At 45.9% G+C, this 72,089-nt stretch overlaps 1 protein-coding gene and 1 long non-coding RNA gene across 3 annotated transcripts in view; both read right to left on the reverse strand.

Annotated features, from left to right (window-relative positions):
* Positions 1–8,825: 8,825 nt before the first annotated feature.
* Positions 8,826–57,565, reverse strand: Rab7a (RAB7A, member RAS oncogene family). Of its 2 annotated transcripts, none has more exons than XM_087656312.1 (6): positions 57,429–57,565; positions 25,944–26,004; positions 22,764–22,890; positions 14,950–15,168; positions 14,153–14,281; positions 8,826–10,214 (listed from the first exon to the last, which is right to left on the reverse strand). In XM_087656312.1, exons 2-6 carry the CDS (start codon positions 25,994–25,996, stop codon positions 10,119–10,121), a joined length of 624 nt encoding a protein of 207 aa, XP_087512438.1. In that variant the 5' UTR covers positions 25,997–26,004; positions 57,429–57,565; the 3' UTR covers positions 8,826–10,118.
* A 5,589-nt stretch (positions 57,566–63,154) lies between these two features.
* The window catches only part of LOC147994954 (uncharacterized), a 14,864-nt gene continuing 5,929 nt past the window's right edge, over positions 63,155–72,089 (reverse strand). Inside the window, exon 2 of the long non-coding RNA XR_015686800.1 lies at positions 63,155–64,889. This is a non-coding gene — a long non-coding RNA (uncharacterized LOC147994954). The remainder of the gene's footprint in view (positions 64,890–72,089) is intronic.

Genomic DNA, 72,089 nt, shown 5'->3' on the forward strand with positions numbered 1-72,089 from the left:
AGACTTTTAGGCAGTACAGGACATGCTTGTCACTGTTACACACACCCGTCAGTCCTGCTTCCTCACTCCTAGCCTTAAATAAAGAGGTGATTTTGGTTTTGTCGCTTTTTAATGTTCCTATCCCATAGCTAAGGTAGAAGGGCATCAGGGCACAGAAAGGCAGGGACTTCGGGTTCTGGGTGGTGGTTCCTTTCATTACTGGGGGGCCCAGGCAAGGATCGACACCATGGGCCAGGGCTTTGGACACTTGTAAGCCTGCCCGATAAAACTTCAAGAATTGGGACACATGCCTTTAGTCTCAGCATTGAGGAGGCAGAGGCAGGAGGATCTCTGAGTTAGAGAGATCCTGGTCTATATAGTGAGTTCCAGGATAGCCAGGACTATGCAGAGACCCTATTCCAAAAAAGCACCCCAAAAAGGAAGGATAATTAGATTCCTGGGAATCTAGGTCCACAGAAGCATTAATCTAAGGAGTTTCTGTCCTTGCCCATCCAGGTTGGTCTTCTATTACTAAATACCTGGGGTTTGTTATTTTATTTTGAAGCTTCCATTAATCCTGCCCCATCTGAATCCAGTGTCTCCAGTAGCCTGGGGCCATGTCAGGTCCAGCCTGGCTTGAACACCCTTTTCTACCTGGGGGCCCTTCTGTGATTTCGGCTTTACACTAATGTCCCCAAACACTTCGTGCCCAGTTCCCCTCCACAGAAAGACCCTCTCCAAACACCCCATCTGAAGCAGGGTTACCCAGTGCCATTCCTGTCTTTCCTCCTGGGCACTTCAAGTTCTGTGCTAGCTAGTCTCTTCTGGTCCTATCAGTCAGTCTTTGTAGCCAAGTCCCGTGTAACTGGCACTCATGCTCGCAAATGTTCATTTGCTTAAGTGATGGAGGAAGGGTCTCAGGCCTGGTGCTGGGTACAGGGTAGCCAGCCCGATCCAGAGTGCCTCAGGCGACCCACAAGGCTGTTGTCCAGCTACATTAACAGGAATGAAGAAAGACTTTGTTGCTGACGCGGTCTTGGGCCACGGAGGATGGTCCAGCTCCTAGGAAGATAGAGCTGCCTCCCTGGTTCTCAGGGCCCCGCTGGCCCTGCTACTGGAGGTGACAGCATCTTCTGATCCACTGCCTTTCAGCTCAGCAGTTGGCCGTTGGGTAAGCGTTGGGAGCGCCCATCCCCCGCCTCCCCATCCTATCTCCATGGAGATCCACACTTTCCCCGCCCACCAGTCACAGAGGCAGAGGCGGGGCAGGGAGGGGGCAGCGCCGCCTCTGCGCTGCAGTCACAATGCTTTCTCACAGACCCTTCTCCTGCGAAACAGCCAGTAGAACTAGGAAGGGCGTGGGGTCTTGATGTGTTTGGTGCCCAGGGCTGCCCCGCACTAGTGTTTGCTGCAGCCACACCCTTCTATAGATCTGGTGACGGGTTTCCCAGCAGAAGCCAGAGAGGGAGGGCCCAAGGGGTTTCCCCAAGGACCGTATTCCAGGTAATCTGAGGTCATTGCTTTCGCCCTTCCAACACATTAGGTTAAGGCGCCTCCACTTTATTACTTAGGAAGCTGAAAGAACATTCCACAGGACCTCATCCTCTATCCCAGACTAGGTCAGGGTGTGAAACACACACACACACACACACACACACACACACACACACACACACACACACAGACAGAGAGAAGGAGAGAGACAGAGACAGAGACAGACAGAGACAGACAGAGACACAGAGACAGAGACACAGACACAGAGAGAGAGACTGAGAGAGACAGAGACACAGAGAGAGACACAGAGAGAGACTGAGAGACCCCCCAGCATAAGATCCAAAGGGTCACGGCATCTTTGTGCTGAGGCTGACCAACCTTCGAGCAGACCTCTGGGGTGCCAGCCACCTGAGACCGCCTGGCAGGTCTGGCTGCTCCAGTGACCACAGGATGAAGGTCCTATTCCTGTGTTTTCCAGGCCTGAGCAGCAAGCACCTTATAGCTCATTATCTCAAACCCAGAGCCCTGGTCCCTGCAGTGTCAGGGACATATAAACAGCCACATTCAACACACTGATGACTTCTCTTTGTCCTTTTACTTATTTAATTTCCTTTTGTTCCGGGAAATAAAAAAACAAGACAACAAACCAAAAAAAAAAAAAAAAAAAAAAAAAAAAGAACAGAACACAGAGCACTGGGCAAATCCCTCTCAGGGTTGCTCAGACTTGGACCAGGGAGAAAGTACAGGTGAACCAAGCACTTCATGGGGGTTAGAACCGGAGGGGCCGAGACCTGCTGTGTCAAGCCTGGTGTGGATCTCAGGACACATGGCACACTGAGTAGTCCTTTGTGTGTGGTTTTATCGTCTTTGGCTTTTGTTTCTTTTTGTGTGTGTGTATGCATGCGTGCATGCGTGTGTGTGTGTGTGTGTGTGTGTGTGTGTGTGTGTGTGTTTTGTGTGTTAAAAGTCATATCTTACTGGGAGAAGGGCAGGCCAGAAGAGGGCACTAGGTTGCCTGGAGCCGGAGTTCTAGGCTGTTGAAAGCAGCCAGTGCGATCACACTCTTCTTAAAAACACTGGTTTTCACCCAGCCTGATAGTATTTGGTTGTTGTCATCCCAGCACTTAGGACACTAGGGCCCTGTCTCCAAACAAACCCCTCAGAGTAAAGCAAACTGAAGACAGCTCTGTGGTTGCACAGATGGGACCACAGCTGTGACTCCAGCTATTCCCAGCTGAGGCATGGAGAGCTAAGGCAGGCTTCCTGCTCCCAGGTCAGAGGGCATCTAGCCAACAAGGGACAGGGGAGGGCCCAGGAGCCCTAAAAAATACTCAAGGTGGTGTCAATGTAACAAACGGCTTCCAGCCAACTCTGGCTGTTCAAAGGTGCTCCTTTTCTCAGAGTCTCTTCTGTCTCCCAGTTCAATTCTGTTTATGCCAGAATGAATTCAGCAATCGTCTAGACTGGCATCTTCACCCATTACATTTCTTGGGGGTTTACCAGGATTTGGGAAATTGTTACGCAGATTTAAAAGACTCAAAGGTGGCTGTGACCCATCCAGTACTCTGAGGGCCCCCTCTGAGCAAAGGGGACACACTGATTACAGCTCCCATGGTGAGAGCCCTGTAAGCCCTCACCTCCACTAGGAGGAGAGTAGGGCTCCGGCTCTGATGTATGCATGTGTATTCTGAACTTCTATGGCAGGAAGGAGATTGCTCCCTGAAGAACCAGCCATTTTTAAGAGACTGTGCAAACTGGACCTCAAGAAACAGACAGCAAGGAACAGATAGTTTTCCAAGGAAGAAGGTGGGAAGAAGTAGAGAAAGGTTCACAGGGAAGGGGAGGATCCATGCTCTGCCAGCTAGAGCTGCCTTACATCATCCTGGCTCCTGGGCCCTTCAGTTGAATAAGAGCTAAGTGGAGAAGCTAGGGGGAGTCTGGCTGTGGCTTCTTGTGCCTCCTCTGCAGGCAAAAGTTGGAATTGTCTTCTTCCGACCTGAGAAAGTGACGCCAACATTGCTCTGAGTTCAAGGTAGGAAGTCTGGGATTCCAAAGCTGCTGAGAGAAGCAGGACGGAAAGCTTCGTCTCCAAGTAAGGAATCATCACTGGATGCTGCCGATGCCGAAGGGCGTCATCTGCCTGCAACCTCCTAGATGCTTGGCGTGGTCTTGTAGCTCTCAAGGGGTAAGAATGTCCCATCTGTGAAGTCTGACGCGGGGGCTATGGTGGCAGGAACAGGGTCAGCCTTAGCTAGACTGCGCGTGTATAAAGTGCTCTCTCCACACACATCCCTTCCTCTAACCCAGGCCTCCCCAATGTCTGTAGTGTGTGGCCTTGCAGTAGACACCGTGTTGGCTGTCAGGCCCTGTGGGAGAAGGCTCGCTTAAACACACAAGAGGCCTGGTTCCTATCCTCAGCACTTGACCGAGTCAGTCAGTGAGGAAAAGAGAAAGGAACCTTCCATCATGGGTTTCCAGGTGCCAGTAGCTAGTGGCAACAAGGGATCAGCCTGTTGGGGTGGGAGTTTGGAGATAAGGGCTCCGCTGGCTCCTGACTCCTCTGTGTCCACACCTCCCAGCCTCTTCCCGCCTGCCTGCTTTTGCTCTCTCCCTTCGTGCTCTGGGGCCTGCCTGCTTTTGCTCTCTCCCTTTGTGCTCTGGGACCCACCCTTTCATTGCTACTTTCCAGTCACTGCGACACGAACAAGCTGAGGAAAAATGCTCTCTAGATGGCAGGTTATCTCCTCTCAGTGCTCATCATACCTGCTTACGAATTTGAGGAGAGAGTACATTTATTTACTCTAGAGTTTTTCTTGAATGTTAGGTCCTATAAGAAGGAATTCACTAAGCCCAAGGGGCATTTAAAAGGTCATATGCAGCAAATATTCTGGAAGCTAAGGAGGAGAGGATAGACACCATGATTTAAGGATTCTCTGCAGGAGACAAGGATCTGGACGATGTTCCAGTTTATCTTTTGCCTTATAGATGGGTAATCCTCTGGCCCACAGCCTGTGTGTCCCTGGTTCTCCTTACCCGCTGAGATCGCAAGATCCATGGGCCTAAGAAGGGAACACTGGTTAACAAGGTCTGCACAGCTCTGCGCAGACTCTGGTTTGAGAGGTCAGACTGGCTTCTTACAGGGGAAGCATCAGATGCGAATTCCTGTGTTCCCTAAGTGTGGCAAAGTTTTTTCCTGAGTGCCCTTCACTAAGGGAAGTACCTTCAGCAGAGCCCCCAGAAGCAGCAGTTTCACTAGGAGTAGCAGCAGAAGCCCCTCACTGCTGCAGGGTCAGAAGAGCAAGGGGTTAAACTCGAGGACCCTGAAGGCAGAGTGGCGTGTTCTCAGAACCTGGGGTATGGCTTGCCATAAGCGGAGGGGGGAGGGGTAGCGTCTAGTTCCACTTCAGACGTTACCTCCCTTTGGCCTGGCCACTACGGCAGGGACCTTAGGAGGTCAGAAGACAGTGTCATCCTAGTGGCCAGGAGTGTCTTTGCATTCTTGGGACCATGAATACCCAACTAGGTGGGACCTTTAGACCAGCCCATTGAGAATTCCCCTCTGTGAGGATGAGGACACTGTCACAGATGCTCCTTGTTACAACCTTGAGTCCTGATGGTTGTGGCATGAGATCCAAGCAGAAGATGGATATGAATAGCCAGTTTCTCTTGAAAAACGGGCAGACTAGTTGGCAAATAGGCCCAGCGAGTGTCTGAAAGGACCCGTGAGCTGCATGTAACCAGTTTCAGTTGAACGCCATTAGTCTTAGAGACAGGTCATGAATTTGAGGAATCATTACCTGAGGACTAGATTGGAGAATGATGGATCTTAGAGGCAAAACCATGAGCTGTCAGCCATGGCTGATAATGGGTCTGCTTGTGAAGGTTCAGAGGGAAATTTGTCCCTTAAAGAGCCTTGTCAGGGCTGTTCATGTGATGATGGTTTCTGGTCAGCTAATAAGAGACCAGTGTCGTCCAGGTTCATCTGGGAAGAAGTTATTCAGGGTCAGCACACACAGGCTGTGGTCCAGAGGAACCAAGGCTGTATCCCATGCTGGCAGCCAAACTTGGTACCATGTGAATAGTCTTGCACATGGCCCTGGTTTAGTGGCAGAAGTGCCAAGACTGGATGAGCACCCAGCATAGCAGTAGATCCTGTGAGACAAGCTGTGTGTGCTGGAGAAGTCAGAACCAGAGAGAAGGGCCTGGCCCTGTGGAGCCCAGATTATGAGTAAGTCTAGATACTGGAGATGGCATTCTGGTTCTAATTGTACCCTTTTTCTTCCTTTGGAATTAGGAGAGTATATATTTGTTCTATTTGGGTTTTTGGGGGGTTGGGGATTTCTGCAACTGACTGCATTGGTAGATGTTTGGGTCCCAGAACAAGCAGATCTTGGGCTTCCCTGAGTATATGAATAGGCTAATGAGCTGGAGCCGACCTGCCTCCTCTCCTGGCTCTGCCTCCAGCTGTGAAGCACCCATCACATAGGCAAATAGGGTTTCTGGGTCCTTCCAGAGCTTGTGTGGTCTACTGAAGGCAGACAGTGGAGATGGGGAGGGTCTGAGCCATGGGCAAGGCATAGAAAGCCTATGACTTAGTCTGCTCTTCCTGCGACAGACTAGACCTCACTAGCTGCTCTCTGCTGACAGACTGGGGAGGCTGCCACTCTGACCCAGGACTTCTCTCCTGTCTCACTGCAGACAGAACAATCTGTTCCAAGAAAGGTACTGTCAGCTGTGCCTCAAACACCAGGCAGAATTAGATCTTCAGAAACTCAACTCTCTCCTTTTCCTTTTGTCAGGAGGCTTGGTCCCAGAATCCCGTTCCTTTGCAGAAATTCAGACCCACTTATATTCACAGAGCCTTCTTGTTAGCAGAGTCTAAAGACACCAGAGGTTATTATAGACTTTCAGTTACTTGGTCACCGGGGTCTATCCAAAGTACAGTGTAGACATTGGTAAAGACAGATGCTACGTCAGTGTGATCCTTTGTGACCAAGGATGCTATGAACTGGACTGTGAGACGTCACAATGCGCGACTCAATAGGTAGATTCATCTGTGCAAAATGAGGGAGGCAGGACTTTGGGTGCAGCCAGTTTTACTGAGCTCAGTGAGTTTCCCGGTCATCACAAACCGTTAGTTCAGTTTTAGAGAACAAATGCGTTTTGTGTGTACATTAAGTGGTCACTGCTACCTGAGCACAGCCAGAAGCTGGCTCTGCCCTCCCATCTCAGGCCCAACCATACTTTGTCTCAGAATGTCTTCCAACAGCCCAAGACAACGTGGGAGGGAGAAAGGAAAAAAGCGAAATAACCAGAGTAAAGGCCTGTGGCTGCTACTCATCTCAGGATGTAAAGCTGTCTCCACTCTGTAATGTCCACTCAAAATCAAAAGCAGGTACTGCGGGCCACTCCAGGGGCCTGTCCTATGTTCACAGTAATGTTTACTTGGAAACAGCGTGTCCACAGGTAATAACTCATTCTGCGTTTGGTTCAGCATTATTTTATTAAGGTGGTGTGATACTGTTATGTTCCGTGAGATGGCTTGGTGTTTCCCAAGTAAAAAAGACTATCTGCAAAGTGACAAGGGCTTGAGCAAGTCCCATACGGTATATAGGTCAGAGTTCGATACACTGATGTCAAACCTCTGCTTGGATCAACAATAATTGCAATAACTGACTTAGAGAACAAAAATACACATCTAATCAAAGTTCAAGTGTTCTTTTGGCTTTTGTACAAATATTCCACAGTAGTTACAATACCGGACAGGTACCTCCTGGGTGTTCCGTAAGTAACCATATGCAGTGGCTATACTAATGTGGTCAGAGGAATATAAAGGTAGAATCTTTCTACCCTTGCCCTCCAAAGCCAACTAAGTTTGGGGGATGGTAGGGCATCTCTCAAAGTGTTAATACTGTAAGGGGGTCTCTGACTCATTTGTCAGGGCCAGACCCCTCACGGAACTCTACCCTGTGCAGTCTGCAAAGAGGAGCATCAATAGGGAGGAAAGGTGCCCTTCACACTTTCAAGCAAAGCCATGGTCAACAAGCCCCTGACACAGGTGGAAGAGTTGGTCAAAGGCAGCCTAAGGGGCCGAAAAATCCCCTCTAGCCTGTGACTCAGACCAGATCCTCAAATGGCCTTGGCAGTAAAAATAACCCGAAAACACGATGAACTACGGCCACATCTATGGCCTTGAAAATACAGCCAAGCAGCAGGACAAGTTTAACAATTCAAGGCAGCAGTTCTCAAGTATGGGTTGTGACCATCGAATAAACACATATTCCCGATGGTCTTAGGAACTGAGACACTGCTCAGTAGCAAAATTACTGTTATGAAGTAGCAACAAAAATGTATGATTAGGGGCTCCTAGGGCCATCAAAAACACATGTTTTCCTACCTTCACAACCACTGGCTTAAGGGTGTCATGCTTCCTGCACATTAAGCTTAAATCTGTATAATCAGTATGGGATATTTACACTGTTTCTGGTGATTTTCTTCTTGCTAAGAAAAATGTTGACATGATAGGACATCATGACCTTGCCTAATACTCTCAATTCAACACAGATACCAATCTGCAGCCAAAAGAGGCAGGCCTTAAACAAACAACCAGAAAACTGAAAAATCAAATGATAAATTTCTTCTCTCTCTGGCTCTCTCTAGAAGCCACCCAGGAGGGTCCTTGCTGACTCTATCCACTCCGACAGCTGAGAGCAGATCCTGGGGTTTACCACTCAAGACCAGCCATGGATGTGGGAATGGCTGCCCCACAAGTGCAGGAAGGCCAGGTCACTCCAGTGACCCAATATACACAGGGGCCACCTGCTCTCTGAAGGCAGGGTCTGGGGGTCAGAGATGCTCTATGGAGCCAAGGTTTCAACCCTTCTGCCTCTATTTCCCCAGTTTTGAGATTGTAGATGTAAACTATAATGCCCATTTACTTTAATTTCTGAGGTTTTAAAGTTTCTGAGCCAGTGTCTTACTCTGGCCCTGACTGGCGTTGACTAGGTCAGGCTGTGGTAAGGCCAGGACTATGTGACCATAGTAGCTGTGGTAAGGCCAGGACTACATAACCATATGTAACTTCAGCCATGTTTCATCTCTAGTGAGCCTTCCTGTTAACTTTACAGACTTTGTGTTTTGGTGGAGATATGTTATAGTTTGTATCTGAAAGTTCGCCAGTTTGAACCTTTCCCAAAACTGTGGCTAAGAAAAAGATCCACACTAGGGTAGGCATTCTAGGGAAAAGCTGGAAGGCACCCTTGCCTCTGTGCACCACCGAGAATCCAATGAACATTGAGAATGTCCCCACACAGCTCAAGTCTTCGAGAGAAAACAGACAGAGAGAGCAACTGTTGTTTGTTCTTGTTAAATTTTATTGGCATCACGCTCATCTCTTTACAGAAGAACTCAGCCTACACCCTAGAATGTAGACTTCTGGAGGGGAAGTGCTCCGGGAAGCAAGCCATGATGCAGGGCAGGACCTCAGGAGGGGACAGAACTGCCAGGGCTCAACCCAAGAGACTGTGGGTTAGTGCTGGGCCACACTAGGGTGGGTGGGAAAGGAGGGGATCTGCTAACCTACAGGTACCACAACCCTGAAAGGAGCGCCTTCTAGAACAAAGGTAGAGTCACTGGGACAGGTCTGGTGGGGTTCTCCTTTCCTCTTTGAGTAGGACAGTGATCTAAGGGCATTGGGAAGTGTTGAACAGAAGAAAAACAGAAAGGGAGAAAATGATAATTTTAATTTCTGAAGTAACAGCAATTTATCCATTGTATACACTACTGTATTATGCAAATCAACCTTTTGGAAAATTTAGACACAGAAGGGAACTGTCTCATTCAGTTTTCCCTCTGGAGAGATGAAAAGCTTTTTGGCTCTTAAGTCTGTGATAAAAGGCGTACATAATTCTTGTGTCTACTGTACAGAATACTGCCGCTAGCTGGACTTCCAAATTTGAGTCTCTAACACTCTGTAATCCAGACAGGGTTCAACCCTCCACCTTGCACGCCTGCGTTAGAGGACTTAAACACACAACCCAGGAATTCCTTACACTAATTTATACATTTTAATTGGTTGCATATATTAACATGTACTATAAGATTCTTTTCTAAGAAGCATTACATAATAAATGGATACTGTAAAAAGATCTGATTAGTTAAAAGTAACAAGCATTAACAGATACATACAAAACAGCCTGCTCAGAACGGAGCCTGGGCACCAGCCTTCCCACAGGACCTTCAAGGAGGGTAGGGGTAAAAGACCACAAGACCGTTAAAAAAAAAATCAGATAATTAGACACAGATGAACTGTGAACAGTTCTCTCACTTTCCAGTGGACAAAAAGAGTAAGCTTTCCACGCCCACTGCACCCCAGAGCACCCAGGGTCTCCGCCATATGCCATACACAGGGCTCACGGTGGACAGCTGCCCCAGGAGCCCTGACAGGCACAGGCTGGAGTTTGCTTGCTGTGTGTGTATGTCTGTGTGTGTGTGCATGTGTGTATGTGTGTGTGTGGAGTTTCTTTTGGCAGCTGGATGTGAGAGCTCACGTTCTGGTCTGTTTAGAGGAGGAGGGACGCGTGTTGAAGGCCTACGTGTGTGTTCTTGGTCTGTGAAGGACTCTGTGCTCTGTGCTCACTGCCTCTTCAACAGCTGCAGCTCTCTGCGGAGGCCTTGGCCCGCTCGTTCTTGTCCAGTTTGATGGGTTCAGGGAATTCATTGTACAGCTCCACTTCCGTTTCCTGGATAGGAGGAGAGAGGGGTGGGGAGGGGGGTGACGACTGGAGTCACAGTATACCCATACGATAGGGTGGCAGACTTTGTGAGGAGATTCAGTCAGCAGGAGCCAGCCAGAATGTGTGCCAACTCAAGTTCTGAGCACTGTGGACCACACCCTGCTAAGGTGCTGGATTTCTATCATTCTGTCATAGGGTTTCTGTCACTGCCAGTTCTTAACTGTCAGCTAGGGCCCTGTTCAAGGCTCCATGGTCCCAGGATGCTCCCCTTGCTACCACTTCCCATTCAACTTTCTGGATTGTTGCCTAGGAGCTAGTTTCTTCCTGGGTTTGTCTCTCACATATTGCAGCCAAAGGGGCAAAGCTATAGTGACATCATCAGTACCCGCACTGCCTGAGTAGATAAGGACTTGAGTCACTGGGCTCTTCTCTCAGGAGGGACTGGGTGCCTACATACCAAGCCCTGGGGCCCATACCACAGCACTGTACCCAAGAGGGGGAAAAACGTTTCCTAAACAGTATTATTTTAATTTTATTCACAATAGCTAAAAATATCCTAGGTTTTCTAGGGTCCAGTGCACCAAGTGTGTAACACACTGGTCTTGGTGTACTTACAAAACTGGCCCCTATCATCACCTCAGAATGCTCATCACCTCAAGGGGAAGCCCCTGCTGCGCGGTGCTTGTTCCCCACCAGCAGTCTTTTTCTCCTTCCCCAGGGCTCCACATGTGCTATGTAAGCACTCTGCCAATGGGCCGTCGTCCTCATTCTGGTAGTCCAGGGTCTTACTCTGCAGCACAGCGTGGTCCTGGATTGGTTTTGGCCAATGTGTTACATACAGCCTTGCTCCCGCCCTCCTGCCCCTGTTAACGGAGGGGCACACGGAGGATATGGACTACCTTTGTTCAGACAGTCACAAGGTTGTGAACATTTGCATGGTGTTGACTTTTTGGTTATTATAAACAGCAATAAACTTATATTCCCGTCAGCACTAATATACACATTTAACACAAAAAGCAAAGAACATGAGTAACAACCTTGGACAGATTGGGCGCCAACCCCAAAGTTTCTATGTTGAAGCCCTCATCTCCACCCCATGCCTACTTATGCCCAGAGTCTTCAGACTAGACAAGGCTAGCTGTGACATCGTCTCTCACAGCACTTCAATTTTTCTTTTCAGACACAGTCTCACATGTATCCCAGGCTGGCCTTGAACTTGAACTCCTAAGTCTTCCTCCCTCCACCTAGTGCTGGGCGTCTAAGACATGCATTATTGTGCTAGATTTATGTAGTACTGGAGATGAACTGGGGCAGGACCTCATGCATGCCAGGAGAGCACTCTATACCAACCGTCAAGCTCAAGCTTCAGGGCTTATTGTATATGTTGCTCCTTGGACAACAGAGGGCAAATTATCACATTTGCTCTTTGAGCAAAGTTGCTCTGTGTGGACAAGAAGACGGTCATGTACATGCCAGGAGAGCCCCAGACTGTACAACTGTGACAACAAAATAAAACGTTTTCTGTATGAGCTGTCTGACCTGTGTATTCTGTTATGGTTATGTTATGTTATTTGTTATTCTGGAAAGATGGCTCCTGCTCTTCAAGAGGTCCTGAGTTCAATTCCCATTAATTACATGGTGACCCAAAACCATCTGTAATGGGATCTGATGCCCACTTCTGGTGTGTCTGAAGACAGCATATACATACATACATACATACATACATACATACATACATACATACATACATACATATATATATATATATATATATATATATATATATATATATATATATATATATATATGCTGAAAATATGCTGAAATAAAGATGGCCCAGGTAACAATTCTCCACAAGAGAGTCACAAGGGGGTCATCCTGCATATCAGACATTTACATTACAATGTATTAACTAGCAAAATTACAGTTATGAAGAAACAGTTTTATGTTTTGGGGTTACTACAACATGAGGGAGCATATTAAAGGGTTGCAGCCTGGTTGAGAACTACTGAGGTAAAGGAATCCAGCCATGGCCAGGGCAGTTTGTGCATGCTGGAAGAGAAACATGATGATTTAAACAAAGGTCACAGTTTTCAAGGGGATAGTGGCTACTTCCCAATACTCACATCACTGGAAACAGAGTTCTTTGAAGGGAGGAGGAGCTAAGAGCTCCTCCCACCCAGACCTTTCAAAAGGTAACTGACAGATGCCTTTCTGTTGTTAGGGTCTTTTATATCCCAGGGTGGCCTCCAATTTTCTTTGTTGCTGAGACTGGCCTTGAACTCCTGATCCTGAGACCTCTACCTCCCAAGTGCTGGGATTACAGCATGTTCTAGCTCATCTGGAGTTTTCTCTGTGTAGGCTAGGCTGTTCTAGAACTTGCCATCCTCCTTTCTTCTTAACTTGGCTCTATAAGTGCTGAAATTATAGGCAGATACTACCACACCCAGCTAAGATGGCCTTTTCTTTCTAGGACCAAAGGATACACGAACTGGGGGGAGAAGGGGAAGAAATTGGACGTAGGAGAAGGTAATGTCTACTCACTAAGAGTTCATAAGGTCACTCTGGGCACATTCCCAAGGACTACCTCAGAAAGGACCACAGGTTGGTATAAGGACCCTTGGTGAGTCAGAGAACTAAAAAAAGCCCCATTCTAAAGGTATCCTGATCTGAAGAATTCAAAAGGACACCAGTAAAGAAAAGGTGAAAGACTAAGATGTCCAGGAAACCTCTTGAGAACACGCTGGCCGTTCACAGTAGCTGTCGGTATTCTGTCAACACCTCCCCACCCTCACCCCCACTGTATAAGGGGCTGCTTCCCCTCCTCATTCTCCCTCCTCTGCTCTCTTGCCCTCTTTGTCCCTTCTCTCCCCATTCCCTTCCCCCGTTCCCTCCACGTGCCTACGGCAGCCTTTACTTCTCCCTCTTCTACTCTTCTCTCATTAAACCTCTCCATGTTGGCCTGTTGTGCTTAGTCCGGATGTGAGCCAAGATTTAAACCCCAACAGTATGGAGCCTAGGAGGAGAGGTTCAAAGGGACAGTGCTCTGAAGGAGGCAGCTGAGAGTCAGCAGTTAGGGTTGACACCCACAGCTTGCTGGTTGGAGCTCCCAAGTCCACACTTTGTTTTTAATTAAACTCCCCCCAAAAGTGTAACAAACCCCAGAACCTTGCATATGCTAGGCAAAGACTCTACACTGAGCTACACTTTCAGCCCTACTATGTTGCCCTAGCTGTCCTTGAACTTGCCATCCCACCTTGGCTTCTCCAATAGTTGGAATTATAGTGCCACAGACCTAGCCTCTATCCTGCCCTAGTTCACGGTGGTATCTTCTCACAGAAGAGGGTAGCTGGGAGCTCTGGGTCCCTTGAGGCAGTTTCTTGCATTTCTTACTTGTGTATTACATAACCACTCTCAGGAAAAAGCAATTTCCTGGGATTGAGAGTTTTGGGTAATCACAATCACCCTCTAAAGCTGTCCTTGGTTCTGCATAAGGGGCACAAGCTCAGACACGAATGGTTAAACAGCAGGGAGATGTGATTCAAGTTTATCTCATTAAATAGAAACAGGGATTTGGTGCGAGACCCCTAAGTGGCCTGATTGGCTAAAATGCACTGCAAAACAAACCAACCCAGGGACAAGCAAGCTCCTTTACAAGGGCGCTGCTGTCCTGTTCCCACGGTTTCACTCTATCTGGACCTCACTACTGGAGGACCAGGCCGCTCCTCTTAGGTAAGTGTGCTATCTATCAGCAAGCCATAGCCCAGCTCTGCCCTGTGTCTTTCAGATGTCTAATAAAGCAGTGGATCTCACAGGAGCTGAGGCAGGGTCTGTCATGACACAACCACTCAGAGAAGCACCTTAGTTTATCCCAGATGCAGCCAGGGAAGGACATCAGGCCTCACCAGAGGGCGCCATGCAGCGCAAGGGCCCTGGAGACCCACCTGTTTAAGGGCATTCCGAGCAATTGTCTGGAAGGCCTGTTCCACATTGATGGCCTCCTTGGCACTGGTCTCGAAGTAAGGAATGTTGTTTTTGCTGTAGCACCAAGCCTGTGCCCTCTTTGTGGCCACCTGTGGGAGGGAGAAGGACACTTGTGACATGGACAGCAGAGGACTCAGGCCTCCCCATACAAGTACACAGGTGAGAGAACACATCTGGGAAGGAGGAAGGATGTGGCCTATAGACCTGCAGGGCAGCTCACTCTGCTGCCCACAAGAGGGATCCAAACTCCAGTTATCTCTGTCCATAGCCAGCCCACGGGCCAAAGGCCAAAGGAGAGTGATCCTCCTGGGGTACACAGCCTATCTCTGATACAAACCTGTTTCCCTCACTCATCTAGGGCCACCTGTCCAGAAGGGCAGGTGGCACAGATTTTCCTGCCCCTACCCCTGCCCCAGTCAAGAAACAACAGACAAAATCTGGAAAAAGACATGTCAGAAATAAGCTGAGCTATAATTAACAAAGCTATGTTCTAACAGAAGTGCTGTGTAGACTCAAGCCCACAGCATTCCTCCTACCCCAAAATGAGAAAAGCAATCCCTTCCTTTAAGGTACAAATGGGGAACTGAGACTCTGAGAGCCAGGACTGCCCACACCGAAGCTGGCTGAGGTCAGCTTGGGTACTAGGTGATAAGCAAGCCCACTTCATTCCCACGTTACTCTGAGCCTGGTAGAGAACCCTCTGAACAGGTCCCAGACAAGCACAGTCTGTGACGGTAACTGCACTGCTGAAGCTTACTTGTCTGTTTTCCAGGTCAATCTTGTTTCCCAACACAACAAAAGGGAAGTTCTCAGGATCCCGGGGGCTGGCCTGGATGAGAAACTCGTCTCTCCAGCTGTCAAGGGTTTTGAATGTGTTGGGGGCAGTCACATCAAACACCAGAACGCAGCAATCTGCACCTCTGTAGAAGGCCACACCAAGAGACTGGAACCGTTCTTGACCAGCTGTGTCCCAGATCTGCAAGACACAAAACACCTGGTCTTAGGCGATGTTGGGCAGCGTCTGTGTGCACAGTGACATGAGTCTCCTTTCTTTTTTTTTTTTTTTTTTTTTTTGGTTTTTTTTTTTTTTTTTTTTTTTCGGAGCTGGGGACTGAACCCAGGGCCTTGCGCTTCCTAGGTAAGCGCTCTACCACTGAGCTAAATCCCCAGCCCCATGAGTCTCCTTTCTTCATCCAGGTGTGTAACTAGAACATGAAGCTACAGCCTCAAGACTAATGGATTCTGGGGGAACTTTCTGCTCTATGTAGCCTAGGCAGATCTCGAACTTGCAATCCTTCTGCCTCAGCTTCCTGGTTGTTGAGATTACAGGCTAATCTATAGATTTTTAACAATGTCATTTCTTTAGTCAAAAAGTGGTTCTTGGGGTTGGGGATTTAGCTCAGTGGTAGAGCGCAAGGCCCTGGGTTCGGTCCCCAGCTCTGAAAAAAAGAAAAAAAAAGGTGGTTCTTGTTTATAACTTAAAACCAAAATTGACCAAAAATCCTGACAAAAATATATGGAGTGAGCAGTAGGTCCTACTTGTTAAGCACAGACACTGTCCTACAGGGCCATCCATGTTCAACTTAGAGACAAATGGTATATGGAATCCAAAGACATAGAACAGACATAAAAATGAAGAAAAAAAACCTCAAGAAAATTTTGTTGTATTCCCAGTAAGTTTTAAAAATTACCTTCCCTTCAAACTTACAAAAGTATAATTCATATATGTCAATTAACAAGAAAAAAATACAGCCCTATGTCTAATGGTCCTTTTACATTTTCTAGAGTTTTCTGGAAGTTGGTGGTGGGAACAGAACCCAGTGCGTTGTGAACTCTGAAGAAGCTCATCTATATCAAGTCCCAAATGAGATACTGTCCTCGACCCCAAAATTATATCCATATATAATTTTTAAAGAATTATTTATCTTATATCTATGAGCACATACACTGTAGCTATATTCGGACACACCGGATCCTATTACAGATGGTTGTGAGCCACCATGTGGCTGCTGGGAATTGAACTCAGGACCTCTGGAAGAGCCATTCTCTAGCCCTATATTCATATACTTATCTATCCATTACTATGATAATTTGGGCAGATACTGCATATGGAAATAGCGTGGTAAGTTTTAATATTGCCACCGTACTTATTTTCTATTTTTTAAAAAAAATTATTTTATGTATGTGAGTACACTATCGCTGTGTCTCCAGACACCAGAAGGGGGCATCAGATCTCAATACAGATGGTTGTGAGCCACCATGTGGTTGCTGGGAATTGAACTCAGGACCTCTGGAAGAGTAGTCAGTGCTCTTAACCACTGAGCCATCTCTCCAACTCTTCTTATTTTTTCTCAAAAGAGTAAACTTATAGGCAGAGAGACAGCTCATCAGTTAAGACCACTGCTGTTCTTCTAAGTACGTGAGTTTGATTCCTAGCATCCATAATCTCAAGCAGCCCATAATCTCAAATTCCAAGAGATCTGACACCCTCTGCTGCCTGTGTGCCCAAGGTAGGAATGTGGTGCAGAGAGACACATGCACATACAAGTGCATAAAACATTACCTCCATGACACTTTTTCAGAAGGAAATGATGCCTGAAGAAAATGTCTTACACCAATAGTGCTTTGCTGTGAATCTCTTCCAACTCACCTTCTCTCATATCCAAAATTATCAGTATCCCATTGCCTTATTATACTGTACTTTATACCCTGGCCAGTCATCCTCATATGCAGGGCTGCAATGAAGACTTTTGCTTCTCTCCTCATGCCAAAGGTTAAGATGAGGTTTAAACCATAGACAGAAACAGAAACTGGGACTAGGGAGCTGTGGGACTGGGAAGAGCTGGTCCAGAGCAAGAGTGGGGTCAAGACATGTCCAACCTCAGAAATCTCATCCTGAGATGGGCAGGAAGAGGACTTGCTCCCACGCTACCCCCAGTTAAAGGAGCTATCTTGCTGAAGCCTGAAGAGAGTCTGTTCTTGCCATGCTCACTTGCTGCCTGAGGGCTCCATCAGCTCCAGGCCATTCCTGCCCCAATTTCCCTCTTAGGCCACAGGTTGTGATGGTTGAGGATCTGCTGTTATGGATGAGGGTGGAGGAGTGGAAACACAAGAGACTGCTATGCTGGCAGATGCATCCACTCTGCAGAAGAGCACAATGCCTGGCTGCCCGCCTCTGCCTGCCCACTCCTCCTCCACATGACCACAATTCCCTGAAATCTGGCTTCCAGGCTAGTAAGGCTTGTCTGTGGCCTGCCATTTTCTGTACTTTGCCCACTTAACCACCAGTTTCCTGTGAGCACATGCTCCTGTCCAGGGACTACTGTATTTGGTGGTAATGTCATTCAGAGTTCATTCATGCTTTATACAATCTAAACCCTGTGTGACTTATTCTCACTCCTCTACTTTCCATGTGCACATTCGTACTTTTTCGCCTCAAGTCCTGAAGCTTCTGGCTACTCCACTTGAAGGTCTTGGTCCAGCCAAGTGTGACCTGTCCCTAAGAGTTCCCAGCAAGGGCCCCACCACCTGTGTCCTATCCCATGGGCCTTCTCTGTATCTCTGCTAATACCACTGCTTCATTCAATGATACCATGGCTTACCAAGTCTGCAGTGTTCATGCACACCTACCTGGCTGTACCCAGCATTGCACACTGACTTGTAGCCTCAATGCATCAGAAGTGTGAATGGTAACACAGCCGTCACTATCCCACTGGACCTTACAATGTGTAACTCCAATCCTGGTTTTCTTATGGTAGGACCCAAATGTAAGAGCCACACCTGAGAACCCACCTAACAGCAGGCCATGACTTTGATAAATACTTAATGATTCCCTCTGCATCATTATTCCTAGACAGTTCAATAACTACTCCCGTGGGATTAGGTATTATAAGTAATTACAAAATACCTACATTTAAAGTTAGACAGGGGGCTGTCCTTACATTCTATATAGACATGACAAATCAAATTTATTTATACAATTTGTTTTTAATTGATGTCTTATTCTATGAGTGTATCATCTGCATGTGTGTCTGTGCACCACTTGCATGCCTTTTCAGGGAGGCAGAAAAGGGTGTCAGATTCTCTGAGACTGTAGTTACAGATGGTTCTGAGTACCACTGTGCATGCTGGCATTCAAACTCTTCTGGGAGTAGCCAGTACTCTTAAACTGAGCCACCTCTCCAGCCTTTACATTTACCTGTTTAAAGATGGCATCTAGGAGAGAGTAGCTGGGGACAACATGGAGGCTGACGTTAAGATTCCACGCTGCACCTTTACAGGTTGTTATGAATGTTCTTAAGGGATGGATGTGTACAGGGCTTTGTATGTTTAGGTGGGCAATTATATCTTGTCAATTGGATCAGAAAAAAAAAAAAAAAAAAAAAAGACAGCATCTAATGTAGCCCACACTGACCTTGAACTCATTATGTAGCTAAAGGTAGCCTTATAGCAATTCTGATCCTCCTGCCTCCAGCTCCGTTTCATGTTGAGCTGGGGACTGAACCCAGGACACTATGCAAGTAAGTGCTTGGCCATCTCAACTACACAAATCTGAAGCCCTGGACATGACATAAAGGCTGCATGGTGGTGAGGAAGTGTCTTGGACCAATCCTGAGTAGACACCAAAGGAAACCCCACATGCTTTCTTTGCTCCATAGTGGTGGGGGTGGAACACAGGGCCTCATGCATCATACCAAGCATGACGACTCCTTGGATGACTCCTCTAGCCCTTTGCAGTTAGGTTTACTTTATTCCAACTTATTGGTCTTTATGATGGGGTCTCATGGAGGCCAAGAGACAAAAAAACAAAACAAAACAAAACAAAACAAAACAAAAAAACCTGTGCTTTTTATTACCCAAGTTCTAAGTCTGAAAACAGCTTGCTGGTGTCACCTCTTCAACATCACCCCGCTGCTCTGCTGCTATGGATGGTTGGCAAGCACATGGCTGCTGCTTCCTTGGCGTCCACGGCCACGCTGGCACTGGCTTCTCTTTAGTCTTCTGAGGTTGGGTATCACTGCTATTCATGTACATTTTTAATTTATTCCTCCTGCCAGTTGAGATTTCTGGATCCCTGGATTGGTTTCTTTTTTCATCACACACACGCACACGCACACGCACACACACTCTTTTATACATGGCTCAATGGAGGAGCACGTGCTGGACATGCATGTGTAAAGACAAAAATGAAAGAGTTGGTGTGGCCTCACCCAACCCTCTTTTCTGTTTTTATTTTTTATTTTGCAGATCTTTTCTGCTATGTCCAATCTACTGTTAACTGAAATTTCCAAAGTTTTAGAAACTTTTACTTCTTTTCTTCTCAAATCTGTATTGCCTACTTGTTCTCTGCAGATATAAGGTTTTTTTCTTTTAAATTAAAACCAATGTACTGAGTTCTAATTAGAGGTCTGTGGTAGAACACCCCCCCCCCCCCCCCCGCAAAGAAGGGAGGAAGTTCCAACATGTTAACTGGGTCTGAGAGTTCACGACTGCCTTCTCAGCACTTGGGAAGACGAAGGTAAAAGAACAGAAAGAGTTTGAGAGTAGCCTAGGCTATATAGAGTGAATCCCAACCTGTAAAAATAAATCAATTGCCACGGATGACCCTAAACTGTGACACCGGACCTGGCTCCTTTGTAAATATAAAAATCACTCTCAAGGACAAGGAGGTCACCACTGGATTTTTATCTGTGATGTCTTTCTTTTCTTATCTTTTACTACAAGCTGCTAAAACTCTTGAGACATATGTAGGGCTCACTCAAGACTCTGCCCCATCATTCAGAAGCTGCCACCTCCTCCCGCTTTCTCCTGGATCCTTCTGTGCCATGGGTCTCCAGTGTGGCTCATCAGACGCTGGCTGTGGGGATGCACTGCAGCAGTGAGTGTGATGAAACCTCAGTTCTCAACCCCGTGCTGGGTGCACTGACAGTGCAGGTCTGTGCAGCTCCTGCGCTTCACCTGATCGCCGCAGTGCTGTGAAGAACACCAAACACCAGCCTTGCCACCCTTCCTCCAAGTCACATTCTTTCTGGGGACTCTTGGGGCTGTCATTCTGTTTCCTGCAGTCTTGGGTTCCCTTTTGTTAAGCTGTCTTACTATGTTGCTCTGGCTATTTTTCCTGTGTAGACCAGGCTAGCCTCACAGAGGCTCACAGGACCGACAGAAGCCCACCTGCCCTGCCTCCCGAATGCTGGGATTAATGGTGTACGGCACTGCACCCAGCCAGGCTCCAGTTCTCTCTGACCCCTTGCCCAACCCCTCAGCTTACCCACGCTTCTAGAGTTTAACAGTGCCTTTCACTTACTGTGATTTTTTTTTCAGTTTTTTTAAGTTCTAAATTTTCCATATCTTCATTTTTATAGCAGCTTTTTCCATACTGGTTTCTATTCCTGTTTTAAGAAACTATATCACTGTGAAGGTCTTGATTTCCTCAAATGGCCAGGAGCATATATATCTCTCACTCCAATTTTAAGTGTCCCACAGAGTAATCTTGGTTTTTGTCAAGAATGGCATGTGTTTCTGTTAAATTCTGTGAGACAGAGTGTCCTACCTTTGAAGAGTATAAACTTAAATTCTATACACATCAAGTTGCACTGGGCACACAAACCTTTAATTTCAGCTCCTGGGGAGGCTTTGCAAGTTTACGGTCAGTGCCTGGGCATCTAAATGATACCCTGTCCTAAGACACTAGTTTTAAAAGATCTGGGGACAAAGACCAACAGCAGAGCATTTGTCTACTAGCACTTAAGAGACCCTAGGTTCAATTCCAAATTTCCCATCCTGCAAACACACAAAGGAACCACCACCCATGTGGACAGGTGGACAATGAGGCAATCTCAAACCCCCAAGTCCCACAAGTATTGCTCCATCTTTGGCCTGTCTCCCCGTCCTGTTTTTATACTCTTTGTGGGGACTGGACATGTGGTGTACGGGGGGTGCTGGGGATGAGGTGGGGAGTACAGGTGCGTCTCAGCTCTGGCCCCACACATGGGCAGTGTACATCTCCAGTCCTTTCAAAGCTAAAACTTAAAATCCAATCCCATCCCATCCCATGGCAGGAGCCTCTGAGCCTATCACAGTTTTACTTTCCGCTTTGTTCCAGAAATTTCTTTTTCTCAAATTTGGTGTCCTTAACTTTCACTCAGGTATTTTGAATATCTTCAGATCTATGTGCATATGTGTAGTTGGGCTGGGAAGAGGCTGGCTCACATTACCTCCATCCTAAAATGGTTCATACCTTACAGTGATTGCCTATCTGTCTCCTATTTCCTACTGTAGTGCTGGCTGGATAGATGCTCCTCTGGTATCTCTGGTTTTACATGGGTTCTAGAAATTTGAGCATGAACTCTCACATTTTGCATAGCAAGGACTTTCTTTATCCATGGAGCCATCTCTCCGGCCCCACACTTGTTTTTGTTTTAGTTATATGTATGCTTTGTATAGGTAGTGGAAAAGCAAGAACAAAGACCCTGTCTCAAAACAAGGTAAAAGCTGGCTAAGATAGTGTACACATTTAATCCTAGCAGTAAAGAGATTACTTCTAGGTTCAATGACAGCCAGGGCTACAAAGTAAGATCCTGTCTAAGAAACAGATGGATGGATGGATGGATGAGCTGAACAGAACTCAACTTTATAAAAGTTTTTATTTATGAGTTTGCCTGCACTTGTGCACCAATTTGCCTAGAGGGCAGCTCCCTTAGCACTGAAGTTGTGGACAGTGCTGAGAACTGAAGCTGAGTCCTCTCTAAAGAGCAGCTCGTGCTTTTAATCACTGAGTCATCAATTTAGGTTAGCCAACAATTAAATAGTTAAATATACCTTACTATATGCTGTAAGAACTTAGGAAAACCCAGAAAAATTTCTGAGCTAAAGCACTGGACAAAGACACTAAGATAAGCTACAGGATGGCTTATGACTTTAATCCCAGCATCCCAGGGCATCTTTATGAGTTCAGTCATGGATACACAGATACCAACCCCTCCAAAAGAAAATAAAAACGAAGACTTTTAGAACATAGAAGGGACCTATAATTTGCTGTTTAGAAAAGGAAAAGAAAAAGACAATAAATCTTGTTAAATTAAATCCCTAGTTGTAATATAAATTTAAAATTAGGATTGGGTTGTAGCTTAGTGGTGGAAGCATGTGCCCTCAGCCTACATGAGGCTAGGGTTCCATGTCCACCGTGTTCCCAACCAACAACCCTATCTGTACCAATTATCCATTTTCCACAAATATAAATCAGTCTGAAAAGCAGGGAGATGTGACAGACAGTTTAGATGTAATAAACTGGGTCTACAAGAGTTCAGCAGGTAAAGCTTGATGGCCTGTGTTCAATCCCTAGAACCCATATAAAGGTAGAAAGAGAACCAACTCCACAAAGTTGTAGACACACACACCCCCACCCCACCTCCCTCTCTCTCTCTCTCTCTCTCTCTCTCTCTCTCTCTCTCTCACACACACACACACACACACACACACACACACACACACACACACACACAAACACACACACACCCCATTTTAAAGGTTCAGTAAGCTAGCCGTCTGGCTACTGGCTGAGCAGAGGCTTACCTGCATGGTAACAAGTCTGTCATCCACCATCACCTCCTTGGTCAGAAAGTCTGCTCCTATTGTGGCTTTGTACTGGTTACTGAACTTCTTATTCACATACTGGTTCATGAGCGATGTCTTTCCAACACTGAAATTGGACAAAACCCACATGTCTAAGTCAAATAAGGGACCGAGAGGAATTTAGATTTACAATTTTAAAAGCAACCTGACTGGGCTAGGAAGATAGATCAGTTGGTAGAGTGCTTGCCGGACACAGACAAGGCCTGGGTTTAACTTCTAGTACCACAACAGTTTAAAAACAAAGCATTTATTAAAGGATGTCATGATTGAGAGAAACAGCTCCCATTCGGGGAGCACCAACAATCACCCTAGCATCACATACTAGGTTTGTATTTTCCTGGCATAGTGGAGGGGGAGGGGCTGTCAGGATAGCTCAGGAGGTGTGGCAGTCTGAATGAGAATGGCTCCCACGGGCTCATAATCTCTTGTGGAGAGGGTGGGGTTTAAGGTTTCAAAAGATTTGTGTGCATGTTTCCACACTCTACTCTCTCTACTTTCTCTCAGCCTAGTGGTTCTGAATCAAGACAGAAGCTCTTAGCAACTGTTCCAGTGCCATGCTACCATGTCACCATGCGCTCTCCCTCTGCAATTGTAAGCCTACAATAATAAACTTTTCTGTAAGTTGCCTTCGCCATTGGATCTCATCACGGCAGTAGCAAGGTAAGATAGTGGGTAAAGGCACTGCTAAGCCTAGTGACATGAGTTCAGTCCCCAGGATTCACTGGGGTGAGCAATGGGGGTGAGGGTTCCTGCAAATTATACTCTGACTTCTACACATGCACCAAGCATGTGCAACAACCCATAGACATAAACAAACACAAAATAAATACCCATACACACGTGCAAAAAAAAATACATGTGATTTTAAAAAATCCCATCAATTCCAGCATAGCAGTACAAAACAAAACTGCAAACACCTATCACACACAGAACACCATTTGTAAGATTCAGTACGGGCAGCCCAGGTGGGAAGCTAGTGCAACTCTTCCCTTCCAGAAGGAGACACACACACTCCTAAAAGGAGCCGAGAGAAGATCACCACTCTGCCACTCCAAACAGCACTGTAATCTCAGGTGTTTATGCATCGCTCAAGTAATACCAGGAGGGAGCCACTTGCTTCAGCAGGCTTTTTGTCAGTGCACAGCCAGAAAAGAATGTTCCGGGACAGGTGTTGCAGCACAGGTCTGGAATCCAGTGCTTGAGAGATGAGGTAGCAGCATGGGAAGCCTGACGCTAGCCTGGGCTGCACAGTGAGTTCAAGGGCATCGAGCCACGTGTTTTTTTGTCTCTATAAAAATAAAGTCCACACAAAACCCAACAAGAGCAGGGCCCGTATGACAGCCAAAGGGGAAGGCACCTGTTGCCCAGCTTGATGACCTAAATTCAATGCCCAGGATCCCACAGAAGGAAAAACAATTCTTGCACACTGTCTTCTGATCTTCATACCCACATGCACGTGCACATACATAATAAAAAAGTAAATGTAATTTATAAAAATTCAAAGAATGTTCCTCCCAAGGAATTGTTTTTACCAAGAAAATTTACCAACCAAGTGTTCAGGAAGAGTAGGGCCAAAGTTATGTGACCTGAAGACAGAGCTAAAGCTTTCCCTGTCCCTGTGTGGCTTTCCACCAAGAATCAAATTCACATTCAGATGACTTGGACCTATACACAGCCTAAGGCAGTAGTGCTTGTCAGGGGTATAGCTCAGTGCCTGAGGACCACTGGCCTAATATGTGAGCCCTTGGGTTCTGTCTCCAGTACTGCAGCACAATTAGAATTTACAGAGGAGTAGCAGTAAGATGTGTAATCCTCAAAGATCTTCAGACTCCTTTCAGACAAGTCTGGGCAGCACAGATCTAAGGACGGTATGTCATTTCTGACAGTACTGGGCAGGAGACCTTATTCCTACTGGAATGCAATTTCGGAAACAAGAAAATACTTGTTTAAGGGTTCCTTAAGCAATTCAAACAGGCCAAACAGAAAATCCATGGCTGTTTAAGGAAAAGAAACTTTGGAAAACAGGGACATAAATGCCTTTATTACTGTTCCTATTGCCCTCTTTCTCAGAGACAGGTCATGCTGCCCAGGCTACCTTCAACCTTTCAAGGCTTAGCTGATTTTCCCATCTCAGCCTTCCAAGTTGCAGGTATGTAACACTGTGCCAACTTCATCATGAGTCATTTAAGAAACCAAATGTGAAAACTGGAGTAGAAAACAATTGGGAGACAGAGGCAGGCAGATCTCTATGAGCTCAAGGCCAGCCTGGTCTACACAATGAATTTCAAGACAACCAGAGCTACATGGTAAGACCCTATCTCAAATCTCTTGCCCCAAACCTACCCCACATAAAAAAAGGGGGGTGGTACTCGGCAATCTTTTAAAGATTTATTTATTTTATGCATGTGATTACACTGTCACTGTTTTCAGACACACCAGAAGAGGGCATCAGATGCCATTACAGATGGTTGTGAGCCACCATGTGCTTGCTGGGAATTGAACTCAGGACCTCTGGAAGAGCAGTCAGTGCTCTTAACTGCTGAGCCATCTCTCCAGTCCCTACTAGGCAATCTGAATAGCAACTGAAAAATTGATTACTTGGTGAGTTGAAGATCTAGAAACAAAATGCAGTCCTCTGGCTTTGACTTTTCCACATACAAGCCCTGGTCAGGCACAGCAGCAGAAAGGCAATGCACACGTGTGCAGAGCCCACATCTGCATAGCAACAACAGATCATGAAAACAACCGTTCCTGGTCTGGCCAGATGGTACAGAAGAGAATCCATGAAAAGTGACTATCATTTACTGGGTTCAGTCCCCTCTCCCCTCAAAAGAAACCCAAACCCAAGCGTGTTAAAAGAAATGGTGATGCAGCTGTAGTAGAGTGCATGCCTAACATGCCCTGGGTTACAGTTCAAAGAAAACACAACCACACAGGACATGCACACACACCCATACTAAAAGGGGAAAAAAAGAGCAAAAATACACACCAAAGGACTATCAAATTTCTGCTAAATCCAGTAGTAAAGGACAGGGGACAGACCCAGAGTAGAATGTGGAGCTGTCTTGAGATGGCTCTCCAAGACGATCTTGTGAGGTCAAATTCATGAGGAACACTTACCCAGAGTCTCCCAGGATGATGACCTTCAGCAACACTTTCTTCCTAGAGGTCATCCTTGAAGCTGTAGGAAGGAGAAAGCACAGGTGAGCTGAAGAAACACCAAGGCAGACACTGTCCTTTGCTGCCACTCCAACAGGAGCTGAGCCCCAGCCTTCATTCAGACTGCCCCGGGAACCTGTGAGTCCTTAGCTGACCTCGGTTCTCTCTCAAGTGCTGGGTCCATTACTGGCATCAGCAGTTGGGATTAATACTCCAAACAGACTTAAGAGTTCTACAAGTGAAGATTAAGCATTACTTTCTCAGCGAAGGAACCTATTCCCTTCCTTCCCTTTCCCCCTTCCCTTCCTCCTTTTCTTTTTCTTTTTGAGTCAGTGTTTCTGTGTTGTTCTGGCAGACCTGGAAGTCACTGTAGACCAGGATGGTCCCTAACTCAGAGATCTGTTGGCCTCTGCCACCTGGGTACTGAGATTAAAAGTGTGTGCCACCACTGCCAGCTAGGAACCACTTTATTTAAGGAGCACCCTGTGTTGGCTAGTTTTATGTCAACTTGACGAAAGCTAAAAGTCATGAGGGAGGAGGGAGCCTCAATTGAGAAAATATCCCTGTAAGATCGGGCTGTAAGTCTGTAGGCCATCTTCTTAATTAGCGATTGATGGAAGAGGGCCCGGCCGTCTGTGTGTAGTGCCACCCCTGCCTGAGATTTCTATAAGAGAGGAGGCCAAGCAAGCCACAAGGAACAGTCCAGGAAATAGCAATCTCCCATAGCTTCAGCCCCAGCCCCTCTTTGGCTTCTCTCAATGAACTGTTACTTGGATATGTAGGCCAAATGAACTCTCCCTCCTCAAGATGCTTTGGGTCATGATGTTTCATCCCAGCCACTGTAACCTACGACACGACACCCCCTCTCCCAACTACTGTTTGCTGCTTTAAATTAAAACACATATATCTAAATATATACTATTTATATTCTCCATTTTCTAACATTCTCCATGAGGACAGTTTTATTTTCTACGTGCCTGGTGTCAAGTAAAGAATTATCAAACACAAGATTAGTGGAGTGGATGAACAATACTTCACAGTGCAACTCTAGGGACAACCTTTTCCCAAAAACCTAGGCAGCCTTTGCTTGCATGACCATACAGTACGTAAGATACTGACTGACCCCTGGTTCACACTTCCAGCACTTGTCCGTCCTTGAGCTATTAACAAAGAAAGAACGTCTGAGTCAATGAGTGGGTTTCCAAAACACTACTTGTTGGCTAAGTACTGTATGTAAACTGGCAGGCACTGGTTGCTATTATTTGAATGTATGTCCCAAACACAGGTCAGACAGAGAACACAGCAGAACACAGTCCAGATGACAAGGGAAAAAGTTGCAAGCCACAGTTCAGGGGCTGTCTGCCAGCTGCTTTTGCAGTGTGTGACAGCACACCCAAAAGCACATAGGAGATACGGTACCAACTGGCTTACAAGGAAGTGGAACCCTATGTCCCTCAAAGGGACTGTTTCCATTGTTTCTGGCTATAGAGACAGTGTGGAGACAGGAACGATATCTCATAAACTAATGAAAAACTATTTGCTATGACAAAAAAAAATAGTTCCTTGAAATGATTTATCTTGGATCACAGTTTCAAAGGCAACTGGGCAGTTGCAAGGATTGCGGGCCCACAGTAAGATAGAACATCACAGCAGGGAGTGAATGAAACTGGTGCCATCACGATACAGAAAGCATACAGCAAGAAAGCCTGTGTGTGCACTAGGCTTCCTCCTGGCCCCTTTTTTCCCCATCAGTCCCCATTCCCACCTGCAAGGTATAACCCACATTCAAAGAATGTCTCCCTACTTAACTGTCTCTGGGGTCAGCAACATGGCTCAGCAGTAAAGGCACTTGCCTCCAAACCTGATGACCTGAGCTCAATTCCTGGTCCTAAAGACTGGAAGGAGAGAGCCAACTCCTGAAAGTTGTCCTCTGACCTCCACACGTATGCTGGGACATGCATACACATATAAACACAATAAAGTAAATACAATAAAAAATTACTTCTGGAAATGCTATCACAGACATGCTCAAAGACAAGCTTTACTCATCTCCTAAGTATCTCTTAGTCGAATGACGTTGGCAACCAGGATTAACCATCAAAGTCTGGCTACTCTCATTGCCCAACACCCCCATTCACAGCTCAGTCTATAACAACTTGTTAAGCTCAGTGACACTGGTAAGAAAAACAGGTGCTAGGGCCAGGTACAGACTGTGTAAAGAAGTGACCCTCAGAGACTATTTCCTTCAGCCACCCGTCGTCATACCTAGAGTTTTCTCATACTCTAAACCATACACTACATATGGAGCCTTGCCTCCCCACAAACTGCGTTGACTCAGCAAGGTTTCAGTCTCATCGAAGGTCTAGTATCACTTCTGTTTTGTTTTTCAAGACAAGGGTTTCTCCATGTAACCCTGGCTGTCCTCAAACTTAAAGAGATCTGCCTGCCTCTGCCTCCCAAGTACTTTAATCCCAAGATTAAAGGTATGCACCACTACTGCCTGGCTAGTATCACTTTTTGGGATGGATTACACTATGTCAGTGGATAGTTTTGTAAAACTTTCTTTTCCTTTCTGTTGGGGGAGGGGGTGTTAGACAAGGCCTCACTATGTAAACCAGGCTGGTACAGAACTCACAGAGACCCACCATGGCCTCTGTCTCCTGACTGCTAGGATTAAAGCACCACATGGCTTGGCCATAGCTTGATTTCTTAGTAGCCCTTTTGAGTATCAGAAAGGAAGCACCATGCTCAGGCTCTGCTCATGCATACTGATCAAATCTGTTTCCGTCCTGGAGTCTCTGCTCCCTGGCAGCGCCCACAGAGCGCCTAGCATGCTGACGCTGCTGCAGTGATGAGACACCTCTGAGTCATTTTCTTCCTCTTCCAACTCTGGAAACTACACAGGTTGCTGCTCCAAAGCCATCAAATCCCCACAGCAGCAAACAGTGTTTTGAGCATAGGATTTGGTTATTTTTTAATTCTCACATGTTGTTAATTTATGAAAAATGTGGAAAGGATAATGTTGTGAATGGGGTTACACATTGCTTTGTGGTCAGAGAGCATGTCTAGCCCATGCAAGGCCCTAGGTCTGATCCTCAGCACTAAAGGGAGATGGAGAGAGGAAAGAAGGAGAAAGGAGAAAGAGAGAGAAGTATGTATCTCTGAACTCTATCTGTTGTACACTTCTCCTTGGGAGGCAGCAGGAGCTGAAGCAATATTCAGGGGTGGAGAGATCTTTCAGACCCACAGCTTTTACACATGGTCAGCAGGAGGCAGTGGGCATCAACAGTGGGACTTCCTACAAGGGTCCTCTCAGCACATACGTGGTTTAGGCCCAAGCACATCAGTCACTCTTGGCAGAGCACATTTATTCTTTAAAGGGAAAAGTTCCCTTCCAGTTGCTCAGGCTCCCCCGTGAAGGAAACATACAAGTTACTGTGCCCTCAAGGGGCCCATGGTGGGCTTCAACATCCTACATCAGGTTATATTTTGCTTTTACCAATGCAGCTCAGGAGGCACCGGTGAAATCAGCCTTATTGGCTCCCAGCAAAACGCCTAGCATACACTATGTAATAAGACGTCTAAGTGAAAACTTGTTATGGTTTTGATAAAAATTATGTTTCTAAGATCAGTTTGTGATCAAACAGGGAAAGAGAAAATATAAATATGACTTTGGACTTTTAAATCTGAGGAGGAGCTTAAGATATGAAAGGCTTCGATAGCAGCATTAGCTAATTCCACCCAGCACTGTGTGTTCAAGCCTGGCTACAGAGGAGTTCCAGGACAGCCAGAGCCAGAGATTCTGTCTGTAAAGAAACAAACCCAGGTGAAGAAAGGTAACCTCAGCTACACCCATGCTGGCATGAGGGAGGGTTGCCTAATAGCTCCTGAGGTGAGAGGGAGATACTCTCAGCAAGGCCTGAGCTCAATATACCACTTGTGTGTAAGCCCTCAGACCAAATGCCTTTGTTTTCAGGTTAAGAATTTATTTCTGGAACTTTTTGGCTTTCCAAGACCCACCTCTCCTTCACAGTAAGTCTTTTTCTCTGTGTATCTGATGTATGTGCAACACCTTTCTTTAAAAACAAAACAAAACAAAATTATAGCGTTTGGGGGCTGGAGAGATGGCTCAGCAGTTAAGAGCTCCTCTTCCAGAGGTCCTGAGTTCAATTTGCCAGCAAACACATGGTGACTCACAGCCATCTGTAATGGGTAGGTATGATGGCCTCTTCTGGCATGTAGGCATACTTGCAGACAGAACATGTATATATAAAATACGTACACACATAAACAAATTATTTCTATCACATGGTCTAGAAAGCATAATGTATAGGACAACTTGGGGACAGATGTCAACTGGACCTTTAGGGGCAGGAATGAAGAATAGCCACTTTGAATAATAACCCAAGAGTAAGAAAATCCAGTTAATCGGGGCTGGAGAGATGGATTAGCAGTTAGGAGCACGAACTGCTCTTCCAGAGGTCCTGACTTCAATTGCCAGCAACCACACAGTGGCTCACAACCATCTGTAGTGGGCTCCAATGAATCCTTCTGGCATGCAGATGTGCATGATCCTTTTTAAAGAGAAAAGGACATTCAGTACCCCCCCCACTTCTCATACTTGCTGGAGGGTTGGGCAAAGGAGGACAGTGGCAGTGGCACTGAGCATTCATTACACAGGAGGAAATTAAGAAAGAGATCAAGAAGCCAATCAATGTGGAAAAGGCAAGGCCCACTGGTACTCCACGTATTCACTACCAGTAACGGTCCCCACTGTCACCAAATGTTCTCCTTCAGAAATATGCTTGCTGCCCTCAAGAGAGCTGCAGATCACCCTGAAAGACTGTAGTAAAAGAAGTCTACCCAGAAGCTGGAAGAAGGTCGCACTCTTCCATTTTACAATTGTTTTTATGGATCTTAAATGACCTAGATGTGGAATTAAGGTGACCAATAGCACCAATAGGTACTGACTGTTTCATTACCCCCAAGTCTCAGAGTACTGAATAGATGACCTTTCCACACCAACCACACCTTCCTTCAGAGCAGTGAGACTACATTCAATTCTATCACTTACATAAAATAAACTTACACACAGGAAAACTGTACACAGGAGAAGGGAACAGAATAGCAGACTCTGGCTGGCAAGATGCTCAGTGGAAATGCACTTGCTGTCGAATGGGGCAATCTGAAATCAATGCCTGAGACTCACAGGAGTGAACCGACCTGCCCAAGCTGTCCCATAACCTCCAAAAGCACCTCAAGTCACATGAACACTTTCCAGCCCCAAAACACACTCCAGACAATACAAATGAAATAAAGTTTCTAAAGCAGAGAGCCCAGAAATACATTATTACCTTAAGGGACTGAAGTTGAGCAGAACTGGAAATGGAAGCAGAAACTCACTGATTAAAACAAGAAAAACCAACTGAAAATGCTGGAAAGCCCCGAGTCAGAAAGTACAAATGCTGGTGTCCTCTAGCACAGTGGAGAGAAAAGGCAGAAGCAGCAGCTCAGCTGCCCGGGAAAACTGAGAGACAGTGGCAGGAGTGAAAACCACACCAGGCAGGTGAGGAAATGAGGAAGGGAATGAGTGGGCAGCTGTGGTCAGCTCACTGCTGTAAGAACAATGAAGGTAGAGCTCAGGAACCAGTCCCACTACGTTTATGCACCTCTCTCTGACTGTGTAGCAAAGTGCCCTTGGCAATCTAGCCACAAACTCCATCCAAGTCCAGGTTCCATACTCCCCGGGAACCAGGGCCCACCTGTAGTTTTCCTTCAGGTCAAACTGAGGTGTCTAAAAAGCCCAACCTTACTTACCTCCACCCTCCAAGCCTCCAGACTCTCCTTGCTCTGCTTGGGTGACTGAGGTCCCACATATAATCTGTGGCACTCTGCCAGCTTAAGAGGGGAGGTGGAACAGCACGAAACTCCAAGAGTCTGCCTGAAAGCTAGCCATGCTGCCATTCCTGGGGGACAGTTACCAAGTCACCATCCTCTTAATGAAGCCACTGCTTCCACCTACGTGAGTTTGTGTTTTTTTCACTTGTTTTTGAGATGCTAAAATGTGTTAAGACTTGAAATCCACAGCCCAACGGCCATGCCTAATTTGTATGTTCTAGGAACTTTATGTATCTGTAGTTTAATTTAGAACTACCATCTCTAAAGAAATTCAAGAGGAAATGCTACTAGAAACTGTAAAAACCCTTGAGTGGGCTTAGGAGGAAACGATAAAAGCCAAACTGCCTAGGACAACAACAATACAGAGAGAGTTGCTCAGATATCTTCTCTTTTCCTATATTTCTAATATACTTCATATATATGACTGTTTTCTTACATGAATCTGTGGCCACATGTGTGTTAGATGCCTGCAGAGGTCAAAAAGGATGTTGGATCTCCTGTAAGTGAAATCATAAGACACTTTTAAACCACTGTATGGATGCTGGGACTCAAATCTGGGTACTCTAGAGGCAAAAGCATTAAGAACTCTTAAACTCTGAGCCATCTATCCAGCACCATGTCTTCTATTTTTAGTCCTGTTCTCTCTCCTCTGGATGCTGGAAGCTCTACTCTAATATTCATTTTTATGTATATTCGTGTTTTGCCTGCATGTGTGTATGTACATGTGTACCATGTGGAAGCTCTACTCTATGATTCCTGGATCCTGCTACTGACAGGACTCTTTAATCCAGGACCATCAATCAGCGCCATACTACTCTCCCTATATTCACTAACGTATCAAAAGCAAAAATAAGCACTAGACTACAGGCAGAAACCATACCAAGCACACGAAGTAAAATACTGGGGGGTGGGAAGGAGACACCAAACAAAACAATGTAGGGAAATGTCACAATGAAACCTGTTACTCTGTATGCTAACTATATCCATGTGTAGAATACTATGATCAAACTATGTTTGTTGAAGGCAGTTATGACAGCTTCAAGAACTGGGAACAATCCCTGGAGAAGAACCAGCTGAGCCTGGGCCTAAGTAGAAAAAGGCAGCAATGAGTTTCAGAGCAAACAGTGTGTCCATCCACAGACCTCAAAACCCAGGCAGCCTACTAGCACACCATATGGGTCCTTGCAGGCCATGAGAAAGTTCTGAAACTAAAGGTCCAAAGACGCAGTGCTGGGCAGTGCTGCAGCTATCTAGGCCAGAGATGACAACACTAGAATGGAGGTGAGGCTGGGAGCAAACAGCATCCAGAGCAAAAGAGATTTAGGCCTGACTGTGAGCAAGCTGGACAGAGGAGCTCAGGAGTGAGTGCAGGACTCCAGACAGCTCAGCAGACAAAGCACAGGAGAAGGTGAAACAAGGGGATCCCGAGTCTGAGGCCAGCCCTGATACATGTAAAGCCAAGGCTGCACAGGCTGTAGTATTGTAAGATCTTGTCTCGAAATAAAATAAATGTGATTATTTGGGACTTAAATTTCACCCAAAGGAATGCTTGTTTGTGCTGGGACTTCACCATCTTGCGCTAGGTTGGAAACACTAGCATTGCTCAAGTATACAATGTCATATAAAAGAAGCTGATGGAAAGAGCTGCCTTCTAGAGGCTGGCTATCTGGGAAGTCAAATGATACCATCATGACGCCAGGCAGGCAGTCCAAGCAGAACACGGCAAAGGTAGGGACATGCCAGTAGTGTTTCCAGCCCTACTAGGGACTGTTATGCTATCAGTCATCATCAGAAAGGATTACTGTTAAATCTGGATAAGAAAAAAGTCTCTGAAGCAGCAAGATAATAAGTGTTCCCTACGCTCTCCCTTACAAACTGGAACCAATCTTGTTTTTAAGATGCTAGGGATCACACACCCTGGCAGGACACACATGCTCAGTGGCCTGTGATTTCCTAAAAGGCTGACTGAAGAAGAGAGCAGAAATCTAGGAAGATTAGATGAGATAACTGGCAACTCCCCTCCCCATCAAATTTCAACAAATTCTGCCCAGGGGTCTGTATTTTATTGGCATGAGGCAAGCTGGTGTTCATTTACAGACAAGAAAGCTACGTACTAGGAGGCTTTGGCTAATTCCTACAGTCAGTCTGGGTGCCCTTACACACTACTGTCCCTTTGTGTAGGCTCCAGGAGCTTCTGTGGTGCTGCTATCAGAGGTGACATTACCTATGACATACTGCTTGTCAGGTAAGAGACAGGAAAGCAGCTTCCCTAACTGCACGACATCCACCTACACCACTAGGGAGAACTGGTCTGTCCAGCATGGTACATATCCTCTCTCTGCTACTTCATCAATGATAATTTGCTGCTTAGAACTTAAGGCCTACAGGGAATAAGAAGGTGAAATGGTCACAGCTAGAAACTATGAAGCCATATGTGACCTTAGCATTGAGTCCCACTCTTCAATGACTTTTTTTTTTAAACAAATCATCCTCCAGCACTTAAACATTATTTTCATGGGTATCAAAATACCCAATACCAAGCCAGGTTCTAATTACAGTTTTACTTAAATGTTTGTAGTTTTTATTTTTGATTTGGACTATTTGTATATCCCAAGCTGACCTTTGAACTCCTTATGGATCTGAGACTGAAGGCCTTGAATTCTTCCTGTTCTGCTTCCATTGCCAAGTGCGGGAAGGCATGCCCCCACGCCTGACTTAACGTCGGCTTTGACTGCCCTGTTCAAAGAGAGCTCTTCAGGAACTTCAGATCATGTCCCATACTGCAGACAAGCTGAGACTCCAAACTCTAAGAAAGATGACTAAATGATGATAACTAGGGAAAGAACGAACCAGGGCCAGACCCGTGAAAATGCTCAGCAGATAAAGGACTTGCTGCCTAAGCCTAAAGAATGGAAAAAGAATCTAATGCACATAGTTCCCCTCTGACTTGTACATGTATATCATGGCAAGCACATGTATGGGCACACCCCTGCCCTGTGTGCAGACACAAATAGTATTTACGGAAGAAAAGAGGAAAAAGAATGAATAAACAGATGAATGCAACTGAGCGAGTCAGCACGGAGACACAGCCATGACAAGCCTTGAGAGGAGGCACTGCAGAGACACAGCCATGACAAGCCTTGAGAGGAGGCACTGCAGCAATGGGAAGACCCAGGTTTAACTTCTACCCGCTTCACACATCCCACTGCATCGACTCAAACAGTCTCTGCCTTCATGTGAAAAACAAACACCCTAAGTAAGATAATGCAGAGAAAACCACTACTATGTCGTCTGACATAAGAAATATATCTCGCGTGGGCTGGGGATTTAGCTCAGCGGTAGAGCGCTTGCCTAGCGAGCACAAGGCCCTGAGTTCGGTCCCCAGCTCCGAAAAAAAAAAAAAGGAAAAAAAAAAAAAAAGAAATATATCTCGCAAGTAGCCTTATCACATTAGGGCTTTAGTAATGTAGATTAAAAAAGCATTTATCCAATCAGTAAGTGTTAGTCTACCTCCACCCTTCACAGAGCATCCTTCTAGAAACAGTCTCTCCCAACCATGTGGAACACTCTTGGCCCATCCGACTCTCCATAAAGATAGTCTAGATTCCTAACCTCCAAGGTCCTTTGATCGGACTAGCACGTCTCTTCAAAAATGTGTACGGACGACTACCTGCATCTCTATCTATCCAAGTGCTAGGCATGCAGCCCATGCCTTTAATCTCAGCACCAAGGAGGTAGAGGCAGGCAGATCTCAGTGAGCTTGAGGAGTAGGGAGCACATCATGAGTTTCAAGCCAGTCAGGAATACACAATGAGACCTCAAAAAAAACTGAAAATAGAAGAATGATACCTAAAGACAGCTCCTCCAAAACTTTCCTCAGCTGTCCAGTTATGAACTATGCACGTCACAAATATGACTAACAGACACAGCAACTGCTCTGACCCTTGTTAACCTCCATCTGCTACCATCTGCCATGAATCTTGATCTCGTAGTCCCCAAAAGGAGGCTAGTCAATGAGCGGGCGACCTGAGATCTAGTGGGCCCAGCACACATACTAGTGCATCTATTAACATCTTCCATGGGTGCTGGGGATACTGCTAGGTAGAGGGCAGGACCTGAAGACACTGGGAAAATGTCTAGAGACACAAGCGGGAAGGAAGAACAGTAGTGGGAAAAGCTTGTGGAACACTGGTCAAGACTTGAATGTGCAAGTTAGTCATTACTAGTCACGGCTAGCTATACGTAATGAAAACAACTCAATAAACCAAATTCTCTTCAGCAGCACTAGCCCCATTTTAACTGCTTAATAATCACCACAATAAAAGGCAGATATGGACACTTATACCGTGACATAAAGTTATGCTGCAGTGTGAATCTAAACATGTGAAGTATGTTACTAGGATTAATACATAGCCTGCCACCTCAAATCTCAACCTATAATCACTTCTTGTTTTATTACCCAGTATCTAATGCATTTCTCCCCCTGCTGAAGGTACAGCATAAATCTTGGCTTTTCAATGGCAAACAATGGGTAATATCTGATATGTGAATTCTTCATGAGAATAGTACTGTACATTCCAAAATATTTGTGACCACTGTCTCAGCAGACCATAGATGCTCAAACACTACCTGAAAGTCTAGATTGCACCAAGACTAAGCTTGACACCAGTCCTAACAATCATGAGTAACACCAGAGCAAAGAGAAATTCAACCAAAGCACCAGAGGGGTGACAGCCTGGACAGCACCAAGTGGCTGACTAGAAGCCTCAAGCCTCAATGTGCCTTTACAACCTGTACTGGCGGCTTTGCCCTGCTTAGGCAAGAAAGTCCACACAGTCTGGACAGATGGGAGAAAAGCCTTTTAAGAAAGTTCATGCCATTCTGTAAGGTAATCACATGGATTACAAATAGTTTATTATCAAGTACAAAACTTAGGATGTGCAAATATAACAGAGAGAGTCAACCTAGAAAATGAGAAAAAGTAGACATGTAGCCCATAGACCTCAGTAAGAGCCCAAACACAATGGCAGCTCACAGGATGAAAACAGCCTACCATAGGACAGGTGGACAGAGCTCGCCAATGAAGGCACACACTGCTCATCCAGGGGCAGGGGATTCAGCTCCCAGTACTCACATCAGACAGTTCACAACCACATCTAATCACAGTCCGGAGGACCCAACACCTTTGCCCCTGTGAACACCTACACTTGCTGCTATCACACTGGGTCTCAGGCGAGCCTTCCAAATCTGGACTGTAGCTCATTCCAGACAGAGTCTAGGACAGACAGATTAGCCATTACAAATGGTGGACACATACATGCACAGTCATTTTTTAAGCCACAAAAAAGGAGGGGAGATTTATATTTTCTAACTATAAAGAATAAAAGCTATCATTTGCTGAAAAGTGAGTGGAACTGTAGGACAGATATGGTACATTAAGTGATCTCAAACCCAAAGAAGCCTGGATGGTAGGTGGCAGTCACCAGTGGCCAGGCAGAGAAGAAAGGGAATGGATATACATTATGGTGCCTAGTTAGTAACAATATACTGTATACAGGAAAACTACAGAGTACATTTTAAAGTGTTCATTTAAAGTGTTCTCACCACAGCAAAACAGAAATACATCAAACAGCCTGATGTGGCTATTCCACGATGTATTTATATACAAAAACACGTATACCGTAAGTTTAAAAAACTAAGGTGTTTCATGCAGTTACATTTCTTATACAAAACAAATTCTTATTCACTTCAACAGCACCCCAAAGGAAAGTAAGAGCAGCCAGGTAAATGGTAATCTATATTCGCACTTGGAAGTTTAAAGTTCCAAAATCAGGCTGAGTGTGGTAGTACACATCCTCTAGGCAGGTGTGGAGTCAGAAGGATCAGGAGTGCAAAGCCAGCCTCAGCTACACAGCAAATCCGAGGACAATGTGGGATAGATGAGTGAGCCTGTCTCAAAAGTAAAAGACAAAAAAAAAAAAAAAAAAAAAAAAGAAGGCTCAAAAAGCTGAATGCAGCGAATGAAGCAAAGCCTAACAGCGAGCTTGCAAACCTGCCTCCTCTCCACGGCCCAGAGGTCTCAGAGGTGAGAGAGGAGGACCCATATGGTGGCTCATAAACATCGGTAACTCCGATTTCAGGGATCCAATTCCAGGGTCCACAGGCACCAGTCATCCATGTGATGCATATACATTGCAGGCACATAAATAAAAATAAGATGCACACCTTTAATCACTTAAACCAGCACTTGGGAGGCCGAGGTAGAGGACCTCCGTGAGTTCAAGTCCAGCCTGGTCTACAGAGGAAGTTCAGGGACTGACAACAAAAAAAATGCTACACAGCAAGTATGACCATTTGTCAGAAGGCCTGAAGGTCACATGACATGGCTAACACCCTCAGCAGAGGTTCAAAGCAAAAAATCTCCAAGGATATCAGTTTTAAATATCAAAATGGGAATGTGGTTACTATCTGTGAGGCTGAATCTGACCAAGGTACCTAAATAAACACACACATCTCCAAAGCACATTAGAAAGTTATATCTAAAGTGTAGCATAGGACTTAGGTTCACAAGGATGTCCAGAAGGCCTCTGGTAGAACTCAACCACCACGGGCTTACAATCAAAGCTCTGAAATGTGTTACTCTGTGTAAGCAGAGGCTATGCAATTTGACCTTCCTGGTCTAACACAGAATTTCTAAATCTATAGAAGATGCATGGTGGTGGCTTTGTGAACACCAACAGAACTATAAACAAAGATCTACGGTTTGTCATTTTTAAAGTAGTGCTTCCCGACTGGCAAGTGCAGCAGCTACTTCCTAAATCCCCGGGGAGCACTCCACAGGCTCTAGGGGAGCACCTTTGTGTCCTTTAATTTCCAACAACTCACCTGTTCTGCTTCTGCCTCCCAGAGCTGAGAATTACAGATGTGTGCTGTGTACCACAGGCTGAAGGCATTTCTCTCTGAATATTTACACATTAAGAAAAGAGCAAGAGAGAGCTTTCTTACTCTATTCTTAGTAAGTTGGTAGGTCTCAAAATTTTTTTTAACTTGGGGGCTGGAGAGAAGTTTAATGCACTTGTTCTTTCAGAGGACCTGGGTTTGACTCCCAGCACACACATGGTAGCTTACAACCATCCATAATTCCAATTCCAGGAGTTCTGATGCTGTGTTCTGACCTTTGCAAAACTAGGCACCCACACAGTATGTATGTGTGTTGAGATAAGTCACCACACACACATTGTATCAACTGGCTATGAAGGTTATGTCCTGTATTCTTAATTTTTAATTGCTGTGCCAGTAATTCCCCACCTGCCCAAAAAAGAAAGACAAGCTGCCCTGGGGGAGGAATCTCTCCCACTATGCTAATAGCTTTTTCGTAGAAGAAAGAAGCATGGCATTTGAGCAATAAAGTGCTGGACAAAGCTGGGGCAGAAAGAGAGAAAGAGAACAGGAGCAGAGCAAGGAGGTAGAGCAGAGAGAGCCATGTGGAGAGAGACGGTGGCAGAGTACAGTTAAATTAGAGGGTAGCTGAGAGACTGCCCAGCACACAGGCTCACAGCTACTATACAGGGATCACTTTGTTACTAAGCTCCAAGCAGGACCCCCCCCCCAAAGTCCCAAAATAGAGGAAAAACAACCACACACATAACACAAATAAATAAACAACTTTAAAAATCACTTGTGTTAACTGTACAAAACCCAGAAGAGCAGCAACAGCAGAAGCATGGCATAGCAGCACGTGCCTGGGAGGTGAGAAAAGCCTCCCACTACCAGGATAGAAAGGTCTATACAAACAAAACCAACCCAATCCCATCCTGCAAACAACAATAAAGAACAACACCATTTCAACTTGGAAAAAAGGATTTTTTTCCAAGAAGAAAACTATGAGAAATGAGCTTTCTTAAATTCAGTTTTTCTTAAACAATTAGCATTGACTCCTCATTCTTTCACCTGAGCAGAAAGAACGATGCAAAGGCCAGAAGGGCGGCCAGGGATGAAAAGTCCCTCATCGCTGCACAGCTGGCCAACTTGAGACAACATGTGCACAGCCCTCTTAACCTACTTTTATGACTGGATTCCTCTTCCCCACTGTTCACTCTTCCCGTGTCTAGTGAAAAGAGTCATGAGGTTAATGAAGGAGCCCTTCTGTGTATGCATGACATGAGTTCAGCTTAAAACTAGTCTTATCTCAGGGCTGGAGAGATGGCTCAGTGGTTAAGAGCCCTGGCTGCTCTTCCAGAGGTCCTGAGTTCAATTCCCAGCAAGCACATGGTGGCTCACAACCATCTGTAATGGGGATCTGATGCCCTCTTCTGGTGTCTGAAGACAGCTACAGGGTACTCATACACATAAAATGAATAAATAAATCTTAAAAAAAAAAAAAAAAAAAAAGGTAACGGGTTGGGGATTTAGCTCAATGGCAGAGTGCTTGCGCTTGCCTAGCAAGCACAAGGCCCTGGGTTCGGTCCTGAGCTCAAAAAAGTAATACTGAGGTACTGAGGAAGTATACTGGGTCATAGGAGGTATGTCTTAAGGTTTAAAAAAAAAAAAAAAGACTAAAATCAGAAGCTAAGGGAGCTGGAGAGATGACTCAGCAGTTAAGAGCATTTACTGCTTTATGAGAGGACCCTTCTTCACACGACACAAAATAGGAGAAGAACACTGAGCATCAGAACGTTGCCACCAGCTACCCTGGAATGGGGGGCACTCTAGGCAAGCACTCTGCTAGCTGAAGTCCAAGAATTATGGAGAATAACAGGCCACAGGACCTTACAATCAGAACATGCACATGAAAAGACATGCATAGAGCTTCTGGTCAACACAGGCCTCTACCTGACTTCCTCAAGTGTCCCACTCAAATGCTTCCCTCATAAGCACCTTCAGAGACACAGCCAAAACAATCCTGAGGACGTGGGCATGAAACCTAATCAAGCACCCATTTGTGGTTTCAAGTAAGGTAGGATGCTGTGACACTCAAGATCTTTCTCCTTTTTGTGTGGTGTGACTGGACAAAAGAGGGAGAAAGATGGGACTTGATGATGGAGCAAGGGGGTTGCAGGGAGAGAGAAGAAAGAACACGGAGATAAAGAGCCCACCATAAGAAGAGATGGACCATGAGCACACGGCCAGGAAAACCAGCAAGTAATAAGGGATATTATGGCTGGGAAATAAGCTGAATAGCTCTACACCTGCCCCATCTAGGCTTACAGCTTGTAAATTAAATACCTAGGTAGAGAGAATGATTAAGTCCACTTACAACTGGCACCCAATACGGGTGCCAAAATGTTGTGGTAACTATAATTTGGACGTTTCTATCCAACCTTGATCATTTAGTTCCCAAATAAAAGGCATACAACCTTTATAATAAGCCTTAAGGCATTAGAGCTGGGCAGGTATCAACCCTCTATGCTATTTTCTCCTTCTCTGTCAGTAACCCCAAGATATCCACTTGCTGTGTTCCACCTTGCGCTAGCACTCGTGTAAATGCCAGTGACACATGACTGCCTGCCAGTAATTCCAGCAGGCAGCAAACAGAGGCAAGACACCCTGGAGCAAATTGGCAACCTAGACTAGCTGAACAAGCATAAGCTCTGAGACCCAACCTCATAATATGTACAGTGGACAATAACAGAAGACAGTCAACATGAGCTCTGGCCCAGAACAGCGCCTGGCACGCACAAACCAAAAATGTGCTTTCAACAGCATAAAGTAAGCAAGATTAAAATTGGTCAATTTTACACCACATACATTATATCACAATAAAAATTAATTTAAAAAATGTGTCATGTATGTGTTTATTACTATATTGTTGCTATTATCAATAGATATTAAACTTAGGAGGAAAAAAGACTATAAACCAACATCTTAACTTATGCCAGAGGAACAGCCTCTGTGATTGAAGCAACTTTATTCTGGGGAAGTTTCACTGTTTAAGGAAGTAGGGCGTTGTCTGGAACTTGTCATCTACCTGCCTCAGCCTCCAGAGACCTGGGACTTCAGGTTTGGTTTTCTGTGATACCTGGCTCACTCTGATGTAAAACTGACATCATGAACTGTGACTCCACCACAACCTAGTTCTGAGCACTCAAGACAATGTGGACATTCAGAAATCCATGAAATAAACCATAAATTTTGGGTAGGTTATAATTTTGTTATTTTTTGAAACAGAATCTTACTATGTTGTAACACCAGGCTGGCCTTAAACTCTAGATCCTCCTGCCTCTGCTAGCTAAATTAGCTGAAGTTATAGGCGTATGCTGCAATACACAGAAAAGGCAGATAATTAAAACAGAGACTGTTCCAGAAGGCTGTGATGGCTCACACCTTTAATCCCAGTACTCAGGAGGCAGAGGCAGGCTGACTTCCCTGAGTTTGAGACCAGCCTGGTCTACAGAGTGAGTTCCAGGACAGCCAAGACTATACAGAGAAACCCTGTCTCAAAAATGAGGGAACTGGAGGGACGGCTCAGCGGTTAAGAGCACTGACTGCTCTTCCAGAGGTCCTGAGTTCAATTCCCAGCAACCACAGGTAACTCACAGCCATCTGTAATGGGATCCAATGCCATCTTCTGGTGTGGCTGAAGACAGCAACAATGTACACACATAAATGAAATAAATCTTAAAAAACAAAAAAGAAAGAAAAACAAAAACAAAAAATTTGGGGATATTGAAGTGAAAACTTAAGGATTCTTTGGAAAGTCAGTTGGATGGTGTTCTGCTGGGACAAACATGTGAAGAAACACTTTGTTAAAGTGGACACAGGTATGAAAGGATAAGGCAGACTCGTGAAGGAATGTTTCACTGAAGCAGACACAGGTGAACCAGCCCCAATCAAATGCTTGCTGTCATGGCGTCTGTCCACAGTAGAGCAGTGACTAAGTGACCGAAACACTTGTGAAGCTGTCATGGCGTCTGTCCACAGTAGAGCAGTGACTAAGTGACTGAGACACTTGTGAAGCTGCCACCCTTGGTCATCTTTCTTAGCCATCTCTCTGGCACTTCAATTTCTCTCATCAAAATTTTGTAACTTTTGTTTCATCTAACCTGGTTAAATTTAATTATTTTCCATACTTTTGCAAATGAAATTATTTTATTAACTTCCTTTTGAGATGATTAATTTATAAAACTGTGACTTTAGCATTCAGAAGGCAGAGGCAGGCGAGTATCTGTGAGTTCAAGGCCAGCATAATCTATAAAGTGAGCCAAGGACAGCTGGGGTTTTGTTACAGAGAAACCTGATGTCAAAACACACACACACACACACACACACACACACACACACACACACACACACACGCCTCAAACAAACCAAGACATTTAGGCAATCCTGCCTGTTTTCACTGATAACCTGTTCCTTTTACTTTTACTTCTGAAAAGTCCCTTGTATTTTGTGAGGTTGGAGAATTCTTTTTGTACAACTAGATCTATAAAAATAACCACTGCTCAGGCATGGTAGCACAAGCCTTAGGAAGCAGATGCAGAAGGATCTGTGTGAGCTTGGGGCCAGCCTGGTCTATAGAGTGAGATCCAGGACTACACAGAGACGCTGTGTCACAAAAGACTAATGACAACAAAACTATTGTCTGTCCACAGAAGTGGAGCTGAGGCTGCAGCTCAGTGGTAGATGGTTGTCTACCTTGCACAGAGCCATAGGTCCAGCAGCCCCAAACTACAAAATGATTCAAAAAGTCACTAATAATATACTAAAGTCACTGAAATCTTAACTTTAAGTATAACACGTAATATCTTCATACTATCCTCTTTTGCTGATGGCCCTTCCTTATTAATTTTTAATTTACGTACTTAAGTTATTTAGTGCAGAAGACCTGACTCCCTCCACAGGCCTTTCTATAGCACAGTGCTCAACATAATGCACCCTGAGGCTGCCTGCCTGTGTTCTGACTACACTTTCACTGCCCCTGAATCCTAAGGATAGAACTTCGTGTTCTCTACAGCAGCGATGCAGACAGAAAAGCGAACCCACTGCTCAGTGTCTGACCAGCACTGTTTGAACAGGTGAAGTTACTAATTAACTACACATGCCATCTGCCCATCACAGACACATCCACTCATTCTAACCATATGAAAGGGAACCTTTCTAACCACTTTAAAACCCCACTTGGCTTTTAAAAAACCTTGACCAGAAGGCTTCATCCTTCAGAGACAACAAGCAGCTCGTAGGTCCTCTACAGCTCCAGACAACTTCATGAGTTCACGGATCTGCAAGCCACAAAGACTTGGCAGAAACAACTGGGTAGGTGCAGAGAGACAGACTTCATATGACATGAACAGAAGATCAGCTCAGCCTCCAGAAGATAGTAATGAGAAACGAGAAGACTTGGCTGACCTGTGAACTCTCTTCCTGTCTAGGAGCCAATCATTTTCCTCAAATCGGACGGCTAACATTCCTTTCAAAGTTCTGAAAAGAAAAACTGGCCCAATGGTCTACTCTGTGAAAACTAATTGTCTCTTGATCTGTCAAAACAAGAGGTGGCTCAGCAATTAAGGGCAATGACTGCTCTTCCAAAGGACCTGAGTTTGAATCCCAGCACCCACATGGTGGCTCACAGTCCCCTGTAACTCCAATCCCAGTGAATCTGATACCTTCTTCAGGCTCCCTTGAGGAATCAGGCACAGGAGTGCTGCCTGACATACAGGTAGAATATCCAAACATAAAATAAAATTTTTTTCAATTAATAAAACAGAAAATCTACCATTAACAACTCTCTACAAGAATGATAAAAGAAATCCAGTTCAAAAACAACAATTAGGGGCTGGAGAGATGGCTCAGTGGTTAAGAGCACCCGACTGCTCTTCCAGAGGTCATGAGTTCAATTCCCAGCAACCACATGGTGGCTCACAACCATCTGTAAAGAGATCCGATTCCCTCTTCTGGTGTATCTGAAGACAGCTACAGTGTATTTATATATAATAAATGAATAAATCTTTAAAAAAAAAACAACAATTAACAAACAGTAAGTAATTCATCTACAATGTATATTATGAAGTGACTGTAGCTGTGACAACTTTTTGTTCTTGTTATTGATCAGTGCAAGTGCATGCTCCCATGAGGGGGTGTGTGAGGAGTGTAAGCCTGAGGCTGACACTAGGTGTCTCACCTATTGCTCTCCCAACTTGGATTTTGAAACATCGTCCTTCACTGAACCAACCTGCAGCTCACCATTTCAGCCACACTTGCTGGCCAGCAAGTCCCTGAGATCTTCTTTTGCCTCCCCAACCCCATGCCTCCCTACTTATGTTGGAGTGATGAGAATGCACCACCACACCCAGCTTTTTTGTAGGTACTGATCCAAACTCAGGTCCTCCAGCTTGCACAGCAGCACTTTACAGACACCTCCCGCGACTGCTGTTCAAATACTGTGGGTAAAGCCTGGAGAAGGCAGAGCAGGAAGAATAACAGGAGCTTCATGAGCACAATTTATATCTAGCACGTCCTTCCTCAGGGTAATTAATCTATTACTCCATTACTCTGCTCCATCAAACCCAGGGCAAAAACAGATCTTCTACCACTCAACAGCTGTAACTAGTGGACAACTACCCAGAGTCTGCATCAGATACACTCTTAGGAAAAGTTCTTAGGAAAAGTACTTAGCTTCTTCACTTTGAGGAAACCTTAGGAAAAGCTTCCTTTAGATAACCGAGTCTGCGGTCACACTGATTAAAGAACTAGAACAGGTTGGGGATTTGGCTCAGCGGTAGAGCGCTTGCCTAGCGAGCGCAAGGCCCTGGGTTCGGTCCCCAGCTCCGGAAAAAAAAAAAAAAAAAAGAACTAGAACAAATGGCAAGTATTAGAAGCAACTTCAGTGGAGTTCTATGAAAGAGAGGGAACTGCCTGGCTCACCAAAACACAGCATAAAGCATAAAGAAACTGCCCCAGAGAGAGGACAAGATATGTGAGCAGAGGGGGAAAAGGGGAAAGGGTGTGTGTGTGGGGGGGGGGGGGTGGAGAGACATGAATTCATGTCACAAGACAGTATCTTGAAAATGAGGACCAGACAAGACAATTAAGCACTAAACTGACACCTGGAGAAAGATCCTGGCCAAAACAAAACATCACACATGGGTCAAGGAAGGGCTACAAGTTGGGAGGGAAACACCCCTGTAATTCCAGCACTTGGGAGGCTGAGGCAGGCAGGTCTCTGAGCTCAAGACCAGTCTGGTCTACAGAGTGAGTTAGCTTGTTTTTTCCTTTCGCACATCAAGAATGTTCCTGCAGGAATCCGAAGGATGCAGGCCAGGGTTTAGCTCACTGTGGAACACTTGCTGAGTCTGGTCAAAGCTCTGGGTTCTACCTAAAGAACGAATTATCTCAAGCTCAAGGCCAGCTTGGGCTACCAAGGCAAAAGACTCCTCTCAAAACCAAATAAAACAGAAAGCCCAGCAGCAAGACAAGGACCTTGTGCTCTCGTGTCCATTAAGAGGTAGATATAAGGAACAGCCTCACCTGCTATGTCTGCTAGTGCTTCAGAGGTCATTACCTGAGTATGTTCACATCATAGATACAGAACAGCAAGTATATCTGACTTTAAATAATGCTGAAAACACAAAGCATGAAATCAAGGAAGCCACATCCTCACAGAAGATGCTATTCTCACGTTAGGGTCACAGAACTCTGCAAACTTAGTCACTAGGTGTCCGTCCCTGCCCTTCTATATGTAGTACTTCACAATACTGAAGGTCTCCTTGCTTCCTCACCTGGAAGAAGGTGACATGTCAAGAAGTTTCATGTGAATTTGCAAAGCTTCAAAGAGGCAGTATACAAACTATTTGCACTCTGTTCCAGGTAACATATTCCCGGGGGGCGGGAGGGGGGAACAAAAGCAACTTTCAACAAGCAAATTCCTTAGAAAGCATTCAGTTTTTTGGTGGTGTAGGGGGGTTGAGCAGGGAAGGGAGGAGTTGGCATAAGAGACAAGGGTGATAGTGCCTTTTTGTTTTTTGTTTAGACAGGCAGGTAGACTGAAATACAGACTAGTCACACAGGCTACGTAAGAACTATCAACAGGTCCACAAGTTTTGATTTCAACTCCAGATATCAGGCTTCAGTCAATGATAGCCTGGTCATACAATTCTCAGAGGAACTTTCATGGCCAGCTTGTTGAAGAGGAAAATCAAACTAAGTCCCTTCTTCTACTCCTAGTCCTTCCATTCTTAACATACTGTTACAGGCAGCTCTGGAGTAGAAGTTTAGCTCAGCAGGAGAGTGACTGCCTAGCTCATGTGAGGTCCAGTCCAACTGTAATAATAAATTCGCACAAAAAGCCATTCCTCTCCCAGAAGTGGGGTACATCCAGCTTCTACAGCAGTTATAAGGTTTAACAGAGCAATGTCTACCAGGCACAGCATTAACAGTGGCACCTCTTAGCTGCAAAGCCTGCCTGCCCACTAAGGCACACTTCCATGCCAACATTATCCAAAACTCCACTAAGGTTCTCTTTCCCACTTTAGTCACGGAACTTTAACATTTTCTTTAAGCTATTTTTAGAGTCTTCATTTCCCTGGGTTCTACAATTATTCCTGAATCTTCAAGACTCCTAATTTTACATTCCCCACAGTATTTTCTTATACTAGATAATAAAAATCTAGCAAAGTAACTACTGGTCCAGAAACTACTCACATGCTACGAAAAGCTAAGTTATACTGCAGAATTACAGGTACAGAATTTTAAAGCTTTAAATGAGGCTGAGATGTGGGAAGGAGCAAAGCCATATAATACGTTAAACTAAGATCTGATTTTCAAAGTTGAAGATTATTAAGCCAAAAAGATGGTAGTCTGATACCAACAAATACCAACCGGAACACCAATAAGAACAGCAAGAGACCAACTTCTAACATGTGCACGAGGAACTCCAGCACGTTAACGTCAAATCAACAGATTCTAAATGCAAGCACCCCTGCTATGGCGAGCTGTTGACTCCACAGGTGACCCTTTGGGTCAAGCCAAGCAGAGATGTGTCAAGATCAAAGAACATAAAAGCAGAGGGACCACAGTGATGGCCATGAATGGCTCCTCTTCACTCACCATTCTGAGTCATTCTGGTTTCTCAGAGTGCTCAGAAGACTCATCACTGCGTTATTTGTTTTCCTTTTTGAGGTGCTCAGGGATCGAGTCCAGGTCCAGCCTCCACCTCTAACACAGTTAAGCAGCACTGTCAGTAGTTTCAAACTAGGGCACACTGCTCTAGGACTACGTCTGGCCCCTCCGGGTCTCCCTGCACTGCTAACGGAAAAGGAGCCACGATGGGTCAGCTTCTGTGAGCAGTAGCCCTGTCCACTAAAGTGAAAGAAACAGCTAAATTAGACACACCCCAATGCTCCACCCTTGCCCATTTATGCATTCCAAACTGGGGCCAATTCAGAGTGGGGCTTACTGATCTTTAGAGGGGTTACAAGTTAGATGAGGTCATTAGGGCTGGCCTTTTATCAGCATGGCAAGCCCATTCTGTCCATCCGCAGCTCAGGTGCATAACCTCCAGAACCATAAGGAAATACACTGCTGCTGTTTAAACTACTGGGTTCATAGAACACAGACACACAGACTAAAGACCTTGCCTTCCCACTTTTTATTCAATCATTATGTTTGAAACAGAGGTCTTCCTTCATATGCTCCCAGGCTGATCTTGAACTCTCAGGCTCAATTGATAGTCCTGTATCAGCTTCCAGAGTAATAAGACTTCAGATACACACTACACCACCAACGAAATACTATGGTGCAATGAAAATAGAATTAAAACCACACGTGACACAAGGTTTCAGAAAAGTCAAGGAAACCAGATACAGAGGAATGACTGCACAGTGGGTAATTCCATTTACACAAAGGAATCCAAACCAAGTAAATTAGTCACTGTGTTAGAAATCAGCTGCAGCTGACTTCACGTCCTGAGTGTGGGAGTGGGATGAGACTGGGGCTGGAGGAGGTGTTCAATAAATAGCTTTACAAAGATGAAAATAAATGTACACTTGGTTAACAGCAGTAAAGAGATAATGGATCGAAAGGCAGAAGGAGTCTTTAAGTTTGTGAACATCCGTTAAACTGCTCATCTATTTGTACATACTTCCATATAGATATGTGCCTATTTAAAAAGTGGGGCATAGGTGGTGGCATATGCCTTTGATCACTGACAGGCAGAAGCAGGCAGGTCTCTGAGTCTGAAGCCAGTCTGAACTACAGAGCGAGTTCCAGGACAGCCAGGATACACAGAGAAACCCTGTCTTGAAAAATAAAACCAAATAAACTAAGGTAAGTTGAAGTCTATACTTGACGGAAAAATTAGTTGACATGGAATCACTTCTTTCTACTCCTACCTTTTTTAAGGTTCTGATTAGTTCAATAATCAGCAAAAAGACATGACTTTTTTGAGAAAGGCACATCTGCATATGGAGTCAACAACTGAGACTTCAGGGAAACCATGCAGTGGAAGAGGCAGATGGCACTCTACTCCAGTCGGGCCACCCAAACTAGTCAGGACATGTCAGCAAGTAACGCGAGTAACCAGTGAGCAGAGAAGGGCATTCCCTGGAATCAGTAAGTAACTCACAAACACTAGAAAGCACTTACAGGAAATGCTGGGTAGGAGGGCTTATATAGGACAGTAATGCTCTTCCTGCAGTCACTGACTGAATGACACAGGCCAAAGCACTGGAAACTGGCTCGCTCTCTCTAGCTCTGGCTGTCCTAGACTTATGTAGACCAGGCTGGCCTCACTCGTAGAGACCCAGCTGCTAGGACTAAGACTAAGGTGTGTGTCAACGCATCTAGCCTGCCTTTTGTTTTTTAAAGGCAGGGTCTCAGTGTATGCCACCACACCCTAGAATCAGGTCTACTAGGGACTAAACATCCCCAAATCTCTAAGTACATGGAGAATTTTTGAAAGCCTGGACTACAAAAGACCCTATTTCAAAAGGAGGTGTGTATATGTGCATGTGTGAGGGTACACTGTTTTTCATAAAGTGGCAGACCGAGGTTTTTAAAGATAAATTCATAGTAGTTTTTTTTTTATTGTGGTCTTTTCAAAACTAAATTGAAATAACTTTAAATATTACACTGATACAGAGTAGAATAAATGATATTAACTATTTTAATTTTATTGACATGTATTTATGACTTTATCATACGTATACAGAGTGCATACTGTTCATGTGCAGAACTATTATAGGGCTCCTGAAGTAAAGTGAGTTAACTCCCTGAAGAGGCTATCTTCACTTAACACTGGGAAGCATCAAGAAACTCCTCACTCTGCCTGGGAGCATCAGCAGCAAGGCGGATGGAGATGCGATCCCTACAGAGTGCTCAGGTCTTTAGGCTACCTCAAATCTGCTCTGTGCCAACACAGGCAATCCTAGGAGATCAGGAAACAGATAACAGAATCAATCAGATTTCCAAAGCAGTGATGACATCACCAAAACAGACCTCTGGCTGGACTCCCACCCTGTGCATTTATGACTGCATCCTAAGCAGATGAATAGGCGAACACTGCATGCCACATCACCACTGGAGTCAATTCCCAAGCTTTCCTCTTTCCTTAAGGGGACATTTTGCAAGTAGCTGTTCTAAATTTGGTGTTGGAATCGCTCTGCATTACTAAAACAGAAAGTGGTCAGGATATTCAAGACGGCTCCACCGATCTAGCCCATCATGTCACGCTCACCTTCGGGCCACAATCACTGCTCATGACCACCACTTAAAGCCAAGCTTTGGGTTTTGTTTTTTATTTAAACTTTAAAACAAAAATGCAAATGATCTCCAGTATTTAATGTTCTCTAAAAGGTGAACAATAGGAAGATAAATAACAAGCAAGAAAACACTGCAAAATGTTTGCAGCAACTGCGGGAGTGCAGCACCCAGACCACAGCTCAGCACAGATGAGAGTCTTGCTAGCAACAAGAAGAGCAAGGCTCAGTGTTGCAGAAAGAAGGACCCAAAACATAAGGGTCTCGGAACCCTTTAAAGAGGAGCTGCTATTGGCCCAGGGTAGGAGGCCATCTCCTAGTTACTTGCCCAGGAGAACTCATCTAGCTTAGCCACATTTGCCAACTTGGCCGGAGCTTAGATGACTTATCATTGAAAAACATTAAAGACTGATGCCAGACCCCAGGGAGGATAGAGGCAGGAGGTGACAACTGGACCTTAGAGACTGGGTGCACACCGTATTTTCATAGGAAAGTTACTGACAAATGTGCAGTACCATTACTATCAGTGCGGATCTCTTTGAAGACAGCGCATCCAATGCCCAATCTTTCTTGCCTCACTTGGTGGTGGAGCCAGAAACTGATTCACAACTCTTTTCCTACAAGGGCCACTCTGACAGGGTCAGGACCTCTGAATGAGATACAACTGACACCAAAAAAGACAACCAGAAAAGTCACCGTGTGCTTGCCAGCAATCACCTGCAAGATCACACTAATAAAGCTACCTTTAGAGCGCCCGTCAGATCCTCATGTGGATAAAGCCTGGGCCCTTGAGCAGAGGGAACCCAAGGGCCATGGAAAGCAGAGGACACCGGTCTTCTCCAGAATGCTTCACTAAGTCTGGCAGCAGCTACATTAAGCTTTGTTGTCAGCTAAAAAGGAAAACCCAGCCTTTGCTCACACATTACAGTGCACTGTACTAAGTGGCGTCTATTTCCCCTCAAGGGAGGACGAAAATATCATTTACAACAAAAAGGGAATCAAATTTAGTGTTGATGGTTACTCTTCAAAGGAGGTGATCAGTCATGCACCAGAATATGATCCCCTCTCAAGAGCAAACTATACAAATACATGGTTAGGAATACATGGTTCCCAATTCTGACAAAGATGGGGACTGAGGATAGTTCAGTTGTTGGACAAGTATAAGGACCTGAGTTCAGATCCCCAGGACCCACATTTAAATCAAAAAAAAAAAAAAAAAAGAGAGAAGGGTAGGGGAGTGGTGTGTGTGTGTGTGTGTGTGTGTGTGTGTGTGTGTGTGTGTGTGTATGTGAGCTTGATGGCTAACCTGCTAGCAGGGGATAAGCTCCAGGGTCAGGGAAAAGATCCTGTCTTCAAAAAAATTAAAAAGGGGAGTAATTAAGTAAAACACCCAATACCAACCTCAGGCACACACAAAAAGTTGGGAAATATTTCAAGTTATTAGCCAGAACAATACACATTTGAATATCTGATTCACCTGAGGGAATAAAAAAATAAAATAAAACAAAAACTACTTTTTGCAGAAGCCCCAGATTCTCCTATGGCCGAGTCATTATTCTGAGGCTCATTCTTTTACAATTCCTTGAGGAAGACCCATCCATGCCTGTAGCCCTGAGTCAGAACCCAGTCATGCCTGACACACATATGGAAGAAAAACATTTCCTAAATGAGATGCCAGTCTCTTCTCAACTCACACATCACAAAGGTTTACAGCCCAGCCGGACAGCAAAGTAAACTACAGACAACCGAGGACACCAAACTTTACTTTGGCCAGCTTTAGAAGTAGTAATAATTCACTTTCCAGCTCGTACACTCAATTCTGAATCAATATTTCCAAGATAGAAGAGAAACATACCAACAGGAGATTTTATTAACCTAATCATGCGTATCAGCTGCTGAAGTAACAAGAAAGAGACAAGAGTTTATTCTTTGGAAAGCCAAAGACGCAATATTTTCAACAGTGAAGAGTCAACAAGCTAGGCTGTTGTAGGAAATTCTTGTAGAAAGGTACACACGATAGACAAGCCAGACCTGACTCAAAGAGAGCTGCATAGGAAACCTATTCAAATCCAATACATACCTTGCCAGAATTCAAGATCTTCTGGTTCGGTGACAGTACACTACCGTCACTACCGTCACTACCGTATTATGCCTTGTAAGTCACAACTGCAAATACAACATGGCTTTAAGGTAGGACCAAGAAGCTCTCAAATAACATCATTAGACAGGAGGTGGAGGGGGTGCTGATGGACAGATAACAGGTGGCAAGCTTCGGGAGCATCAAGAGGAGAAGAGGCCAGAGGCCAGTAAAGTGCTAAGTAGTCTGACTGCCTATGCTTCAATCTCTCCCTCTGAAACTTATCGGCGGTGTGACCTTGGTCGAGTGACTTAACCTCTCTGTTCTTCTCTGTAAGTGGACACTGCCTCCGTGCTTCGGAGGGCTGTTTGGAGAACAGGGCAACCTGTGCGGTCTTGCCACGCAGCCCAGCAAACCAGAAATCTCAAATGTTCACAATGTTACTCTCAACATCCGCACGATTATGAGCTAGGAGGACACCAGGCTATTTGAAAGGCACTCGAGAGGTCCTTCCTCCTGAAACTTCGGAAATAGAATTTACCCTGCAGGACCCTGAAAAGCTCCTGTCTCCCAGTGCCGGCGGCCGGCCGGGGCATGTGACGCGCTTGGCAGCGCTGCCTCGGTGGCCGGCCGGTACCTCTTCCCACCCATCAGGTAGCCGGCGGGGACGCGCCCAGCCCAAGGATCCCCGTACTCGCCGCCCGCCGATCACCCTGCGCCCTCCGACCTCCGCCCGCCGGGCGCCGCCCCGCCTGGCCCGGCCCAGCTCGGCGTTCGCCGAGGACGCCAGGCCCGGAGGCCCAAGCCACGGCGGGGGAAGGGCGGCCCGGGCCCGCCGCTCACCGCAGGGTCAACAGAGGAGGAGACACAACGCAGGCCGCGACAGAGAGGTTCGACTCCGGCTCCAGCAGGCTCCTCGGAGCTGCCCAGCCCCAAACACCGTCGCCAACGCCGCCGCCTTGGGCTTTATGGTCAAAGCTCCGGCCTTGCTCCCACTTCCGCCACTGCCGCCGCCCCGAGCGGAAGTGCCTGTCACGAGACGCCCGACGCCAGGGTTGGAGGGAGGAGCCCCGCCTCCACCTTGCGTCACGTTCCGGTCGCGTCAGGTCCTAGCCTGGCGCCTGGTGGGGTAAATATGGCGGTTTCTATATGGGGGCTGCCATCTTTGAAGGCCGTGCAGAAGCTGGAGCGCACCATATTGGGCCAAGAACTGATAATGCAATATTCCCTCCCCACGCCCCAACCCTGAGGGAGAGTCACTTAGCCTTTCTGAGAGTGTCCCCCTTTGGAACACGCTAATCAATCACCCATATGTCAGGCAGGGTGTGGTCCAGGGTCTTCTAAGTCCACTGGGTGCTATCTCTAATGTGGTTGGAAGTGATCAGTTACAGTGTTCTCAGAAATGGAACCCAGAGAGGAACTAGAAACTACTGAATACCTGTGCAGGGTAGATGATCCAGGAAAATGGAAAAAGAGCTAAGGAGTTGCTGAACTGACGATATGCCAGACTGATTTTATAGGCATGAAAGATATCACACCCACCAAAACTAAAACAAAGGCCTAATCCATCAAAGTCCATTATAGTTCTGGGAAAGTCTCAAAATGTACTAACCTTGCTTTTTAACTTCAATAGTTCCGCTTATAGCTAACAGTTCTTGTTAACTGAAGTATGTTAACCCAGAACATGGGTTTTGTTTTTTATGCTTAAAAGCTCACCCTGAGAAAGGCTCAACTTATATTGGAGTATTGAACACCCAGTGCAGTAGCCAGTCGCCTTTATTAGCTTACACCCATGTCTGAATAGTCTTCTCTGGTGCATGCTCTAGCTTGTGGGTTTAAGGAGTAGGAAAGGTTTGTAGGTCCTAAGGAATAGGGGAAGACAAGACCTTTCTGCCAAGATCCTCACCATTTGCTATAATAGAGTTTAAATAAACACTCATAGTGAGAAGTTTGCTCAATTTCAATCATGGATTAACTATTATTTGGCCATTCAATTGAATACTTTGAAACTAAGACAACAAAGGAAGTCTGTATATTCATATGCAAACTGAAATCTTCAAGAAATAACAAGTGACAAAGCAAGGCAAAAATATATATAAGTTGTCTGGTTATCTATTAAAATTTGACAGGGAAGTAGGACCCTTACGAATCTGGTGGTAGAGTCAGACTCTCCACAGTTGTGGAAGCTGATTCAGGCCCTGTTAGAATAGGGCACTACCTCACGCTGGGCATAGCATCAGCCTCCACATGGCAGTCAGACCAGCAGTCGGGAAGCAAAGCTGGATGTGGCTAAGAGCAGTGACACACTTGACCCGAGGAGGACAGTGGGAGGCAACCATGAGACCCAACAGGAACTATGTCTGTTCGTCATCTCCTCTGACTTTAGTTCCCCTGGAGTAATCACAGAGGAGCCAATGCTCTATTCTATCCTCCACGGGCACTGCATACACACATTGCCCTTACATACATTCAGGCAAAACCCTCATACATGTAAAAACAAGGGGGGGGGTAAAAACTAGGTAGAAAGTGGCTAGATGGGGCTGGGGATTTAGCTCAGTGGTAGAGCGCTTACCTAGGAAGCGCAAGGCCCTGGGTTCGGTCCCCAGCTCCGAAAAAAAAAGAACCAAAAAAAAAAAAAAAAAGTGGCTAGATGTGGTGGGCCACACCTTTAATCTTAGCACTTGGGAGGCACTTTAACCCTAGCACTCAGCAGGCAGAGGCTGGTAGATCTCTGTGAGTTCAAGGCCAGTCTAGTCAACAAAGAGAGTTCAAGGTGAGCTGGGGCTACTTAGACGCTGTCTCAAAACAATCAAACATACAAAACCCATCTGTTTGTTTTTGTTTTTCGAGAGTCGGGGTATCTTTGTATAGCCCTGAGTGCTGGGATTAAAGGTGTGTGCTTTCACCATCCACAGGTATTGGGTTTGTAGAAAGTAACTGAAAAGGACACGGACGCTGAAGTCTGACCTCGCTATATGCGCACAAACATACAACACCCACCCACCCCTTCATGTGTATTAAGAAAGTAAACAAACCATTAAGTAATTAGTGCAATGCAGGTTATAAAATGGTGTTATGCAGCCAGAAACGGTAGGCCTAGCCTGTAATCCTAGCAACCAGGAAACTGACATCAGAGGATCACCAAGAGGTAGGAGCCAGTCTAGGCTACATATAGAAAGCCTATCTTAATAAACAAGCGATGGAAAGTGGATGAAAGCAGGCACAGGTGTCCTGAGATTCATGGGTGACGAGGCAACTTTTGAACAGGACAAGCTGACACGAGCAGCTGACACGAACAGAAAGCGCTGTGTGTAGCCATAACAGCAGAGCAAAAGTTTTGTACAGAAAAAGCATCTTGTTCAGGAAACAGCAGCCAGTGTGGTTGAGGCAGAGCAGGTGAATGAGGAGAAGAAATTGGGGGAGAGAAGTAAAGCCAGACACTACAGTGGCTTCTGAGTCACAGCCTTTCTATCCCATATAAAAAGAAGCCCTAACAGTATAGATGAGGGGTGTGTATGTGTGTCTCTGTGTGTCTCTGTGTCTGTGTATCTGTGTATGTGTGTGTGTCTGTGTGTGTCTGTGTGTGTCTGTGTCTGTGTCTGTGTCTGTGTGTCTATGTGTGTGTGTGTGTGAGGGGTGTCTGCATAGGTCACTTACACAGCAGAGCCTGTCCTAGCCATCACCCTTTCCTCTTCTTTCCTTGAATGAAACTCGTGGCCATGGAAAGCTCTTGACACAGCCTCATAACCAGATTAATGTCTGATTTTGTGTGAACTGGGGCTCCTCCTGCTTCCTTCTACTTGGATGCGTTTTATAAATGCTGTCATTGAGTTCAGGCAAGCTATCAACTGAACTACACCATAGCCCCTGATTTTGATATATTTATTTATGTATGTATTTATTTTGGAGGGGAGACAGGGTGTCTCTATATAGTCCTCGATGTCCTGGAATTCCCTTGGTAGACCAGGCTAGCCTTGAACTCACAGCCAGTCTACATAGTGATATCCTGCAAAAACACACCAAAACGGCGTCCGTTTTAGCCAAGTGAATTGAAACAGCCTGCAAGCCCAGCGCTCGGAAGGCAGATGCAGAGAAGCTCTTGGACTGTATGGAAACACGCCCTGTAAATAAAATGCTGTTAGCCTATCACCCCAGGTAGAAAATACGGAGGTGGAAGTTCCAGTACAGAGAGAGGATTCTGGGAAGTAGTCAGGTGCCGGAGATTCCCAGAAAAAGAGTCATATGAAACTGAAACTGAGGACTAGGTAACCAGCCATGTGGCATGTCTTAGAATAAAATAAATGGGTAATTAAGATATGAGCTAGCTGGGGGGACAGAGTCAAAGCTATTGGCCGCAGCATTTATTCATATATATAAAAAGTCTGAATTGTTATTTCTGGGAACAAAGTGAACAGGTGGAAAAACCCAAAGTTACAGATGGTTTTAACACAGGCAGACACAGGCAGGCAGGCCTGTGAATTTTAGGCCAGCCTGGTGTACAGAGTAAGCTCCAGGACCACCAGAACTGTACAGCAAAAACCTGTCTTAAATAAATAAATAAACACATGGCAATCAGAGGAGAGCGAGAATTGTTGTATTATTATGGCCATTTTTCTTCCCTGGAAAGTTCTTATTGGTCTCTGGCAGACTGTATCACTTGCCCAGCTGCACTCTCCTCTCCACCCTCGGTTACCCCATCCCTTCTCCAGCTTCCATGCCAACTTTGCGTTTTACAGCAGCTCTGAGCTCCCTTGAGCCTCTGTGCGATCGTTTACCACTTACCAAGAGGTGGACAATAAGCCCCACCTCGCTGTGGGAGACTGTGTGTGAGAGTGATGAATGCACTCCGTCTGATGCCGCAGAGTGACTGAAGCTTGGCAGTTGCCAGGTAAGGGAAATTGTGGGCAGTGGCTTAGGGCAATTTTCTACCAGGTACTAAGGAAATGAAGGTTAGCTCATCCAATCATTTAAAAGCTACTAATCGGACCATGGCCCAGCAGATGACCCCCAAGCACATAGGAGACCGCACTAATTGGAGCATGGGTTAAACATTAAACAACAAACAAATGAAGAAGGGTGTTTAGTTGGGAGACGTGTTGAGGAAATGCAGTCCAAGATTTGATCCTCAGCACCGCATAAACTGATCTCCAGTCCTTGATTTTGATATTTTGTATTTTTACATACATTTTTATGTTCATTGGTGTTTTGCCTGCTTGTATGTCTGTATGAGGGCATCGGAAGCCCTAGACCTGGAGTTCCAGAGAGGTGTAGGCTGGCATGCAGGTGCTGGAAATTGAGCCCAGGTCTTCTGGAAAAGCAGCCCATGTTCTTAATCACAAAGCCATCTCTCCGGCTCTGATTTTGATATTTTAAATGATCACCATAGCCAAGTAGAGTGACCTGTAATTCCAGGATTCAGGAGGTGGAGGAGGCATGAGGATCAAAAGTCCAAAGCCATCCTCATGCTCAGCTATATAAAGAGTGCAAAGGTAGCCTGTCCCACAGAAGACCCTGTTTTTAAAACAGCAACAAACAAAACTACACCCGCAAACAAAACACCTTACACAGGAAAATGTCTAAAAACAGAAATGTCTTTCTTGAAGCTTGGGAGGTTGGAAAGTCCAAGTTCAAGACATCAGCATAGTCAGTGTCTAGTGAGGGTTGTGGCTTTCTGCTTCCAACATGGAATGTCCTTGCTGTATTGTCACTTGGCAGAAGCAGGCAAAGAATAATGACCAGACTTGCTGAGCCATGATCTAAGTAAGACCACTAGCTGCATTTGTGACTGTCGGGTCCTCATAAACAAATTAATCACCTCCCAAAGACACAGCACTTAAAACCATAATCGTGGGGATGATATTTTTCTTTTGATTTTCCAGCTCTGCTGTTTTTAATGTTTTTCTTTCTTTTTCGGTTTTTCGAGGCAGGGCTTCTCGGTGTAACAGCCTGTCCAGGAGCTCGCTCTGTACACCAGGCTGGCCTCAAACTCAGGGATCTGCCTGCCTTTGCCTCCTGGGTGCTGGGATTAAAGGCCTGTACCACCTTTGTTCTTGGGCTCTTTTCACATTTTATTACATTTTAATTTTATGTGTATGAACATTTTTACCCCTGCCTGTATGTCTGTGTACTACCTGTGTTGCTGGTGTTCTTTGAGGCCAGAAAAGGATATCAGAGCCCCTAAGATGTGAGTTAGAGATGGTTGTGGACAGTCTATGGGTGCTGGGAATCTAACTCTGATCTTCTGGCTTCCTTCCAAGTTACATTCAACTCTCTCCCACCTCCCAGGACCATCTGCACAGGGTTGCACTGCCCACAGTGGGCTGGGCCCTCCCACATCAAAAAACTGCTCCCATAGACTTGCATCCTGGTCAGTCTGATGGAGTCATCTTCTCAGTTGCAATACCCTCTTCTCAGATCTCAGATGGCCCTCGCTTGTGTCATGTGTCTATGTACATATATACCTGAAAGTATGTGTGCCTGGTTTTGTGTGTGTGTGTGTGTGTGTATGTGTGTGTGTGTGTGTGTGTGTGTACAGACACCTGATCTTAGCCAAAGGCTAAGAGACAATCCTATTGTCTTCATAACTTGTCAGGCATTTGTTACAGTGTTCTAACGAACACAGTTCCCCAGGGAAAACTGAGGAGCTAGACTGAGAATTTGGAGAGGGGCTGAGAGGTGAAGCCTTCATGTGACCAGCTTCTCTAGAGATAGCTCCTGGGACCAGAGCTGTCAGGATTAGCACGTGTAAATGCATGTTCTAGAGCACTATCCATAGCCGTCTATGTTTCATGCTTAACTGTGCATCTTGCCTTTGGTCCGGCAGTCCTCTGTGGGATGGATGGCACTGTGCTGCTGCTCGAACAGCTTATGAACCACCTCTGTTTTCTTCTCTCTTTCTGCCACCCAGGACTGAATGCCACAGTCAGTAACATGCCATTGAGCTTTGTTCTCAGCCTCTGTCCTAGGCTGCCAAGGTATGCACGCCAATTCAGACAGGATTCCCACCTCCTCTGAGAGTCCCAAACACTTCAGCTCACTTCCCTCTTTTATAGGAGAAGGATGATACTCTCTGCTGGGTGCGGTGGCAAGTGCCTTTAATCCCAGGAGCAGAGGCAGATAGATTTCTGTGAGTTCAAAGCCAGCTGGTCTACAAAGAGAGTTCAAGGACAACCAGAGCTGTTACACAGAAAACCTCTTAAGACTCCCCCCGCAAAGGATAACAACTCCTGTGCCATAGGCAGGGTGTCCACATAACTCAAAGGGGGAAGGACACATTTTTGACTGACAAGATGGGAGGTTTCAGTCCACAGTGTGTTGCAGCATTGTGGCAGAAGGGCAGGGTAGAAAAAGGCTGCTCACCTGGTTGTTGGCAGGAAGCAGGAAGAGATCACAGGCAAGGTGCATCTGCCCAGTGATCCCTCCAACCAGGCCCTGCTTCCTACCAACCTGACATTTGTGTTCATTCCTGACAGCCCCCTGGACCTGAGCTGTCCAAAGGATCAACTCACGGAATCCAGCTGTGATCCACTCACCTCTGCTGATTCACCAGCTGAGGACTGAGCCTTCAACACCTGACTCAGTACCCAACACCGAGGAAGGCAGACACGTGAGCCCCAGAGCTGCCCCTGGTGTCTAAGCTACTGTGGCAGAGAAGACGCCATGACTGTGAGTTCCTTTCAGCACATCACACAGCCGACATCCCCTTAATTCTTACTTTGTCTGACTTCTGCAGTTACCTGCTCCCCACCTCTCACTTCACCATCATAAATATCAGAGCCACTTCCATTTACCCATTAGGTCTACACTGTGAATGGAAGCTCTGGCTGTATCTTGACCTGCCTTGTTCTCTCTGTGTGCTTCTCAGATATTCTTTGCCTAGAAAGACCCCGGAGCCTCGAAGGCTCTATTCCGGTCCAACTTCGTTCATTAATTCACTCGGCAAACATAGCCTGAACATTACGCCCGGCAGGCACAGACAGCTCAAGGTAGTGCTTGTTAGGAGACCAAGGTGAATAAGACCAAAAAGGCCCCTCCCCTACTGGAATGTATATTCTTGTGGGAGAGACAGAAAACAGAGCAGGTTAAGTGTGCATATTTAGCTCTACCTAACATGAACGGGGCTCAGAGTTCAATTTCCAGGAGTGCACAATAAAAATCAAACTGGAGACAGGTGAACGAGGGAAAGGTGTCGTATGTTAGACCATGGTAAGGGTGATAGAATCAAACAAGGAGACAGAGGTGAGCCACCTGCCTAGTCCAGCCTCACCCCCCCCTTCTCATGATGCTGCCTTTCCCCCACCACTATTCAGAAGAACTCTGCACTGAAGGGTTCACATGGCCAATGATTCTTCCCAGCTAAAATCCATGCCCTTGTCTGTTTCATTCAATGGTAGAACTCCCATGTTTGGAGCAGGGACTCCCTGGCCCTCAGTGAAATCCACAGCATTACATGTATGTTCAATGCTCCTTTGTCCCCCGTCCCTTCACTGAAGAAAAGTCCCCACTTCCCTTTAAGGGCAGTCTAGCAAAGAGGCAGTCCAGCAAGGAGTACATAGAACATTAAGGCATGTTCTAAGCAATATATCTGGCCTAAGGCCATCCCGCCCTTGATGCCCCCCACCTGGTCTAGTCTCGGAAGCTAAGGATTTAGGGCTGCTGAGTACTTGCATGTGAGACAGATGTCTCCACAGAAATTCCATTTCAAACGAAATAAGAGCACATGTCTTTCTTCCATCAACAAATCCAAGGCACCACTTGAGCACCATTCCAAAGGGGCTTGTCACTGTCTAGATACAGCTGGTCACAGGACAAGTGTGTCAAGAGGCACACCCACTTAGTGACACATCGCTGCTCACATACCTGTGGCAGGAGCAACTCCCACAAGCCAGAGAAGTTGTGACTGGGGTTCCAGTTTGGACAGCTGCTTTCTAGCAACACACATATGCTGTGGGAGGGAATAAGAGTTGATGGAGAACTCTTTGTCTCTGCCAGGAATCCAGCAGAATAAATGTTACCTGAAGAAAACAAAGAAGCTGGAGTGACCCAGGAGAATCACCTAATGTCATCAAAGAGATGGGACACTCAAGGAGGACTCCCCAGAGGAGGCAGCTGTCAGGTGACTCAGGAAGGCAAAACCTATTCTGCCAGTAAAGGAAGAGGAAGGTTACTGTCAGCAGAGACAAGCATATGTGAGGTATGGAGAGAGGGCAGGGTGTCGTAACTCAGCCTGGAAACTGCTGATGGGACATCGCTCAGCTACTCGTCAGAGAGCAGGAAACTGGACAAAGGAGTCTAGGTGGAGAGAAAATTGTGGTGGGTCCTTGGCTTGGATATGGATGGGAGACTGTTCCCATTTTCCTGATTGACAATTTGGAGCCATACTTGAAGGCAGAATGGAGTGGGCCTCACATGTTAGGGGGATTCAGAAAGTCTGTTAAGAGTGGGGAAAAACAGGTTCTGGGAGTTCACTAGCAAACGGCAGAGCTAGGGCACTACAGACCCCTCTTCAACACACCCAGGTGAGCAGCTAGGAAAGACAGTGAGGGAGGGAGTCCAGATCACTGACTGCAGTGGGTTCTGGCTTATGGGTTCTCCCTCCCCACCATCGCCAAAAGGTGTCCTAAGAGGCATGCTTTTAAGGTCTGAGACATGACACAGCCAGAATAATAGGTGTCTTTTTTCCCAAGGCAGCCTATAAAGAGTCAGGGCATGGTTTGTGTGGTCCTCAGTTTTCCAAGAGCTGGGAAGGAATAGGGGTAGGGGCAATATGGGGGTAGGGGCAGTATGGGGGTTGGGGCAATATAGGGATAGGAGCAGTATAGGGGTAGGGGCAGTATAGGGGTAGGGGTAGTATGGGGTTGGGGCAGTATAGGGGTAGGAGCAGTATAGGGGTAGGGGCAGTATAGGGGTAGGGGCAGTATAGGGATAGGGCAGTATAGGGGTAGGGGGTGGAGACTTCAGGAGATGCTGCCTGCTAGCCACCTCTGGGAGGATAGAATGCCAGATGTTCCAACCATTGCTCCAGGAGGACAGTGAGCCAACGCTGTGTATCAGTTATCTATTGGGGCAAAACGAAACCCTGCAGCCTAATGCTGAAGCCCAGCACGACAGCTAGTTAGATTAGCCAAATCAGAGGGCTCTGGATTCAGTGGGAGACTTAGGAGTTTTCTGGACACCAACCTCTGTCCTCCAGTCATGTGCTTACATGGCAACACACACACACACACACACACACACACACACACACACACACACACACACACACACCTGAAAGGGCTGCTTATTAAAAAAGGCCTACTGTTAACTTGAACAATTCTCTAACTCCTGAATTCTTATTCCAGCACATCAAGGAAAAGGGCTCCCCTGATTTGTCGGACATCTAGTGTATACCACCACACACGGCCTTGCAATATGATTTTTAAAATAACTTTAAACGTTTTAAATCTAGTCTATTTGAATTTGTGTTGCTAAGGCTGCAACTCAGAGCTTTGCACATGCTAGGCAAATGCTTTTGTTTCTACAAGTTTTATTTACTTATTTAAAAAAAAAAACCTTAAAGACGTGTAGTAGGGGAGGGGAAGGGAGTGTGTGACTGTCAGCTAGTGCACTTGGAGGTCAGAGGACAACTCGTAGGAGTCTGGTCACTCCTCTCATCCTTGGGTCCTGAGAATCCAGCTCAGGGATCAGGCTTAGCTAACTGAGCTGTCCTGATAGCACGAAGGTGAAGGCAGGCTGGCCTTGATCCTCCTGCCTCAGCCTCTTCAGCATATCTCACTGGTGTGCACCATCACAGCAGGACTGATCACTTCTTTAAAGGATTTATATTTTGTAAGCCTGTGTGTATGTGTGTATCTGTGTGTGGGTATCTACGGAGGCCAGAAGTGTTGGATCCCCTAGAGCTGCAGTTACAGGAAGCCTTAGGGTTCTCAGGACCTCTGGAAGAGCAGCACATGCTCTTAACGGCTGTGCCGTCTCTCTAGCACCTTATTTTTTTTTTAAAACCAAAGTACATACATATGGTTAAAAAACAAAACAAACCCTGGACAGCACTAAATTGCTTTAGTACAGATGTCTGTCCCACCTCTTCCTGTCCCAGGACTGCTATAAGCAGCTGTCACTCTTTTTGTTGTTGTTGTTTTGTTTTGTTTTGTCTTTTTGAGTCAGGAACTTGCTACGTAGCAGAGGATTCTCTTGAACGTGTACTTTCCAAGTGTCGGGAATCAGCCATGCCCTCCCCCCCTCACTGCAGGCAGCCTCCACTCTTGGAGCTGTTTTGTTCTGGTCGTTGGTTGCCCTGGTAGTTATGTTTACAGCTCTGGACAATGTACACTTCTTGTTATTTCTGGACACATCAAATTAAGTTGGCTTCCTGTTCTGTGTGTGTGGATTGAATTCACCTAGAGTTTGCCCTCGCCATTTTCCAGTGAGAGTTTGTCCTTGTAATTTGAGTCTTTCCGTGCTATGTCAGTCAGCTTCAAACAGTATGAGTCCCCCAGTTTTGTAAGCATGGCCATTCCAGGTACTATTTTTCCTTTTATTGGAGGTGGGGGGGTTTAGAACATGATACCCCAAAGCCGGAGCATTTGGTGTGCTTGACTAGTGTGAACCAAAGGATGTAGTCTTAGACCCAGTCTCTCTCTGATACTCTCTACTTCCTGCTGTTCCTTCTCCTCCAAGGCGAATCCTACTGCTAGACTTCACTTCCAAGTGTCTTCTCGGGGCTGAGGCCCATGAGTTGAAAGTTCACGAAAGTTCCCCAGAGCATGGTTCTGACAGGTGTTGTAAGCTGTGGGTGGTGCATGGGTCACTGGAATCATGCTATAACGAGGATTATGAGGCTCCAGATCTCTGTCTCTCTCCTATGCCTCTACTTGTGCCTACCAGACACTTCCACCATGATTCATCTCTTGCCAGAAGCCAACCGATGGAGCCATATGGTCTTGTACTCAGAAGCTTCAAAACATGAGCTCAGCAAACCTCTCTTTACTTTACCAGTCATAGGCTTGTGTATCTGAACACTTGGTGCTGGTTGGTTATTTGGGGGAGGTTATGGAACCTGTAGGAGACAGAGCCTTGCAGAAGGTCGTGTATAACTGCAGAAGCTTCAAGAGTTTATAGTCTCCGCCCACTTCCAGTTCATTCGCCCCTCCCTTTCTGTGGGCGGGATGTACTCTTTCTGCCTCCTGCTCTGGCAATCGGCTGGCTTGTTGGTCTCTCCCGTTCCCCATCATGATCTCTCTGGATCTGTAAACCAAAATAAAGTCTTTCTTCCATAACTTGATTAAGGTCATTGTTAGAATATGCGGCGCAATACCGGTGTTTTATCACAGCCAAAGAGAAGTAACTAATAATCACAGAGACGGAAAGCAGCCAGTACAATATCTTACAGACACTGCACCCGTGAACAGTAACTCCATTCTCATCTCTCTCCACATTTCCTAGCCCCATTACTTCAGTTTTGCCTCATTCTCTAAGAAATCAATTATTTAGCCAGGAGTGTGTGTGTGTGTGTGTGTGTGTGTGTAGGAGGTAGGGGCTGGAGGTGGAGGTAGGGGGCTGGAGGAAGTGGGGGTGGACAGTAGCACATGCTTTTGATCCCCCCACTCAGGAGGCAGGCAGATCTCTGTAAATTCGAGGCTAGCCTGGTCTACAGGAGCAAGTTTCAGGACAGCCAGGGCTACATAGAAAAACCCTGTCTTGAAAAACCAAAGGAAAATGAGAAAAGAAATCAACTATTTATTACTTTGATCTCTTAAAAATGGAGCCTTGATGTGAATGAGTTGCTCTGGCTGGCCTGGAACTCACTAAGATCCTCCTGCCTCCGCTGCTTGAATACTGAGATTAAACACATGTGCCCCCATGCCTGGTTCGTTTGTTTGTTTTTAGACATGGTGTCACGTAGTCCATGCTGGCCTTGAATTCATTATGTAGTCAAGAGTGACCCTGAACTCCTGATCTCCCTGCCTTTATCTTTCCAGTGCTGAGATTAAAAGTGTATGCAGGGCAGGGCTGGGATTGAACTCAGGCCCTATGCCTGTAGGTAGGCACTCTACAAACTGAGTACTTCAAAACTTCTTTAGATCTCTCTCTCTCTCTCTCTCTCTCTCTCTCTCTCTCTCTCAGTCGGAGCTGGACAATGAAACAGAATTCCTGGTGGTCATTGCTAGACTTGAATTCACTAAGATAGACCAGGCTAGCCTCCAACTTTCAGTGACCATCCTGCAGTATAAGCATACTCGCTCTACCACTCTCCACGTTGTCAGGCTGGATAAATACGATGCTTTGTTCAGCTCCCCATCCACCAGTGGACACTTGGCTTTTATCTTTTATCTCCCATGAATAATGCTGCCTGAATGTGCCTTTGCAAGCATAGTTTCAAACCATAGTTGTATTTAAAAAAATGTGGTGCTTGGTTAGACTCGGGGCCCTGTACACGCTGGGAAAATGTTCCTCACTGAGCTATAGCCCCAGCTCTCAAGCACATTGTTCTCAGTTCAGTTTGACTTTTCTTGTTAAAATGATCTTTAAATTTTTTCTTTTATTGATTTACTTATTTAGATTTATTTGTTTTAAGTATATGAGTGTTTTGCCTACATGTCTGTACATGCACCAGGTACATTTCTGGCATACCTCTAAAGAGGCTGTTGTGGAGAACAGGAGAGGGGGTCAGGGCCCTAGAACTAAAGCCACAGATGGTTATAAACCACTGTGGGTGCTGGAGATCCAAACTGGGTCCTCTGCAAGAACAGCAAGTGCTCTTAAGCCTGCAGCCCCCTTCGCCTTTAAACAACCCACTGAGTTCAGTTTGTGCTGCCTGCCTACCCAGATGTTTGGACTGTGGTTACCTGTGAGAGGCTCACACTCTTGAGGATAATGCTCTCTCCTGCCCTGAAAAGCCACCAACCCTCCGCAGCTCCTCAGTTAGGGGCAGGAGTTCATAAGCCCCTCCCCCTCCACGCTGGGATAGTAATTGTCTTCATCTTGTGGGGGGGGGAGGGGGACAACCACAGCTGCTGTGACTTCATGTGCGTGGCAGTCCAGTCAGGGCTGGAAGACACTGGTTCTCTCTGGACCTCCGTGACCTCTGGCTCTAAAGATCTTTCCACTCCTTCAGACAAGGTAGCCCTGTAGACGTTCCGTTTGTGTTGGAGCACCCCACTGGTGGTCTCTGCACTTTGGCCAAATTGTTTCTTCAGGTAAGTGTTCATTCTTTTGAGAATTGCACAGACTTGGGATAGCAATACTATGCCATGATACTTCCCCAGCTTTGGTGAGATATAATTGACAAAGAAAAGTTCTGCATCAGCCAGACATGGTAGGTGGTTGACACCTTTAAGCCCAGCTCTTTGGAAGCAGAGGGAGGATGGTCTCTGTGGATTTAGGGCCAGCCTGGACTATTTATCACGTTCCAGGACCGCCATATATCTACACAGAAAGACCTTTGCCATATAACTACATAGAGAGGCCTTGTCCCAAAACAAAACAAAAATTCTCCCCTGCAAAACCTGCACATGTTTAAGGTATATAACAGTTTTATATACGTGTGTATATTTGCATATATACATACATACTTGTGTTTATGATGATTCTACTCAGGTTCTAGCTTTCCATACTAGCTACACTACTTTTCCTTCCTCCTATCCCCCTTTTTTTAGCTATTGTTTTGTTTGCTTTAGTAATACTTATTCTAGCGAGTGTGGTATGGTTGTGTTTTTCTCATTCTAGCAATATTGACTATTCATGTGTTTATTGGCTGTCCAGGGTAGAAATACTTACTTAAATCCTTTCCTCACTGTCATGAGTTGTGTCTGAAGTATTCCCTACACTAAGCTCACACACCAGAGCTTGGTCTCCGAATGGTGGCACTTTGGAGGGGTGATGGATCCTGACAGTGTTAGTTTCACCGTGGATTAGCCCACTGATTGGCTCATACTGACTAGGCATTTTAAGAGTGAGGCCTGTTTGGAGAAAATACTCCCAGTGTGCTGTTGAAGGAACTGTCTGGTCCCTGGCTCTTTCCCCACCTTCTGCTTCCTGGCCACCTGACCGCTTCCTGCAGGTCACCACACGTTCCCTGTCATCATGTTCACCTCAGCACAGCCACACTGGTGGAGCCCAGTGAGTACAGACTGAAGCCTTTACCGAGTCAGTCTTTCCTCCTTTAAGTGGTTTTTCCTAAGCATGTAACCCTAAGCATGGAGGTGGAGGTGGAGGTGGAGGAGGAGGTGGAGGTGGTGGAGGAGGAGGAGGTGGAGGAGGTGGAGGAGGTGGAGGAGGTGGAGGTGGAGGAAGTGGAGGAGGAGGAGGAGGTGGAGGAGGTGGAGGAAGTGGAGGAGGTGGAGGTGGTGGAGGTGGAGGAGGTGAAGGAGGAGGTGGAGGTGGTGATGGTGGTGGAGGAGGAGGTGGAGGTTGAGGAGGAGGTGGAGGTGGTGATGGTGGTGGAGGAGGAGGAGGAGGTGGAGGAGGAGGTGGAGGAGGTGGAGGTGGAGGAGGAGGAGGTGGAGGTGGAGGTGGGACACCCTGCCCTGTAATCTCAGCACTTGTGAAATGGAAGCAAACGACCAGGAGAACTGGGAACATCTAGGATTCGGGAAATGTCTTAAAACAAATAAGTAAACTGGAAAAAAAATCCCCAAATCAAGATATATAGTATAAAAACAAAAATTTTCCATTTGAAATATTTTGAGTAGGGCTCCATAGAGTTCTGTGTTGTTAAAGTGTGTTTTAAACTGTGTTGTTCAACAGCATCATGAAGTGTAAGAAATATACATAGTGTGGCCTCAAAAGGTTAAGAGCATTGGCTGCTCTCCTAGAGCACCCAGATTCTGTTCCCAGCATGCAGCTGGTGGCTTACAACCATCTGTAGCTCCAGTTCCTGGGGATCTGACGCCCTCTTCTGGACTCTGAGTGCACCTGCAATGCAAGTGGCGCATAGACATGCATCCAGGCATAACATTCACACCTATAAAACAAAGTTAGTTTAAAAAACATTAAAGAAATATACTCTATTGCTTCCTGACTCCAAACCCTGGCTTAGGATTCTGGTAACCTCTTTAATTTCCTGACCAATAGGAGTGCTTGTAGGATGTTTTGTTCTTGTGTTGGATCTCAGCCATGACTCTTGACACCAGGGCTCTTCAATCCCTTGAAACTTCCTGGGTTATATGAACATTTTTTTAAAAAATTTAAGGGGTTGGGGATTTAGCTCAGTGGTAAAGCGCTTGCCTAGCAAGCACAAGACCCTGGGTTCAGTCCCCAGCTCCGGGAAAAAAACAAAAAAATAATAAATAAATAAAAAATTTAAAAAGCAGAGTTTCTCTGTGTGGCCCTGGTTGTCCTGGAACTTGTGGTGTAGACTAGACCAGCCTCGAAATCACAGAGCTCTGCCTGCCTTTGCCTCCCGAGAGCTGGGATTGAAAGTGTGCACCAGCATGTCCCACTGATATGAGCATCTTAGGACCTAATAAACAACTTTTGCAGAAGATGGAGAGGGTGACGATCCCCAGCTGCTTCAAGAATCCAAAGGATGAGATTCGGCAGCTCCCAGGGGCTGAAAGTGCAGGAGTTCCTGGAAGATTGCACCTGCTAGGAGGTGGTGAGGAAATGCCAGCCTCTCTCCACACCACACCCCACGCTCTCTTGCACATAGCTCTCTAACAGTATTCCCTATAGTGTGCTCTACAATAACTGACGGGCATCAACAAGTGCTTCCCTGGGTTTCGAGAGTTTTCTTCTTCCAGTTTGACGATTTTAGTTCTTTCTATTTAGGGTTCCAGTGGATGCTAAAACCTATTGAACTAGAACAGTGTTTGAGACACATCATTCAGCTCAGAAGTCTGTATAGACTTCTCGGCTCTTAAATGTCACCCCCGGCTTCAATCCCTTGCCCCATCCCACAGGGCTCAACTTGGTCTACCTTACACCCCTTCTCTGATTTCACCCAGTTCCAGGCACCTGGCCATAACATGCTGTTCCTCAAACCTGCCAGGCACATTCCACCTCAGGGAGTGAGGACTCAATGTTCCTCAGGCCAGGAGCATCTTTCAGCCTCCTAATAATCTGACCATCCTAATGAGGTCACCTCCATCCCCAACAATCCCGCTGTTTTGTTGTTCTTAGGATCTCTGACTTCTGCTCGTCACTGTGAGCTCATTGACCCACCTCAGGGGAATATACTCTAGGAAGATGCTACGGTTTGAATGCGATTCCCCAAGCTCAAGATTGGCGACTTACTCCTCAGAGCCACAGGGCTTTATATGGGGGCTAAAGAGGTAAGGGTCACAGGGGATGTGCCCCACAAATGGACCGATGAGTGCTGAAGAGTAAGTTAGTTACTGAGAGTGAATTTGCTGGCTACCAAAGTAGGCTGGGACCTCTCTTGTCCTTCTGCCTTCTGACATTGGCTCACATAGCATGAAAGTGCTGACGATACATGCACCAGGCTCCTGGACTTCCCAGCCTCCAGAATTGTAAGTCAGATTTCTATTCTGAATAAATTGCTCATTTTACAGAGAGATGAGAAGGACTAGTCTTGATCATTTACATTGTAATGTAATTCTAACATAGCACCACCCTCAATTAATCTTGGTGGTGTTGTGTACCAAGCATTGGGTCTCACACATGGTAAACACACACTAGCACCAAAGCTGTTAATGTGTGTGTGTGTGTGTGTGTGTGTGTGTGTGTGTGTGTGTGTGGTGGTTGTATATGTACATATATATGCTGGTGAACATATGCGTGTGTCCCTGTTTACATAGAGGACAGAATTCAACATTGGGCATCTTCTCTAACATCCATTTATTTGTATGGGAGGAGGCATGCACATGCCATGGCACATGTATGGGGGTCAAAGGATAACTTATGGGGTCCATTCTGTCTTTCTACTGTGTGGACTCTGGGGATTGTACTCAGGTTGTCTCCATGTTGTGAGGTTGCCACCAAAGAATATTAGTCAAATGTGGTTTCAAGCGAAATTGAAAGTCTTATTAGCCAGCTGGTGACAATATTGAGTGTTCAGGATCCCAGTGTGGCCCTGAGCCTTCCTCAAGGTGAACCTTTAATCACACACACACACACACACACACACACACACACACACACACTAGCCTGAGTTGACAAGAACTTCAATTAACAAGAACAGTTAGCCAGAAGCAGAGCTACAGAAGCCAAAAAGCAAGGTCAGTCCATTTCGGGGCTTTCCCAGAGCTGTGGACTTTGATGGATTAGGTATTTATCTTCATTTTGGCAGGCGGTGCTGTCTACGCGCTGAATTTTATGACCTGAATGGTGCCATCATGGAGTCAGTTGTGCTACTGTCTGGGGCCTGTTATACTTGACCCTTCCCCTTCCTCTAGGAGTTAAGGTTATGGGTTAACCGCCATATCTTGCTTTTACATGCATGCAAGAAATTCAAACTGAGGTCCCGTCCTGGTTAGCTTTTAGTATCAGCTTGACACCTTAAGTCCCAGCCTGCAATCACCTGCGGACGGGGAACTTCGAGTGAAGCATTGCCCTGTGACCATGTCTGTGAGAGACTTTCATAACTGATGATGGATGGGGGAAGCACCAGCCCTTGGCAGGAAAGCTATGAGAAAGCTAACTGAGTAGGAGCCAGAGAACAAGCCGTAAGCCGCCATCCTCTGTGGTCTCTGCTCCAGGTTCCCACCCTCCCCCGACTTCCCTCAGTGATGGACTGTGATCTGGAAATGCAAAGTGAAAGCAACCATTTCTGTAAGCGGCTTTTGGTCATCGTGTTTATCACAGCAACAGGAAAGCAAACCAGATTAGGTCCTTGTGTTTTCGTGGCAGATACTTCACCAACCGAGCCATCAAAACCTCAGTTTTTATCAGAAATGTGGGTTCTGGCTAGTCAAGCAACTTGTAGGTCACAGTCTTGAAAAGGAGGGAGAGGAAAATCTTTTAAGAAGATAGATTTGATTGGGGAGGGATGACCAGGCTGTAAATGAATAAGTAAAAAAAAAAAAAAAAAAAAAAAAAAAAACCACCAACAACAGAACATACACTTGTCACTCTCTGTTGCCTATCTCTCAAATGCTTTCTCCACCTCAGGATCTTTAATGAGGTCAAGCCCCATGAGCCCACCCCAGAACAGTATGGAGGTGGCAGCAAGGTGAGAAAATAGGAATCTCTGAAGGACACTGACTTTCAAGTTCCTGAGGAACTGCGCTTTGCCAAGAAGCACAGAAGCCTGCGGAAGACACAACACCTCAAACTCCAGGAAGGCAGCGAGTGCCTCAGGGAAGCCTTAAGGAGGCTAAGCCCAGGATTCCTCAACTGCAAGCTCTACCAACTTGCTCTCCTGGCTCTCACCGAGCTTAGGAAGCTGATTTGTGGCTTTGCCAACCAAAGAACAAAGCCCAGACCAAAACGGAAGCTGGAACTTTGGCCTAAGTCCAGGCTTCAGTTCCTGCTCTTGCTCTAACT

The sequence above is a fragment of the Rattus norvegicus genome, chromosome 4 (genome assembly GCF_021556685.1).
Source record: "Rattus norvegicus strain SHRSP/BbbUtx chromosome 4, alternate assembly SHRSP_T2T, whole genome shotgun sequence".
Taxonomy (NCBI): domain Eukaryota; kingdom Metazoa; phylum Chordata; class Mammalia; order Rodentia; family Muridae; genus Rattus; species Rattus norvegicus.

Excerpts from the sequence above, each read along its gene's own strand:
- Rab7a (XM_087656312.1), bottom strand. The coding sequence starts at position 25,996 with ATGACCTCTAGGAAGAAAGTGTTGCTGAAGGTCATCATCCTGGGAGAC. Across the intron at positions 22,891-25,943 it reads ATCATCCTGGGAGACTCTGG|TGTTGGAAAGACATCGCTCA; the intron begins GTAAGTGTTCCT and ends GTCCAATTTCAG. Across the intron at positions 14,282-14,949 it reads TTGACCTGGAAAACAGACAA|GTGGCCACAAAGAGGGCACA; the intron begins GTAAGCTTCAGC and ends TCCCTCCCACAG.